The sequence below is a fragment of the Pseudophryne corroboree genome (assembly GCF_028390025.1).
Source record: "Pseudophryne corroboree isolate aPseCor3 chromosome 3 unlocalized genomic scaffold, aPseCor3.hap2 SUPER_3_unloc_69, whole genome shotgun sequence".
NCBI classification, from domain to species: domain Eukaryota; kingdom Metazoa; phylum Chordata; class Amphibia; order Anura; family Myobatrachidae; genus Pseudophryne; species Pseudophryne corroboree.
The window spans coordinates 53,284-125,372 of NW_026967562.1; the positions used below are offsets into that span (position 1 = coordinate 53,284).

General features: G+C 47.0%; 1 protein-coding gene across 1 annotated transcript; it reads right to left on the bottom strand.

The window, feature by feature from the left end:
• Positions 1 to 18,222: 18,222 nt before the first annotated feature.
• On the bottom strand, positions 18,223 to 50,700 carry LOC134984593 (oocyte zinc finger protein XlCOF22-like). The gene is made up of 5 exons (XM_063950142.1): positions 50,517 to 50,700; positions 49,528 to 49,603; positions 49,312 to 49,409; positions 48,752 to 49,151; positions 18,223 to 20,267 (listed from the first exon to the last, which is right to left on the bottom strand). Exons 2-5 carry the CDS (start codon positions 49,553 to 49,555, stop codon positions 19,189 to 19,191), a joined length of 1,605 nt encoding a protein of 534 aa, XP_063806212.1. The 5' UTR covers positions 49,556 to 49,603; positions 50,517 to 50,700; the 3' UTR covers positions 18,223 to 19,188.
• Between the last annotated feature and the right edge of the window lie 21,389 nt (positions 50,701 to 72,089).

Below are 72,089 nucleotides of genomic sequence, written 5' to 3' on the forward strand. Positions count from 1 at the left end.
TTCCAGAGATCATTGAGTCAGATCAAGGCACACACTTCACGGGTAAGGTCTTCCAAGAGATGTGTAGGATCATGGGTAAAGAGTCCAAACTCAATTGTCCTTATGGACCCCAGGCAGCTGGACTCGTGGAGAGAGCTAATTATACCATAAAGAATAAACTTTCCAAGGTCATAGAAGAGACAAGCCTAAACTGGGCAGAGGCACTGCCCATCATACTACACGGTATTAGAGTGACTCCCAAACCTCCTCTCAGTGTGTCCCATTACGAGGTGTTATTTGGAAAACATCCCAACCTGATGATAGGCCCAGAATAAAGCCACTCCACCCTACATGATCTAAACACAAAATATGTCCTAGACTTGCATGAACAATTCAAACAAATACACAAAGGACAAATTCTCTCTAAAGGTGCTAATCAATTTGACTTGAAATGCCATGACGTGAAACCAGGAGAATTTGTAATGATTAGAAATTTCTTATGCTCTGGTTCATTTGTAGACAGGTGGGAGGGACCATACCAAGTACTGTTGACCATGCCCACGGCAGTAAAGGTTGCAGAGAAATCGGCTTGGATACATGCATTGCATTGCAAGAAAGTGACTGAGGACGGGAAGAGCAGAGTCCCAGAAAAAGCCTTGCAGGCTCTGTTTGAGGAACCTCAGTAACCAGAGACTAAGAGATAATAAAAATGACCTGGTTGGGTAAGATGTATGTTGATAATTATGTGGGACAGTCAGTGTTGCTAAACCCCAATCAGGTGAAGAAAAGATCCAGACGGGCCATCGAGATTGGAGTATCGGTTGTAAGCCTGGGAATAATTATATGGATGGGGGGATTATTGACTTACTACTTATTGACAAGGATGACTGAGGGCCCAGGGAAGGGTCAGTCTCTGATGACCTTTGAGGAGGTAATACATCCTTATCCTAGTTATGTACCTCTCATCACTGTTAGGCGCCGGGGTCCGCTCGTCGGTGCGGCCCGGCGCCTAGCAACCAGGGACGCCGTACGCGGACAGCCGCCGGCTCCCTGGCAATGCTGGACGCCGGGCGCGCTGAGCCGCACGGACCCTAGCAACGGGGACGCCACTGGCGGACCGTGTTCCCCATTGCTAGGCTTTAAGAGTTAATGTATTCTCCTGCTCTCTGGCCATGCAGCAAGGCAGCTGCACGGCATTTATTCTAATCAGCCTTTTGGCAGCTGATTGGAGGACTCCTTGTTAAATACACTCCCAGGGCTTCTCACAGACGCCGGTAATAGCTTCCTGCATGCTGTTTCTGTTTGCTGAGAGTCTGTTCCAGTCTTGCTGTATCCGGTCATTCCAGTATTCGGAAGTCCTGAACTCGGAAGTTTGTCATCTTATTCCTGGAGTCCTGACTAATCAGCATATAACATCCAGTGGTGTTCGTGAGTCGCGGCCTTGCCATGTGTTGAGGCTTGTCCGCTTTATTATTTATTATTTGTGTTTTGGAGCATTTTGCGGAGGATGCCGCTTCCACAGGTCCACTCTGGTATCCGGCGGTGCTGGGTAGGAGTATTGGACAAGTGGATTTTGGTTGTCCTTTTCCCTGGCGGGTTTCCGCACATACTTCTGTTTTTGTTAGTTAGCTTGTTGCCCCTGGCCTGTTGTCAGTCAGAGGTCCTCTTGTTATCATCCTGCCTCGGATTTCCCTTTGTCTCTCCCTAAGACCGGGGGGCACCGGAGTTGGGCAGACATAATCCGCCCTTCAAACGTGGCTGCCAGGGGCTCAAGAAACCATAGTCTCGCAGGGGATTTCCGATAGCACGGGTGAGACAATAGAGTTAGGGCGCCAGGGGCAACTAGTCTTCCCTGCTCCCGTTACCTGCATTCCATTCCAGCGCTCTGGTCCTTGTTATAAAATCTCCTCCGGTCAGGAGTGCTGGAATCATAACATTATTACCGGCCATACCAAAACTTAAAATTAAACAGAGTTTAATTTTTTCTTATTCAGTTTTTGTAAGAAATTGTCGGCCTCATGAATCCAACAGGGTTAGGACCAAATCCTGGTCAGCTCTTAGTCAGTCAGATTCAAGAACTTACTCAGATGGTTCAGGATCTTTCCCTTCGGGTGAAGTCGCAGGAAGATCTTTTACAAACTTCCCCGAGGGTAGTTCCTGAACCAAAAATGCATTTGCCTGACCGTTTTTCTGGGGATAGAAAAGAGTTTTTTAATTTTAAAGAATCCTGTAAACTTTATTTTCGTTTAAGACCGATCTCCTCGGGTACTGAATCTCAGCGGGTCGGGATTATTATTTCTTTGCTCCAGGGGGATCCCCAGACTTGGGCATTTGGTTTAAAAGCAGATGATGCGGTGTTGTTGTCAGTAGACGCTTTTTTGGGGTCTTTAGGACTGTTATATGACGACCCTGATAGAGAGGCATCCGCTGAAGGTCAGTTGCGTGCTCTCAGACAGGGTAGGAATCCCGCAGAGGTTTATTGTACGGAGTTTCGCCGGTGGTCGAACGACTGTGGCTGGAATGACCCAGCCCTGCGCAGTCAGTTTCGCCTCGGCTTATCAGAATCTATTAAAGACAGTCTCCTCCAGTATCCCGCTCCTGAGACTCTCGATAAACTCATGGAGCTTTCTATTAAGATTGATCGTCGTCTCAGAGAGCGGAAGGCTGAAAAAGGAGCATCGGTCAGGTCATCTCCGTGTGTATATTCCATCCCTGAGGACATAGAGGAGCCCATGCAGATGGGTCTCTCCCGGTTGTCTCCTGAAGAGAGAGCCAGAAGGCAAAACTCTGGTCTTTGTTTGTACTGTGGGGGTAAGGGACATTTTGCTCGTAATTGTCCGAATAAGTCGGGAAACGCCTTGACCAGGTGAATTGTGAGGGGGTTCACCTAGGTCTGCAGCTTATCTCCTCGCATAACTCCCTTTTAGTCCCAGCTAAGGTTTCCTTTGGCAGCCTCAGTTCCTCGGTGTCGGCTTTTGTCGACAGTGGAGCCGCAGGAAACTTTATGGATTTAACTTGGGCCAAGGCCTTAGGCATTCCTCAGTTATCTTTGGGTAGGAGTGTCACCATGCATGGTTTAGATGGGAGTCCACTGTCCAATGGGGTTATTTCCCTCTGTACACCCCCTATACTACTTACGGTAGGAGCTCTTCATTCTGAAAAGTTCGAGTTCTTCCTTACCCATTGCCCAGCAGTTCCAGTGGTTCTGGGTCACCCTTGGCTGGCCTTTCACAATCCCACCATTGATTGGCGGTCAGGGGAGATTTCTCAATGGGGTGCCTTCTGTGATAAGGAATGTATTTCGTTTCCAGTCAGAATAGCTGCTGCAATTCCTGAACTCATTCCCGTGGAGTACCAGGAGTTTGCTGATGTGTTCTCCAAGGGCAATGCAGACATTCTGCCTCCCCATCGGCCTTATGATTGCGCCATTGAGCTAATTCCTGGTGCCGCATTGCCAAAGGGAAGGTTATATGCTTTATCCGGGCCAGAAACTGCGGCCATGAATGACTATGTTAAAGAGAGCCTAGGGAAAGGATTTATTAGGTCATCTAAATCTCCTTTAAGTGCAGGCTTCTTCTTTGTGGAGAAAAAGGATGGCTCGCTCAGACCTTGCATTGACTATAGAGCCTTAAATAAAATCTCAGTTAAAAATACTTATCCTCTGCCGCTGATTTCTGTCCTCTTTGATCAGCTGCGTTCGGCTGTGATTTTCTCCAAAATCGATCTAAGAGGAGCGTATAACCTCATCTGAATCAGGTCCGGAGATGAGTGGAAGACAGCCTTCAGTACTCAGTCGGGTCACTACGAGTACCTAGTGATGCCGTTCGGCTTGTCTAGCGCTCCAGCAGTTTTCCAGGACCTCATTAACGATGTGCTCCGTGACTTCCTAGGGAAATTCGTGGTCGTTTACTTAGACGACATCCTGATTTATTCTGACTCTATTGAACAACATGTTACCCAGGTGCGTCAGGTTCTTCAAAAGTTACGTGAGAATCATCTATATGCCAAACTGGAGAAATGCGAGTTTCATGTCACGGAGGTATCTTTTTTAGGATACATTATTTCCCCTCGGGGATTTTTCATGGAACCAAAGAAGCTTCAGGCCATCCTTAGTTGGGCGCAACCCACCAATTTAAAAGCAATTCAGCGCTTTTTAGGGTTTGCGAATTATTACAGGAGGTTCATTCATTCCTTCTCCGACCTGGTTGCTCCCATTGTGGCCCTGACAAAGAAAGGAGCGGATCCTACCAACTGGTCGCGTGAAGCGGAGTTGTCCTTTCGGGCCTTGAAACAAGCTTTTGTCTCGGCTCCAGTCCTTAGACATCCCAATCCAGGATTGCCCTTCGTTGTGGAGGTTGATGCCTCGGAGGTTGGAGTAGGGGCTATACTATCTCAAAAGGATCCAGAGTCTCAGGAACTACATCCTTGTGCCTTTATGTCTAGGAAATTCTCCTCCGCTGAATCCAACTATGACGTTGGTAACCGGGAACTACTGGCAATAAAATGGGCTTTCGAGGAGTGGAGGCATTGGCTGGAGGGAGCAACACATACCATTTCAGTATTGACTGACCATAAGAATCTGCAATACATCGAATCAGCTAAGCGGCTGAATGCCCGGCAGGCTCGTTGGGCTTTGTTCTTTACTCGTTTCAAGTTTATTATAACTTTCAGGCCAGGTTCCAAGAATACCAAGGCAGATGCTCTGTCACGCAGTTTTCTTCCGGTTCATGATAACAGTCCTGTTACTCCCATACTTCCATCTTCAGTCATTTGGGCAGGCCTCACACAAGATTTATTTACCCAGTTAAAACAGCTTCAACACCAAGCTCCTGGAAATTCTCCTGCTGGTCGTCTTTACGTCCCTGAGTGCTAATGTTTTGACTGAGTTCCATGATAACAAAGTTTCCGGGCATCCAGGGATCTCTAAGACATTGGAGTTAGTCTCCCGCTCAGTATGGTGGCCTGGTCTTTCTAAAGACGTTAAGGAGTTTGTTTCTTCATGTCAGGTTTGTGCACAGCATAAGGTTCCCCGTTCCTTGCCTATCGGGCAACTTATGCCCTTGAATGTCCCTCTCAGGCCATGGTCTCATATTTCCATGGATTTTGTGGTGGACCTTCCCCTTTCAGCTGGATGCAGAGTCATTTGGGTGGTAGTAGACCGTTTCAGCGAGATGGCTCATTTCATTGCCCTTCCCCGACTGCCATCTGCCCAAGGATTGGCAGTGTTGTTTCTCCGCCATGTTTTCAGACTTCATGGGTTGCCCACTGATATTGTTTCTGATCGGGGTCCACAATTCGTTGCACAATTCTGGAAGTGTTTTTGTGCTTCATTAAAGATGAGATTGTCATTAACATCTGGTTACCACCCACAGTCCAACGGGCAAACCGAGCGAGTTAACCAATCATTGAAACAGTATTTGCGTTTGTACTCAGCCAAACTCCAGAATGATTGGTCCGAGTTTCTTACATTGGCGGAGTTTGCTTACAATAATTCTTGTCATTCCTCCACCAACGTGTCTCCATTCTTTTCAGTTTTTGGTTTTCACCCCAGAGCTAATTCTTTTTTTCAACATTCCTCAGTTTCCTCGCTAACCTTAACCTCCCATCTCAGAGCCATTTGGAAAAAAGTGCACCTTGCTCTCAGAAAAGCGGCCTTTCGTGAGAATTTTTTTTCTGACCGGCTCCGACGTCCTTGCAATTTTAAGGTGGGAGATAGGGTATGGTTGTCGACTCGTAACATTAGACTTAGACAATCTTCAGCTAGGTTGGGACCCAAATTTATTGGACCATTTCATATCATTAAAAAAGTTAACCCAGTTGCTTTCCGGTTACATTTACCAAAATCTCTTCGGATTGGTAATACGTTTCATTGCTCCCTGTTGAAGCCATACATTTCTTCCAATAAATTTCCTCGGAAGATCTCTCAGGGAAGATCTCCAGTGGATGTACAGGGACAACAGGAGTTCCTGGTGGAGAAGGTTCTCGATTCCAAGTTGTCCAGGGGCCGGCTTTATTTTCTGGTTCACTGGAGAGGTTATGGTCCAGAGGAAAGGTCCTGGGTCCTGGATAAGGATCTTCATGCCCCAAGGCTCAAGAGGGCATTTTTTCGGGAGTTTCCTTGGAAGCCTGGCTTTAGGGGTTCCTTGACCCCTCCTCAAGGGGGGGGTACTGTTAGGCGCCGGGGTCCGCTCGTCGGTGCGGCCCGGCGCCTAGCAACCAGGGACGCCGTACGCGGACAGCCGCCGGCTCCCTGGCAATGCTGGACGCCGGGCGCGCTGAGCCGCACGGACCCTAGCAACGGGGACGCCACTGGCGGACCGTGTTCCCCGTTGCTAGGCTTTAAGAGTTAATGTATTCTCCTGCTCTCTGGCCATGCAGCAAGGCAGCTGCACGGCATTTATTCTAATCAGCCTTTTGGCAGCTGATTGGAGGACTCCTTGTTAAATACACTCCCAGGGCTTCTCACAGACGCCGGTAATAGCTTCCTGCATGCTGTTTCTGTTTGCTGAGAGTCTGTTCCAGTCTTGCTGTATCCGGTCATTCCAGTATTCGGAAGTCCTGAACTCGGAAGTTTGTCATCTTATTCCTGGAGTCCTGACTAATCACCATATAACATCCAGTGGTGTTCGTGAGTCGCGGCCTTGCCGTGTGTTGCGGCTTGTCCGCTTTATTATTTATTATTTGTGTTTTGAAGCATTTTGCGGAAGGTTCCGCTTCCACAGGTCCACTCTGGTATCCGGCGGTGCTGGGTAGGAGTATTGGACAAGTGGATTTTGGTTGTCCTTTTCCCTGGCGGGTTTCCGCACATACTTCTGTTTTTGTTAGTTAGCTTGTTGCCCCAGGCCTGTTGTCAGTCAGAGGTCCTCTTGTTATCATCCTGCCTCGGATTTCCCTTTGTCTCTCCCTAAGACCAGGGGGCACCAGAGTTGGGCAGACATAATCCGCCCTTCAAACGTGGCTGCCAGGGGCTCAAGAAACCATAGTCTCGCAGGGGATTTCCGATAGCACGGGTGAGACAATAGAGTTAGGGCGCATGGGGCAACTAGTCTTCCCTGCTCCCGTTACCTGCATTCCATTCCAGCGCTCTGGTCCTTGTCATAAAATCTCCTCCGGTCAGGAGTGCTGGAATCATAACAATCACACCCCTAGACACTAGAAACAAGAGGAAGATAAAAGAGGATAAAGAGGTATACCCAAATAGATGTCAGCAGCTACCCCCAATAGCCAGATGTATTTGTAAATATTGCAGACGGAACCCTGAGCAAAGATGTATAGATTGGTGCCACGATAACCCATTGCTCTTTGGAGGTGCACGCACAGTCAGAGCCCCCATAGAACAGACCGAGTGCCACAAAATGGTAAATGTGTATAGATGTCTCTGTACCCACTGTGGAAGGATCCCATAGAATGATTGCATAGTATGGTGTTATGAAGGTGAGGAGAGGAATCAGACACAACACTCAGACACACACCACACACTCCATGATCAGGAATGGCTCCCCGTGGAAAGGGAAAATAAGAATAAAAACACAAAGATAAGTGACAACCCCTATGAGGGCCCAGTAAGAAAAGCTAGAGTATATGAGAGGAACACCTTTGTAGAACTGGCCCCAGCTGCCGCACATAGTAATGCTTTCTGTGTAGTACCACCCAAACATGTGGGAGAAGCTTATAAGACCTGCTTTATATGTATTCCAATAACAATAGAAGAAATGCAGAAGATAGAATTGCTACCAGGGAAAATATCACCTTTATAGACATTAACATGGAAACATTAGGGACCAACAATCCGGAAGATAAAACCGGGCGGTATCTCACCACCAGGTATAAGCTGGAGATCCAGCCTAGTATATCTGAAAAGAACTGTTGGGATATTGTTGTTGGTAAGCCACAGTTTGAGTCTTTAGGGGTTAACCCAAAGTGTACTTCCTTGGTAACAATAAGCATCCCTAGAATTGATATATACATGCCCAGGGGCTTATTTTTAGTATGTGGGGATATTGAATATTCTTATTACCCAGAAGATCACTTGGGTATTTGTTATTTAGGCAGACTCACCTTTGTAGCAGCTCATGTAAACATAACTACTTTGGACTCTCACTGTAAAGAAAAAAGGTCTTTAGATCCTGATTGCCGATCAGACTTACCATTACTTAGCAAGGCACAATACTCAGCATTAGCCTTTTCACTCATAGGAGCCCCAGGACTCAGCCTGTATAACACAAGGGTGATAAATAGCATAGCCTGCGGATTGGCTAAAACCATAAATGCCACCAGTACGGCTATTGCTCTTATAAATGAAGAACTTGGAGAAGTAAGAGATGGTATGATACAAAATAGAGTAGCCATTGACTACCGGTTACTTAAAGCAGGAAGTGGTTGTGAACAATTTAAAGGAATGTGTTGTTTTATCATCTCAGATAATTATAATCCCATTGAAAAGGTTAAGTTGTTGCAGGATATACAAGAACATATGACCTAATCGGCTGATTGGGACCCCTTCAGATGGATCGGAGCCGGAATGTTAAAAATTAACTTTACCAAATATTACACTGTTATAATAATTCTTATAATCTTTATAATTTATGTAACAATCAAATGCTTGCCTGTCCTTGGATGCTCGTGTGAATAAATACTCACACGGCCCGAAAAGAAGCCACGGAGCAAGCTTATGGTAATGACCCCAGTTACCTACACTGCAGTAGCTCACACAGTAATATAGTAGTATTATCACACATAGCAATATAGTAATATTATCACACATAGTAATATAGTAGTATTATCACACATACAATATAGTAGTATTATCATCACACATAGTAATATAGTAGTATTATCACACATAGCAATATAGTAATATTATCACACATAGTAATATAGTAGTATTATCACACATACAATATAGTAGTATTATCATCACACATAGTAATATAGTAGTATTATCACACATACAATATAGTAGTATTATCATCACACATAGTAATATAGTAGTATTATCACACATAGCAATATAGTAGTATTATCACACATAGCAATATAGTAGTATTCTCACACATAGTAATATAGTAGTATTATCATCACATAGCAATATAGTAGTATTATCACACATAGCAATATAGTAATATCACACATAGGTAATATAGTAGTATTATCACACATAGCAATATAGTAGTAGTATCACACATAGCAATATAGTAGTATTATCACACATAGCAATATAGTATTATCACACATAGTAATATAGTAGTATTATCACACATAGCAATATAGTAGTATTATCACACATAGCAATATAGTAGTATTATCACACATAGCAATATAGTATTATCACATATAGTAATATAGTAGTATTATCACACATAGCAATATAGTAGTATTATCACACATAGCAATATAGTAGTATAATCACACATAGCAATATAGTAGTATTATCACACATAGCAATATAGGGGTATTATCACACATAGCAATATAGTAGTATTATCACACATAGGTAATATAGTAGTATAATCACACATTGCAATATAGTACAGGTTGAGTATCCCATATCCAAATATTCCGAAATACGTAATATTCCGAAATACGGACTTTTTTGAATGAGAGTGAGATAGTGAAACCTTTGTTTTCTGATGGCTCATTGTACACAATCTTTGTTTAATACACAAAGTTATTAAAAATATTGTATTAAATGACCTTCAAGCTGTGTTTATAATATGTATATGAAACATAAATGAATTGTGTGAATGTACACACACTTTGTTTAATGTACAAAGTTATAAAAAATATTGGCTAAAATGACCTACAGACTGTGTGTATAAGGTGTATATGAAACATAAATATATTCTGTGCTTAGACTTGGGTCCCATCGCCATGATATCTCATTATGGTATGCAATTATTCCAAAATACGGAAAAATCCGATATCCAAAATACCTCTGGTCCCAAGCATTTTGGATAAGGGAGACTCAACCTGTAGTATTATCACACATAGGTATTATAGTAGTATTATCACACATAGTAATATAGTAGTATTATCACACATAGGTAATATAGTAGTATTATCACACACAGCAATATAGTAGTATTACCACACATAGCAATATAGTAGTATTATCACACACACATAGCAATATAGTAGTATTATCACACATAGCAATATAGTAGTATTCTCACACATAGTAATATAGTAGTATTCTCACACATAGCAATATAGTAGTATTATCACACATAGTAATATAGTAGTATTATCACACCTAGCAATATAGTAGTATTATCACACATAGTAATATAGTAGTATTATCACACATAGCAATATAGTAAAATTATCACACATAGCAATATAGTAATATTATCACACATAGCAATATAGTAGTATTATCACACATAGCAATATAGTAGTATTATCACACATAGCAATATAGTAGTATTATCACATAGGTAAATTATCAGAAATATACTCTTAATAGATGCTTACATGCTCATGCTCCAAATACACACACATAGTGAGAAGGAACCACAACTTATCGCTAGGTTGTAGAAGAAAAGAACACATTCTGTCGCTACCTCTTTCATTTCCCTTATCTGTCCAAGTTTTCTGGAGAGTTGAGACTTTTCACATCGATACTCAATGGACTTGTGCCGGCGATTGCATCCAGAGAACGGGTTTTCCTTTTCCTATCTCATATCTCACACTACTACACTCATTTGGGGAAAATTAAGTTTAATACGATGAATATTTGATTAATTATATGTTGTGTTTAGAGATTAAACAAAAGGCAGGAATGATGAAGAAAAATCAAATATACATCTGTATTGCCTCAGAAATTATGCTTTTATACATATAGCATTTTAGCATCAGTAATTAATATCAATTCTCATATAGAGGTAATTCTCCTGACAGTAATGTTTTCTTCTCGACCTTTGTGTTCTATCACCTGACAGAGAGTTCGTATCTATCAATAGAGACCCTTGTATTTAGATAACCAGAACTTAATGACATTTTATGAGGGTTTTATGTCAGGAGAAAGAGGACATGATAATGAATATCTGATGGACCTTTGCTTTGGACAAACAACATGCCATGATGAACAAGAATGACCTCTTTGCTGACAGGGCCTATTGAGAAGCCCAATTGATGTGACTAGGAGATCCAAGACTCATGGAGCCAGTCTGCCATCTTCAGGAGAAGATTGGCCAGTGCAATTAGCTCAACTAACCATCTTTGGCACTTCCGGTTATTCACCATCAATCATTCCATGTTCCCCATGATATCTAGATGCACACCCCATTGATTAATCAGTTATGAATTATTGTATAATCATGTACTATATATATATGTAAGCCTAAATGTCCTGAAGACACAGGTCTTTTATTAACAACAATATTGTTTTATTCAATGTGCATATCTTTGTGATGTGGTCAGTTATCAATTTATATATGTACTGAATGGGTAACACATGTGATTGGGGATTCTACAGGGTACAGGGTTTTACAATGATATACTTGGTTGGTACTTATGTCATGCCTATTGAAAAATCTATCTTAAATAAAAATAAAAGTAATGTTTTAATTTATTCATGAAACAAAGAAAAAAAGAGTGCGCCACACATTAAGGCTTCTTTAGATATAAGGCCACTAGCGTTTTTTCCTAAACCCCCTAACCAGTCATTGCAATTTGCTTAATGGCGCACCTCCAACAAGATTAGCTAATCTTTGGTATTAACACTTTTGGATTATTCCCTCTATCGGTTGGTTCATACATAGTAGGATCATAAAATAATTATCATTTGGGCCTGTGCATAGTCCCTCAGACTTAACGTCTTCCCTGGAAATACTTGTGGATGGAGCCCTTCATTCGCTTTGCCAGGATTCAAGGGTGGTCAATCTGTTGAAATCAGAGCACTACATTTTGGCCACTGTGCTCGATCCTAGGTTTAAAGCCTACGTTGTATCTCTCTTTCCGGACACAAGTCTGCAGAGGTGGAAAGACCTGCTGGTGAGAAAATTGTCAACTCAAGCGGAACGTGACCCGTCAACAGCTCCTCCTTCATTTTCTCCAGCAACTGGGGCTGCGAGGAAAAGGATAACATTTCCGAGCCCACCCACTGGACACAAAAGTAACAATACAAGTGACACATTAATAGGAAATTGTTTCTGTCACCATAGCGACAATTATCTGGTAATAAGATAATACACAGACACATAAAAAGACTCAACCGAAATCTTTTGTTTTTAAACAACTTTATTTCATATCTTTAATACACAGATTTCTCTCTATATTTTACACTTAAAAAATACTTTACTCTGCACAACATGGATAAAATATCCTTTAAAGCACAGAAACAATTCAAGTTATATTATAGTATTGCAGGTAAGTAAAACAGATACACATCAGGAGAGCCAAAGGTCTATGGGGGTCATTCAGACCCAGCCGCAATAGTGGCCCGCAGCACAGTTTGCTGGTGGTGGCAAAATGCACATGCGCAGCAGCCACGCAGACACACACATTGTGGCCGCATCCCTGAAGGGTGAACGTGGGCGGGCCGGGACCATTTTCTGGGGGGCTGCGTGATGTCACATCTGCGTTCATCTCTGATTAACCCCCTATAAGCTTCCAGAGTGCATCTCATATCTCATCTTTTCCAAGTTACTACAAATGATATGAGATCGGTGGCAGCACTACTTTCAGGATTATTACACAGAACACACAAAGGCTGACACCGCAAATAACAGTAACACACACAAGGGATTAAATAAGATTTTACTCACCGGTAAATCTATTTCTCGTAGTCCGTAGTGGATGCTGGGGACTCCGTAAGGACCATGGGGAATAGACGGCTCCGCAGGAGACTGGGCACATCTAAAGAAAGATTTAGGACTATCTGGTGTGCACTGGCTCCTCCCCCTATAACCCTCCTCCAATCCTCAGGACACTGTGCCCGGAAGAGCTGACACAATAAGGAAGGATTTTGAATCCCGGGTAAGACTCATACCAGCCACACCAATCACACCATATAACTCGTGATAGGAACCCCGGTTAACAGTATGATAACAAATGGAGCCTCTGAACAGATGGCTCACAACAAAACCCGATTTGTGTAACAATAACTATTTACAAGTATTGCAGACAATCCGCACTTGGGATGGGCGCCCAGCATCCACTACGGACTACGAGAAATAGATTTACCGGTGAGTAAAATCTTATTTTCTCTGACGTCCTAGTGGATGCTGGGGACTCCGTAAGGACCATGGGGATTATACCAAAGCTCCCAAACGGGTGGGAGAGTGTGGATGACTCTGCAGCACCGAATGAGTGAACTCCAGGTCCTCCTTAGCCAGGGTATCAAATTTGTAGAATTTAGCAAACGTGTTTGCCCCTGACAAAGTAGCTGCTCGGCAAAGTTGTAAAGCCGAGACCCCTCGGGCAGCCGCCCAAGATGAGCCCACCTTCCTTGTGGAATGGGCTTTTATTGATTTAGGCTGCGGTAATCCTACCGCAGAATGCGCCAGCTGAATAGTGCTACAAATCCAGTGCGCAATAGACTGCTTAGAAGCAGGAGCACCCAGCTTGGTGGGTGCATACAGGATAAACAGCGAGTCAGTTTTTCTGACTCCAGCCGTCCTGGAAACATACATTTTCAGGGCCCTGACTACGTCCAGCAACTTGGAATCTTCCAAGTCCCTAGTAGCCGCAGGCACCACAATAGGTTGGTTCAAGTGAAAAGCTGAGATCACCTTTGGGAGAAACTGAGGACGAGTCCTCAATTCTGCCCTATCCATATGGAAAATCAGATAAGGGCTTTTATAAGACAAAGCCGCTAATTCTGAAACCCGCCTGGCCGACGCCAGGGCCAACAGCATGACCACTTTCCACGTGAGATATTTTAAATCCACAGTCTTAAGTGGTTCGAACCAATGTGATTTCAGGAATGCCAAAACCACATTGAGATCCCAAGGTGCCACTGGGGGCACAAAAGGAGGCTGAATATGCAGAACTCCCCTGACAAAAGTCTAAACTTCAGGCAGTGAAGCCAGTTCTTTCTGGAAGAAAATCGACAGAGCCGAAATCTGGACCTTTATGGACCCCAATCTGAGGCCCAACGTCACCCCTGCTTGCAGGAAGTGCAGGAATCGACCCAGTTGAAATTCCTCCGTCGGGGCCTTCATGGCCTCACACCAAGCAACATATTTCCGCCAAATGCGGTGATAATGTCTTGCGGTGACATCCTTCCTGGCTTTGATCAGGGTAGGGATGACTTCCTCCGGAATACCCTTTTCCTTCAGGATACGGTGTTCAACCGCCATGCCGTCAAACGCAGCCACGGTAAGTCTTGGAACAGACAGGGTCCCTGCTGCAGCAGGTCTTGTCTGAGCGGCAGAGGCCAAGGGTCCTCTGCCAGCATCTCTTGAAGTTCCGGGTACCAAGCTCTTCTTGGCCAATCCGGAACCACGAGTATGGTTTTCACTCCTCGCCTTCTTATTATTCTCAGTACCTTGGGTATGAGAGGTAGAGGAGGAAAACATATAAAACCGACTGGTACACCCACGGTGTCACTAGAGCGTCCACAGCGATCGCCTAAGGGTCCCCCGACCTGGCGCAATATCTTTTCAACTTCTTGTTGAGGCGGGACGCCATCATGTCTACCTGTGGTTTTTCCCACCGGTTGACCAGCATTTGGAAGACTTCTGTATGAAGTCTCCATTCTCCCGGGTGTAGGTCGCCCATCGGAGAATCCTTGTGGCTTCTGCCATCGCCATCCTGCTTCTTGTGCCACCCTGTCTGTTTACATGGGCGACCGCCGTGATGTTGTCTGATTGGATCAGTACCGGCTGGTTCTGAAGCAGGGGCCTTGCTTGGCTTAGGGCATTGTAAATGGCCCTTAGCTCCAGAATATTTATGTGAAGCGAAATCTCCTTGGAAATTTCTTCCCTGTGTGACTTCACCCCAGCCCCGAAGGCTGGCATCCGTGGTAACCAGGACCCAGTCCTGTATTCTGAATCTGCGGCTCTCTAGTAATGAGCCCTCTGCAGCCACCACAGCAGCGACACCCTGTTTTTTTCTGACAGGGTTATCCGCTATTGTATCTGTAGATGGGACCCGGACCATTTGTCCCACAGGTCCCACTGGAACTTCCTTGCGTGGAACCTTCTGAATGGAATTATGCTTCGTACGAAGCTACCATTTTTCCCAGGACTCGTGTGCCTTGATGTACCGACACCTGTCCTGGTTTTAGGATGTCTCTGACTAGAGATGACAACTCCTCGGCTTTTTCCACTGGAAGAAACACTCTTTTCTGGTCTGTGTCCAGAATCATTCCCAGGAACAGAAGACGTGTCGTCGGGACCAGCTGTGACTTTGGAATATTGAGAATCCAGTCGTGCTGTTGTAGCACTTCCCGAGAGAGTGCTACCCCCACTACCAACTGTTCTTTGGACCTCGCCTTTATCAGGAGATCATCCAAGTACGGGATAATTAAACTTCCTTCTTGCGAAGGAGTATCATCATTTCGACCATTACCTTGGTAAAGACCTTCGGTGCCGTGGACAACCCCAACGGCAGCGTCTGGAACTGATAGAGACAGTCCTTTACCACACATCTGAGGTACTCCTGGTGAGGAGGGTAAATGGGGACATGCAGGTACGCATCCTTGATGTCCAGGGAGACCCTGTAATACCCCTCGTCCAGGCTCGTAATAACCGCCCCGAGCGATTCCATCTTGAACTTGAATCTTCTGATATAAAAGTTCAAGTATTTTAAGTTTAAGATGGGTCTCACTGAACCGTTCAGTTTCGGTACCACAACCATTGTGGAATAGTAACCCTTTCCTTGCTGAAGGAGGGGCACCTTGACAATCACTTGTTGTGATTATAGTGTTGAATAGCCACCAACACCGCCTCCCCAAACAGTTTTACCCTCTTATAGGGCAAACTTCCATGTGCCGATTCGAGTCGGCATCGCCTGACCCTTGCCTAGTCCATAACCCCCGTCTGGCGGCAATGGACCTAGCGCTTATTTTTGATGCCAGCCGGCAAATATCCCTCTGTGCGTCACGCATGTATAAGACCACGTCTTTTATATGCTCTATTGTCAGCAAAATATTGTCCCTATCCAGAGTATCAATATTATCCGACAGGGAATCTGACCACGCAGCAGGCGCACTGCACATCCATGCCGAAGCAATGGCTGGTCGCAATATAATGCCCGAGTGTGTGACTATATCTTTTAGGGTAACCCCCTGCTTTTTATTAGCAGGTTCCTTCAGGGCGGCCGTACCCGGAGACGGTAGTGCCACCTTTTCTGATAAGCGTGTAAGCGCTGTATCTACCCTATGGGGTGTTTCCCAACGTGACCTATCCTCTGGCGGGAAAGGGTACGCTGCCAATAACCGTTTAGAAATTATCAATTTCTTACTGGGGGAAGACCACGCTTCCTCACACACCTCATTTCATTTCTCAGATGCAGGAAAAACTACTGGTAGTTTTCTCTCACCAACATAATACCCTTTTATGTGGTACCTGGGGTATTATCATAAATGTGTAATACATTTTTCATTGCCTCAATCATGTAACGGGTGGACCTATTTGGAGGGTACACTAGTCTCATCGTCGTCGACACTGGAGTCGGTATCCGTGTCGACATCTGTTTCTGCCATCTGAGGTAGCGGGCGTTTTTAGAGCCCCCCATGACATTTGAGACGCTGGAACAGGCACAAGCTGAGTAGCCGGCTGTTCTGTGTCGTCGACCTTTTGTGTAAGGAGTTGACACTTTCACGTAATCCTTCCATAAGTCCAACCACACCGGTGTCGACCCCGCAGGGGGTGACATCACATTTACAGGCATTCGCTCCGCCTCCACATCATTATCCTCCTCATACATGTCGACACAGCCGTACCGACACACAGCACACACACAGGGAATGCTCTGACAGAGGACAGGACCCCACAAAGCCCTTTGGGGAGACAGAGGGAGAGTATGCCAGCACACACCAGGGCGCTATATATCACAGAGATATCACATATAAAGAGTGTTTTCCCTTATAGCTGCCTATATATATTGTATACTGCGCCTAAATTGTGCCCCCCCCCCTCTCTTTTTAACCCTTTCTGCAGTGCATTGACTGCAGGGGAGAGCCAGGGAGCTACCCTCCAGCGGAGCTGTGAGGAAAAAATGGCGCCAGTGTGCTGAGGGAGATAGCTCCGCCCCTTTTTCGCGGACTTTCTCCCGCATTTTTATGGATTCTATCAGGGGTTAAAAAGCACCTATATAGCCTCTGGGGCTATATATGGTGCCAGTTCGCCAGCCAAGGTGTCAGTATTGCTGCTCAGGGCGCCCCCCCCAGCGCCCTGCACCCATCAGTGACCGCAGTGTGTGGTGTGCATGAGGAGCAATGGCGCACAGCTGCAGTGCTGTGCGCTACCTTGGAGAAGACAGAAGTCTTCAGCCGCCGATTTTCCGGACCACCTTCTTGCTTCTGGCTCTGTAAGGGGGACGGCGGCGCGGCTCCGGGAACGGACAATGAGGTCGGGTCCTGTGTTCGATCCCTCTGGAGCTAATGGTGTCCAGTAGCCTAAGAAGCCCAAGCTACCACCACTTAGGTAGGTTCGCTTCTTCTCCCCTTAGTCCCTCGTTGCAGTGAGCCTGTTGCCAGCAGGTCTCACTGAAAATAAAAAACCTAAACTATACTTTCTTTCTAGGAGCTCATGACAGCCCCCAGCCGGGCACAGGATTCTAACTGAGGTCTGGAGGAGGGTCATAGGGGGAGGAGCCAGTGCACACCAGATAGTCCTAAATCTTTCTTTAGATGTGCCCAGTCTCCTACGGAGCCGTCTATTCCCCATGGTCCTTACGGAGTCCCCAGCATCCACTAGGACGTCAGAGAAATTAGAAATAAGGAAGCAGAATCATCATTAAGTCTAATTATCAACTGATTCTGTGCGGGACCCATACACCTCTTTACTGCCACCAGCAGCCCCAGGTACTGCACTGCGGCCATCCGCCCTGTCTCCCACCCCACTACTGCCACCACCCTGTCTCCCCCACTACTGTCACCCACCCCACTACTGCCACATCTCCCCCCACTACTGTCACGCCCCATCTCCCCCAACTGCCACCCACCCCGTCTCCCCCCACTACTGCCACCTGCCCCATCTCGCCCCACTACTGCCCTGCCTCCCCAAACTACCGCCACCCACCCTGTATTCCCCCACTACTGTCACCGCCCCATCTCCCCCCACTACTGCCACTGCCCTGTATCCCCTCTGACACCTTAGCGCTGCTTGGGGACAATATTACCCACAGACAATGCATCCGGCAGCACCCGCTACAGCACTAGTGCCACCCACCCTGTCTCCACCTCTGACATCTAAGAACTTCTTGGGGATTCTTGGTACTGCTGGTAACAGTTCTTCATCTGCAGATGGCAGCAAGCAGGGCAGTAACAAGGCAGAAGATGCTTCTGGTACCATGGACCCTGGTCATGTAGGGTTGGGATAGCCCATAATGTAATAGAGTCACCATCTTACAGGCAGCTGGTGAAGGGAGCAGAGAATGGGTGTTATGTGGCAGGAACGGGCTGGTTAGGTAACAGCCTGGCTGCTGCATTCTGTACAAGCGGTGCAACTCTTTTACTGGTGACCCAGGTAGAGGACATTGCAGTAGTCTATGTGTGATGATACAAGTACATGTATGACTGTAGGTAGATCTTCTGAGGGAATAAAGTGTTGGAGTCTGGCTATGTTCCTCAGATGAGGATCTGATTGTGGCAGATACTGATGTCTAAGTGTCACTCCACTATCCAGGACACCAAGATTCCACACATAATCAGCATTTTGTAACTCTGAACCCCCAAGCGTAAGTCTGGTTGGTTTGCAAAGCTGAACTGTAGCCCTGCTCTTTGGTGGTGAGCTTAAAGACCTGCTTCACCAGGACTGAATCACAGCCAACTGACATCACCCACACTCAGCTAGACAACCATTTAGGATTGGTACTAGGTTCTCAGTACCTAGAGCAAAGACAGGTCATCTGTATAGCAGTGGTAGATGAGGCCATGACATCTGATTATTTCACCCAGTGGTAACATGTATATTGCAAAAAGCATAGGAGATAGGATAAGAACCTTGAAGAACAACGCATGGCAATGATAAGTATACTCCAGAAGATTAAAATGGTTCCTCACCTGAGTGATGTCTATTGTGTGTAACAAGAGATGATTTATTTCTCGGAGTATAGAAATGGCTTCTCACCTGTGTGACTTCTGTGATGTATAACAAGAACTGATTTCTGTGTAAAACATTTCCCGCACTCAGAGCAAGAAAATGGCTTCTCACCTGTGTGAGTTCTCTGATGTCTAACAAGATGTGATTTGTGTGCAAAACCTTTTCCACACTCAGAACATGGAAATGGCTTCTCACCTGTGTGACTTCTCTGATGTATAACAAGTTGTGATTTGTGTGTAAAACATTTCCCGCACTCAGAGCAAGAAAATGGCTTCTCACCTGTGTGACTTCTGTGATGTATAACAAGATCTGATTTACATGCAAAACATTTCCCACACTCAGAGCAAGAAAATGGCTTTTCACCTGTGTGACTTCTGTGATGTATAACAAGATCTGATTTACATGCAAAACATTTCCCACACTCAGAACATGGAAATGGCTTCTCACCTGTGTGCTCTCTCTGATGTCTAACAAGATTAGATTTCCAGGTAAAACTTTTCCCGCACTCAGAGCAAGAAAATGGCCTCTCACCTGTGTGCTTTCTCTGATGTCTAACAAGATATGATTTAAGTGCAAAACATTTCCCACACTCAGAACATGGAAATGGCTTCTCACCTGTGTGACTTCTCTGATGTATAACAAGATGTGATTTCTTTGTAAAACATTTCGCACACTCAGAACATGGAAATGGCTTCTCACCTGTGTGACTTCTCTGATGTATAACAAGTTGTGATTTCTTTGTAAAACATTTCCCACACTCTGAACATATCAGTGGCCTTTCACCTACCTTACCTGTGCGTGGGTTAATAGGCTTTGTGTTCTGTGTAAAACATTTGGCATCTATAGAACAGGGAAACACTGTATCTACTGTTAGAGCTGTAACAAATGCACCAATATCAGAGAGATCAGGAGAACATTTCCCAGGATCAGGGGGATCAGCTGATAAAGCTGGATGTATAATTGGGGTAATGGGATTATCTCCTGGAGAATCCTGTCTACTGTCATTATCTTTTATTTCACAATCCGGGGATAACATTAGATGTCCTTCCGAGATATTCCTGCTTGTGTGTTCATCTGCTGGAAATAAAATACATTATGGAAATGTGACATTTTCTGTAACAATATTAATCTTGTAAACAATAGGAGAAGACGACTCTCTGGGACACTTAATTGTAAATGTGTGTGTATAATAAAACATAACTTTTAATGAAGGCTTTATAATATTGTGTCTCAGATTATCATTGTGTCCACCCTCCTGAGAACACTCACAATAACAAATGTAATATTATAATAAGACTTAGATATATCTCTCTCTTGTACTGGTAACTAACCATGAAGTATAAATGGAGATGTAGTCACTCACCAAGTCCTGTGTCAGCACCAATGTAAAACAATGGATGGGGAACATATCGTATGAATTGGAGATTCTAGATGAACAATAACATCAGTCATATGAGCTGATGGATCAGAGAAATGTCTCCTAACGTTACTCCTGGAAGCATTGGTAAGGTAGCATTCCTTTATGTGTGTGCTCATACGCTGGTAAGCCTGTACATGTGTTACTCACCCTTATATAAAGGTATATTGCTACAGCAGAGTTGGTGTGGAACAAGGTACTTTACATGCAATACACCATATAATACCCTGTAATCATCATTATCTGCTAGGTTATAATCGACATTCTCTTACGTCCTAGAGGATGCGGGTCTGGGACTCCAGGTCGACAACAAAAAGGTCGACACACCTTAGGTTGACACCAATTGGTCGACACACCTTAGGTCGACATGGACAAAAGGTTGACATGGAAAAAGGGTTATTACTCAAACCTGCCTGTGGTACCAAAACCGGACGTTTCGGTAAGACCTATGTTGAACCTGAAGTCGTTGAACCCCTAACTTGAGGGTTTTCCAATTCAAGATTGAGTCTCAGAGAGCGGTGATCTCAGGTCTGGAGGAGGGGGATTTCCTAGTATCCCTGGATATCAAGGATGCGTACCTTCACATTCTGATCTGTCCACCTCACCAGGCCTATCTACGGTTTGCACTACAGGACTTTCACTATCAGTTCCAGACATTGCCATTTGGCCTCTCCACAGCACCAAGGATGTTCACCAAGGTCATGGCGGAGATGATGCTCCTCCTACGCAAACAGGGAGTGAACATAATTCTATATCTGGATGATCTGCTGATAAAAGAATCTTCCAAGGAGAAGCTATTGCAGAATATTTCACTCTCAACTCAACTACTCTGGGATCATGGATGGATCCTGAACCTTCCAAAGTTACATTTGAAATTGACAAGGAGACTGCACTTCCTGGGGATGATACTCGACACAGAAATGCAGAGGGTGTTTCTACCGGTGGAGAAAGCATTGGTGATCCAATCAATGGTCCGGGATGTCTTGAAACCTCCCCGGGTATCGGTTAATCAGTGCATTCGCCTTCTGTGGAAGATGGTATCCTCCTACGAGGCTCTACAATACGGAAGATTCCATGCACGCTTCATCCAGCTGGATCTCCTGGACAAGTGGTCGGGATCGCATCTTCACATGCACCAGTGAATATGCCTGAAAGCCAGAATTTCACTACTCTGGTGGCTGCAAACTTAGCACCTGCTCGAGGGCCACAGGTTCAGGATTCAGAATTGGATTCTTCTAACCATGGACGCAAGCCTCAAAGGTTGGGGAGTAGTCACCCAGGGAGAAAAGTCCAAGGAATGTGGTCAAGCCAGGAATCGGTCCTTCCAATAAACATTCTGGAACTAAGGGCCATATACAATGGCCTTCTACAAGCGGCTCATCTTCTGCAAGATCGAGCCATTCAGGTTTAGTCGGACAACGTCACAGCGGTGTCCTACATAAACAGTCAGGGTGGAACGAAGAGCAGGGCTGCAATGTCAGAGGTAACAAGAATCCTCCTCTGGGCAGAAAGACACGTGCTGGCGCTGTCTGCGATCTTCATTCCGGGAGTGGACAACTGGGAAGCGGACATCGTCAGCAGACACGATCTCCATCTAGCAGAATGGGGCCTCCACCCGGAGGTATTCACAGAGGTAACACGCCGATGGGGTGTACCTCAGATAGACATGATGGCCTCTCGTCTCAACAAGGAGCTTCAGAGGTACTGTTCCAGGTCACGAGACCCACAGTCAGTGGCGGTAGACGCCTTGGTGACTCCGTGGGTGTTCCAGTCAGTGTATGTGTTCCCTCCACTTCCACTCATCCCAAGGATTCTCAAACTAATAAAAAGATCAAAAGTTCCGTCGATCCTCATTGCTCTGGACTGGCCAAGGCGGGCTTGGTACGCGGATCTTCTGGCATTACTGCTGGAGGATCCGAGGCCTCTTCCTCTTTGCGAGGACCGTTTACTGCAGGGGCCGTTTGCCTATCAAGACTTACTGCGGCTATGTTTCATGGCATGGAGGTTGAACGTCAGATCTTAACTCGGAAAGGCATTACGAATACGGTTATTCATACTCTGATCCAAGCTAAGAAGGGAGTAACATCTAATCATAACCATCGGATTTGGAAAAAGTATGTTTCTTGGTGTGAATCCAAGAAGTTTCCTACGGTGGAGTTTCAACTGGGACATTTTCTCTTCTTTCTGCAAGCTGGTGTGGATGTTGGCCTACGCTTGGCCTCCATCAAGGTCCAGATTTCGGCCTTGTCTATTTTCTTCCAGAAACAATTGGCTGCTATCCCTGAGGTTCAGACTTTCTTGAAAAGAGTTCTGCACATACAACCACCCTTTGTGCCTCCTATGGCACCTTGAGATCTTAAAGTGGTGCTGCAGTTGCTGCAATCGGATTGCTTCAAACCTTTACAGGAGGTGGACGTAAAGTTTCTTACTTGGAAGGCGGTCACGTTGTTGGCCTTGGCTTCTGCCAGACGCGTATCAGAATTGGGGGCATTGTCGCACAAGAGCCCCTACTTGATTTTCCACGAGGACAGAGCTGAGCTCAGAACGCGTCAGCAATTTCTACCTAAGGTTGTGTCGGCTTTTCATATCAACCAACCTATTGTGGTGCCAATTTCATGCTGGATCAGGCTTACTATCCACTTACTATCCAGCATGCTTATTCCACGGCAGGATTGCCAATTCCAAAATCTGTTCAGGCCCACTCTACCCGTAAAGTGGGTTCTTCCTGGGCAGCTGCCCAGGGTGTCTCGGCTATTCACCTTTGCCGAGCAGCTACTTTGTCAGGGTCGAACACGTTTGCTAAGTTTTACAAGTTCTATACTTCGGCTTCTGAGGACTTCAAGTTTGGTCAATCAGTTCTGCAGGAACCTCAGCACTCTCCCTCCTGTTCTGGGAGCTTTGGTACATCCCCATGGTACTAAATGGACCCCAGCATCCTCTAGGACGTAAGAGAAAATAGGATTTTAATTACTTACCGGTAAATCCTTTTCTCGTAGTCCGTAGAGGATGCTGGGCGCCCGCCCTGTGCTTCGTATAACTGCAGTGTTACATGAGTCAGTATTGTTGTTTTCGCCGTTGCTGAATTGTTCGAAGTTGGTTAGTTTGGCTTTCCTTTTTGTTATGTGTGAGCTGGTGTGAATCTCACCACTATCTGTGTATTTCCTTCTCTCAAAGTATGTCCATCTCCTTGGGCACAGTTTCTAGACTGAGTCTGGTAGGAGGGGCATAGAGGAAAACCAGCCCACACTATTAAACTCTTAAAGTGCCAGTGGCTACCAAAGGACCCATCTTTAGCCGATGGTACTAAATGGACCCCAGCATCCTCTAGGATGTAAGAGATAGTAGATTATAACTTAGCAAATGATGATGATGATTACAGGGTATCATATAGTGTATTGCATGTAAAGTACCTTGTTTCACACCTACTCTGCTGTAGCAATATACCTTATATAAGGGTGAGTAACACATGTACAGGTTTACCGGTAGGTAATTAAAATCCTATTTTTACATCCCCATCATCAGTGTCTTACCTCTATTCTCTCAATAGTAATAAGGATGATGTGTGTATGGTAAGTATGATATAGAGAATGACATATCAGAATCTATACAGTTGCCGCCATACTTCTGCTTCTCATACGTGTGCTACTGGCAGCAGTGAACATCTGAGTGAGAGTGCAGGGAAGACAGCAGAGTCTGATGAGAAAGAGATTGGATCTGACTTTGCAGGGATGTACCACACCTGTCACCCCTGTTAGTATTTAAAATAATAAATAAGAGGGGAGAGGTCCATCCAGACGTGCTTCCTGGAGCTCTCCTCACTAAGTGGCTTCTTATCTACCCTACCTGATAGCTCTCAGCCGCCGCTGGGACCAAGACCCAATCTATTAAGTCCCCCATTCCTACTGCCCTAAAGCTTCTCGCTCCACTCACTCCGGGCACCGTTCACTGCCGCAGCCTAGTGACGCCTATGAAGCCACGGGCTGTATTCTGGGGCTATGTGCGCCCAGTCTTTCCTGCACGCTCCAGACACCTGACTTGAAGGCGTTTTTGGCTCAGGCAGGAGCACTTGCTCTCCAGATAACACGGGTGCGCAGGTCCCGCTACTGCTGGGGACAGAACGGGCTGCCCACAGTCACCGGAGCCCGGCGGTGATATTGGGAGGTGAGGTGGCTGCCATTTTGGATCCTGGTGCCCGGCCATCGCATGCTTTGCCTACTGCCTTCAATAAGGTTTAATATAAATAAGTGTCCTGGCGGCTGGACTGGGGTCACTACACTAAACTGAAGCATTTGCCTGGAGGTGAAACTACCTTCTATTTATATGGTACCACTATAATCTACTTCCTCTCAGTCTACATGCAGAGCCCAGTATCAAGTATCGTCTGAGTACAGCTCATTACACTCTGATTACAACCTCACAGTATATTATTTTGTGGATTTATCCACTGAATATATTTTGCCATTTGTGTCTCTCTGTGCTGAGTACTTCACGTCTGTGGTCACGCTGACCTCTAGTGGAATTTCTCGGTCATTACTGTGTTATTTGAGTTGTATTACATCATGTTGACCTGAAATTTTGGCTCGGATTACCCCGTCACCCCGACTAAGAATATCATTTTGAACTGGGTCATCTTGATGTAACCTCCTGACAGCGTACTACTGCTCCTTTTATTCATAGATCATTTGTATTTTCCTATCTCTGAGAGGTCAGTCTCTTTGTAGCCGGCTTACCATGCCTCCAAAAAAGGTTAAAAGGTACCAAATCGTCTCCACCTGTCCATCTCTTTGGTACTTCGAATTCAGGAGGTCCTTCTGAGACCACTACATCATCTGCTTCTTCTTGTCAGACGCACAGCCCAGCTGTAATGGCTGAAGACGTCTTAAGACATCCTAGATGGTCCTGTTACTCTACGCTCTATACCAGTGGTTCTCAAACTCGGTCCTCAGGACCCCACACAGTGCATGTTTTGCAGGTAACCCAGCAGGTGCACAGGTGTATTAATTACTCACTGACACATTTTTAAAGGTTCTGTTAGGCGCCGGGGTCCGCTCGTCGGTGCGGCCCGGCGCCTAGCAACCAGGGACGCCGTGCGCGTACAGCCGCCGGCTCCCTGGCAACGCTGGACGCCGGGCGCACGGAGCCGCTCAGACCCTAGCAACGGGGACGCCACGTTCGGGCCGCGTTCCCCGTTGCTGGGTCTTTTCTAATTTGTATTAATGGTGTGCTGGCCGTGCAGCATGCAAGCTGCACGGCATTACTTGTGATTACCCAGTCTGGCTCCTGATTGGGGAGCTCACAGTTATAAGCACCCTTTGGACTTCTCACAGACGCCGGTGATAGCTTCCTGTTTGCCTGTGTCAGTTACAGAGAGTTTCCAGTCCTGCTCAATCCGGTTGTTCCTGTCCTCAGTGATCCTGTACTCGGAAGTTTGTCATCTATTCCTGGAGTCTGACCGAGCACCTTTAACATCCTGTGGTGTTCGTGAGTCGCGGCGTAGCCGTGTGTTGCGGCTTGACTGCTTACTGTTTATTATTTTGTATCTTTGTGTTCTGGAGCTTTTGCGGAGGATTCCGCTCCCCCTGGTCCACTCTGGTATCCAGCGGTGCTGGATAGGAGTGACGGATCAGTGGATCTTTGGTTGTCCTTTTCCCTGGCGGCTAGTCCGCACATACTTCTTTGGTTAAGTTAGTTAGCTTGTAACCCCTGGCCTGGTTGCTTAGTCAGAGGGCCCCTTGTTATCACCCTGTCTCAGATTTCCCTTTGTCTCCCATTAAGACCTGAGGGGGCATCGGGGTTGGGCAGACATAATCCGCCCTTCGAACGCGGCTGCCATGGGCTCAAGCAACCATAGTCTCGCAGGGGATTTCTGATAACACGGGCAAGACAACGGAGTTAGGGCGCCAGGGGTTACTAGGCTCTCCTGCTCCCACAACCAGTATATCTTTCCAGTACTCAGACCTCTGCCATAAGATCTCCTCTGGTCTGGAGTACGGGAATCATAACATTATCACCGGCCAGACTAAAATTTAAAATTAACAGGAGTTAATTTTTCCCTTGTTCAGTTGGGAGATTTGTCGGCCTCATGAATCCCACCGGTGTCGGGCCAAATCCTGGCCAGCTTCTAGTTAGCCAGATTCAAGAACTTACTCAGATGGTTCAGGATCTGTCCCTTCGGGTGAGGTCACAGGAAGATCTGTTACGGACTTTCCCAAGGGTCATTCCTGAACCAAAAATGCATCTGCCTGACCGTTTTTCTGGGGATAGAAAACAGTTTTTTAATTTTAAAGAGTCTTGTAAACTTTATTTTCGTTTGAGACCAGTCTCCTCAGGTACGGAGGCTCAGCGGGTTGGAATTATTATTTCTCTGCTTCAGGGGGATCCTCAGACCTGGGCTTTTGGTTTAAAGACAGACGATCCGGCTTTATTTTCTGTAGACGCCTTTCTGAAGTCTTTAGGACTGTTATATGACGACCCTGATAGAGAGGCATCCGCCGAGACTCAGTTGCGTGCTCTCAGACAGGGTAGGAATCCCGCAGAGAATTATTGTACGGAGTTTCGCCGTTGGTCGAACGACTGTGGATGGAATGACCCAGCCCTGCGCAGTCAGTTTCGCCTCGGCTTATCTGAGTCTATAAAAGACAGTCTCCTTCAGTATCCCGCTCCTGAGACTCTCGATAAACTCATGGAGCTCTCTATTAAGATTGATCGTCGGCTCAGAGAGCGGAGGGCTGAAAAAGGAGCATCTGTCGGGTCAACTCCTTGTGTTTTTTCCATCCCTGTGGACATAGAGGAGCCTATGCAGATAGGTCTCTCCAAACTGTCTCCTGAAGAAAGAACCAGAAGGCAAAATTCTGGTCTTTGTTTATACTGTGGAGGTAAGGGACATTTTGCCCGTAGTTGTCCGAACAAGTCGGGAAACGTCTCGACCAAGTGAATTGTGAGGGGGTTCACTTTGGTCTGCAGCTTATCTCCTCAAATAATTCACTGTTAGTCCCAGCTAAAGTTTCCTTTGGCAGCCTCTGTTCCTCGGTCTCTGTTTTTGTGGACAGTGGAGCTGCAGGGAACTTTATGGATTTAACATGGGCCAAGACCTTAGGTATTCCTCAGTTAGCCTTGGGTAGGTGTATCACCATGCATGGTTTAGATGGGAGTCCCTTGTCCAATGGGGTTATTTCTCTCTGTACACCTCCTGTTCTACTCTCGGTAGGAGCTCTGCATTCTGAAAAAATTGAGTTTTTCCTCACCCATTGCCCAGCAGTTCCAGTGGTTCTGGGTCACCCTTGGCTGGCCTTTCATAATCCCATCATTGATTGGCAGTCGGGGGAGATCTCACAATGGGGTACCATCTGTAATAAAGAATGTATTACGCTTCCCATCAGAATAGCTGCTGCCATTCCCGCACCCATTCCTGTGGAATACCAGGATTTTGTTGATGTTTTTTCCAAGGGCAATGCGGATATTCTGCCTCCCCATAGGCCTTATGATTGCGCTATTGAGCTAATTCCTGGTGCCACTTTGCCTAAGGGAAGGTTATATGCATTGTCTGGACCTGAAACCGTGGCCATGAATGAGTATGTTAAAGAAAGCCTAGGGAAAGGATTTATCAGGCCATCTAAATCCCCTTTAAGTGCAGGCTTCTTTTTCGTAGAGAAGAAGGATGGTTCACTCAGACCCTGCATTGACTTTAGAGCCTTGAATAAAATCTCAGTAAAAAATACTTACCCTCTGCCACTGATCTCTGTCCTCTTTGATCAGCTACGTTCGGCTGTGAATTTTTCTAAGATTGACCTGAGAGGAGCATATAACCTCATCAGAATCAAGTCAGGGGATGAGTGGAAAACGGCATTCAGTACTCAGTCAGGCCACTATGAGTATCTGGTTATGCCACTCGGCCTGTCTAACGCTCCGGCAGTTTTCCAGGATCTCATTAACGATGTGCTCCGTGAATTTCTTGGAAAATTCGTTGTAGTCTACTTAGACGATATTTTGATTTATTCTGACTCTGTAGAACAACATGTTACCCAGGTGCGTCAGGTTCTAAAAAAATTACGTGAAAATCACCTATATGCCAAGCTGGAGAAGTGTGAATTTCATGTCACGGAGGTATCCTTTTTAGGATACATTATTTCCCCTCGGGGATTCCGTATGGAACCAAAAAAGCTCCAAGCCATCCTCAGTTGGGCGCAACCCACCAACTTAAAAGCAATTCAGCGCTTTTTAGGGTTTGCGAACTACTATAGAAGATTTATTCACTCTTTCTCTGACCTAGTTGCTCCCATTGTGGCACTGACTAAAAAGGGAGCAGATCCTACCAATTGGTCACGTGAAGCTGAGTTATCTTTTCAGGCCTTGAAACAAGCCTTTGTCTCAGCCCCTGTCCTCAGACACCCCAACCCAGAATTGCCTTTCATTGTTGAGGTTGATGCCTCAGAGGTTGGAGTAGGGGCTATCCTGTCTCAGAAGGATCCGGATTCCCTTGAATTACATCCTTGTGCCTTTATGTCCAGGAAATTCTCTTCTGCTGAATCCAACTACGATGTTGGTAACCGGGAATTGCTGGCTATTAAATGGGCTTTCGAGGAGTGGAGGCATTGGCTTGAGGGAGCGACTCATATCATTTCAGTTTTGACTGATCACAAAAATCTTCAATACATTGAATCAGCTAAACGACTGAATGCCCGGCAGGCTCGTTGGGCTTTATTTTTTACTCGTTTCAAATTCATTATCACCTTCAGGCCAGGTTCCAAGAATACCAAGGCAGATGCCCTGTCACGCAGTTTTCTTCCAGTTCAAGACAACAGTCCTGTTACTCCCATACTTCCGTCTTCAGTCATTCGGGCAGGCCTCACACAGGATTTATTTACCCAGTTAAAGCTGCTTCAACATCAAGCTCCTGGAAATACTCCTGCTGGTCGTCTTTTTGTCCCTGAGTTTTTGAGAGCAACTGTTTTGACGGAGTTTCATGATAGCAAAGTTGCCGGGCATCCGGGAATCGCTAAGACTTTGGAATTAGTCTTCCGCTCAGTATGGTGGCCTGGTCTTTCCAAAGACATTAAGGAGTTTGTTTTTTCGTGTCAGGTCTGTGCACAGCATAAAGTTCCCCGTTCTTTGCCTATCGGTCAGCTTATGCCCTTGAATGTTCCTCTTAGGCCATGGTCTCATATCTCCATGGATTTTGTGGTGGACCTCCCTCTGTCAGCCGGATGCCGAGTCATATGGGTGGTAGTGGACCGTTTTAGCAAAATGGCCCATTTCATTGCTCTTCCCCGATTGCCATCTGCCCAGGGATTGGCAGTCTTGTTCCTCCGCCATGTTTTCAGACTCCATGGGTTACCCACTGATATTGTTTCTGATCGGGGTCCACAATTCATTGCACAGTTTTGGAAATCTTTTTGTGTCTCATTGAAGATGAAATTATCTTTAACGTCAGGCTACCATCCCCAATCCAACGGGCAGACTGAGCGAGTTAATCAATCACTAAAACAATATTTGCGTTTGTACTCGGCCAAACTCCAAAATGACTGGTCTGAGTTTCTTCCATTGGCGGAGTTCGCTTACAATAATGCCTGTCATTCCTCCACCAATGTGTCTCCATTTTTTGCAGTTTTTGGTTTTCACCCCAGAGCTAATTCCTTTTTTCAACATTCCTCTGTCTCCTCACTGACCTTGACCTCTCATCTTAGGCTCATTTGGAGAAAAGTGCACCTGGCTCTCAGAAAAGCGGCATTTCAGGAAAAGAGATTTTCTGACAGGCTCCGGCGGCCGTGCACTTTTAAAGTAGGAGATAGGGTATGGTTGTCGACTCGCAACATTAAACTTCGACAAACCTCAGCCAGATTGGGTCCTAAATTTATTGGACCATTTCACATTATCAAAAAAGTCAATCCAGTTGCCTTCCGGTTACGTTTACCAAAAACTTTACGGATCGGAAATACTTTCCATTGCTCATTGCTGAAACCATTTGTCTCGTCCAGTAGATTTCCTCGTAAGATATCTCAGGGGAGATCACCAATAGATGTACAGGGTCAGCAGGAGTTCTTGGTGGAGAAGGTTCTCGACTCCAAGTTGTCCCGGGGTCGGCTTTATTTTTTGGTGCATTGGAGAGGTTATGGTCCAGAAGAAAGGTCTTGGGTCCTGGATAAGGATCTCCATGCCCCGAGGCTCAAGAGGGCATTTTTTCGAGAATTTCCCCAGAAACCTGGCTTTAGGGGTTCCTTGACCCCTCCTCAAGGGGGGGGGGTACTGTTAGGCGCCGGGGTCCGCTCGTCGGTGCGGCCCGGCGCCTAGCAACCAGGGACGCCGTGCGCGTACAGCCGCCGGCTCCCTGGCAACGCTGGACGCCGGGCGCACGGAGCCGCTCAGACCCTAGCAACGGGGACGCCACGTTCGGGCCGAGTTCCCCGTTGCTGGGTCTTTTCTAATTTGTATTAATGGTGTGCTGGCCGTGCAGCATGCAAGCTGCACGGCATTACTTGTGATTACCCAGTCTGGCTCCTGATTGGGGAGCTCACAGTTATAAGCACCCTTTGGACTTCTCACAGACGCCGGTGATAGCTTCCTGTTTGCCTGTGTCAGTTACAGAGAGTTTCCAGTCCTGCTCAATCCGGTTGTTCCTGTCCTCAGTGATCCTGTACTCGGAAGTTTGTCATCTATTCCTGGAGTCTGACCGAGCACCTTTAACATCCTGTGGTGTTCGTGAGTCGCGGCGTAGCCGTGTGTTGCGGCTTGACCGCTTACTGTTTATTATTTTGTATCTTTGTGTTCTGGAGCTTTTGCGGAGGATTCCGCTCCCCCTGGTCCACTCTGGTATCCAGCGGTGCTGGATAGGAGTGACGGATCAGTGGATCTTTGGTTGTCCTTTTCCCTGGCGGCTAGTCCGCACATACTTCTTTGGTTAAGTTAGTTAGCTTGTAACCCCTGGCCTGGTTGCTTAGTCAGAGGGCCCCTTGTTATCACCCTGTCTCGGATTTCCCTTTGTCTCCCATTAAGACCTGAGGGGGCATCGGGGTTGGGCAGACATAATCCGCCCTTCGAACGCGGCTGCCATGGGCTCAAGCAACCATAGTCTCGCAGGGGATTTCTGATAACACGGGCGAGACAACGGAGTTAGGGCGCCAGGGGTTACTAGGCTCTCCTGCTCCCACAACCAGTATATCTTTCCAGTACTCAGACCTCTGCCATAAGATCTCCTCTGGTCTGGAGTACGGGAATCATAACAGGTTCGCAGGTGGAGCTAATTATTTCACTTGTGATTCTGTGAGGAGATCTGCAAAACATGCACCGTGTGGGGTGCTGAGGACCGAGTTTGAGAACCTGTGCTCTATACATTCTGTTATCTGCATTTAAGGACTGAAATTATCTCAGAATTTAACTCTAATATTCAAGTTTTTGAGGTCTAGTATCAGGGAAATGGGCACTCGTACAGACTAAGATGAAAAAGACTGTTGCGTCTCACAAAGATCTGATTTCAGCACATTACACCCTTCAGGAAGACATGGGGCTAAATTTACTAAGATGGGAGTTCTATTTAAGATGGGATATTGCCCATAGCAACCAATCAAGTTTCAGGTATTACCTTCTAGAAGGTGCTAGATTAATGAGAAGTAAAAGCTGATTGGTTGCTATGGGCAACATCCCATCTTAAATAGAACTCCCATCTTAGTAAATTTTCCCCATGACCTCTATTCGTGATAAAGTCATTGATTTAGAAGACAGATCTTGGAGAAATAATATCAGAATAATGGGCGTTCCAGATTCTGCTACAAATGCTGAGCTTTATGATTATGCCACGGTCCTCTTTTCAGAAACTTACACCGAAGGCTTCTGCCGCGGACCTTCTTATTGATAGGATCCATAGACTCCCAAAGTCCAAACAGGCCCCTATCCAAGCACAGAGGGACACTCTGCTCAGGGTCCACTTTTTTCATATTAAAGAACTCATTCTACAGACTGCTTTGCCTTCCTCATCCACAGCTGAGTGACTGGATAATCTGCAGATATTTCCAGATATTTCTCCTGCGACGCTGGCCAAAAGGCGTCTATTCCACCCAAGGAAATGTACAATACAAATTGGTATTTCCTACTAAGGTTATTGTAATGCGAAACTGCGCCTTCGCAGTGATACCTTCAACCGAGGATGGCCCTGCTATTCTGAAATAATAGGATTTTAATACCTATCGGTATAGCCTTTTCTTTTAGTCCGTAGGGGATACTGGGATGGTCTTAGTACCATGGGGTATAGATGGGGTCCATTGGAGCCTGGCTGTCACGATCCGGGTATCTGGACGCCATTATTTACCTTTCAGGTGTCTGCTAAGGCTGGCTCAGTGTCCTAGGCCCGGTTTCCAGCTATGTTGCTAGCATTTATATGTCATGTCTCATCCTGCTGATCCATGGATATTGTCCTTCCAATGCCCGGGCAACTGGCATGGCGTCACCTGCCGGCGGGGCCTCGGGCATCGTCTCCTATTCTCAACGCACTACAGGGTATGTGGCACTCTTCACCTACTGCAGTCGCGGCCATCCATGCTGGAGGTTTGAGACGCAAGTCGGCGTTCTCTGTGTTTACCGCCGCCATTACAGAGGAATCTCCATGTGGTGTTACAAACAAGGTTTCCCTCCATTGGCCGGTATGGGCGCAGCCATCTTAGTTTCAGTCACATGATCCTGACCTCCAATCCATAGCTCCGCTGAAGTCTGACTAATTGCTCATCGGGTCTGGTAAGGACATTCCATCTCTGGGACATTAAGAACTGTACCTACTGCTACCAGTACCCTGTGGCCATTACCAAACCCATAGTTATCCAGGAACTGTTTTATCTGCTGTATATCTTCATTAATTTATCACTGCTGTGAATACATGGAGTTCTGTTAATAAACTTTTATTGACTTTTAATCCTGGTTGTCGTGGTCACACCTTCGGGCAACCTTTCTACATCTTACTCGTATGTCCAGGGGTCTGATTAAACCTCCGAAGTTTAGCTTCACCTCAGCCCCTACAACTGAGGCTTCCTCCTGTCAGCTCAAGCCCTCAGTTGTGACACTGGCACTTTAAATCTTCTTCAGAGTGTGCTGGCTCCTCCCCTCTATGCCCCTCCTGTAGACTCAGTCTAGGAAAACTGTGCCCGAGGAGACAGACATACTTTGAAAGGCGGAAAAGAGACAAGAAAGTTGTGAGAGAACGAACCAGCACACAACATAACAAGAGGATAGCTACACTAAACACAACTTGAAAATAGGGACAGCAAAAGCAGACCCAAACTACAACACACAAGAACAACTTGTGCTAGAAAATATCAAAGCATAGAGGCCCAGTATCCCCTATGGACTAGAAGAAAAGGATTTACCGGTAGGTATAAAAATCTTATTTTCTCTAATGTCCAAGGGGATACTGGGATGGTCTTAGTACCATGGGGAAGTTCCAAAACTCCAAACCGGGTGGAAGAGTGCTGAGACCCCATCAGAACTGATTGACCAAACTGAAGGTCCTCAGTAGCCAAGGTGTTGAACCTTTAAAACTTAACAGCGTGTTCGAACCCAACCAAGTAGCTGCCCAGCATAATTGCAAAGCCGAGACACCCCGGACAGCCACCTAGGAAGAACCCACTGACCGTGTGGAGTGGGCCTGAACAGACCTCGGCAGCGGCAAAGCCGCCGAAGAGTGAGCCTGTTGGATCGTAAGCCTGATCCAACACACAATAGACTACTTCGACGCAGTACAATCAATCTTTGAAGCATCATAGAGAACAAAAAGCGAGTCTGATTTTCTGAGACGAGCTGGCCTCTTGACATAAATCTCCAAAGCCCGAACCACGTCCATGGACATTGGTGTAACAGATGTGCCAGTGACAACCAGAACCACCATCGGCCAATTGATATGAAATGCTAACACCACCTTAGGCAAGAATGTCCAGCGAGTTTTAAGCACCGCTCTATCCTCATGAAACACCAGAGAAGGACTCTTACAGGATAAGGCCCCTAATTTCAAGGCCAACAACATGATAGCCTGTCAAATACTCCATGTCCACCTTGTGTAAATGTTCAATCAAACCGATTGGAGAAAGGCCAGAACCAAATTGAGAACTCATGGCGCTGTGGGAGGAACAAAGGGTGGTCGAATATAAAGGACACCTGTCAAGAACATCTGGACCACTGGGAGAACAGCCAATTGTTCCCTGGAAGAAAAAGACAAGGCTGAGATTTGAACTTTTATGGAGCCTAAACGTAGGCCCACATCCACAACAGCCTGCAGGAAGTGCAATAAATGTCCCAGATGAAAATCCACAGCAGAATACTGTTGACCCTCACACCAAGAGACACATTTCTTCCATGTGCTTTGGGTCACTGCACCACAACCATGGAGGCTTGCATCCGTTGTCAACAGAATCCAATACTGAATTCTGAAGTGTTGACCCTCCAGGAGGGAGATCAGCAGCCACCATAAGAGGGAAATCCTGGCGTTTGGTGAATGGCATATCATCTGGCGCATGTGCAGATGTGACCCAGACCATTTGTCCAGCAGATCCAGCTGGAATGGTCATGCATGGAATCTTCCGTACTGAATTGCGTCGTAGGAGGACATCATCTTTCCCAGTATGCAAAGATGTACCGAGATTTTGTTCAGCTTCAAAATGGAACATACTATCGTATGAATTGTCTTTGCCTTGTCCATAGGAAGGAACAACTTCTGAGACACCGTGTCCAATATCATTACCAGGAACTGAAGCCTCTGCGTAGGTTCTAGGTGGGATTTCTGCAGATTGAGAATCCACCCATGATCAGTGAGTAGTCGTGTTTGAAGGCTGATCTTTTCCATCAACTGTGCTCTGTAAACAATGGGGGTAATTCCAAGTTGATCGCAGCAGGATTTTTGTTAGCAGTTGGGCAAAACTATGTGCACTGCAGGGGAGGTAGATATAACATGTGCAGAGAGACATAGATTTGGGTGTGGTGAGTTCAATCTGCAATCTAAATTGCAGTGTAAAAATAAAGCAGTCAGTATTTACCCTGCACAGAAACAAAATAACCCACCCAAATCTAACTCTCTCTGCAAATGTTATATCTGCCTCCCCTGCAGGGCACATGGTTTTGCCCAACTGCTAAATAATTTCCTGCTGCAATCAACTTGGAATTACCCACAATGTTCACTTCCTGCTTGTGGAGTTGTAGCAACATCTCTGCCATCACCCCTGATAACACCCTCAGTGCTGTTGATAGACCGAAAGGCAAGGCCTGGACCTGGTAGTGACTGTGCTGCAGTGCAAACATGAGGTAAGCCTGAAGAGGCGGCCATATTGGGATGTGAAGATACGCATCCCTAATATCCAGAGAAACCAGGAATTCCCCTTCTTCCATGTCATGCTTGGCTTGAGTTGGGGATATGACGACTGATAATTGACTGAGGGAGCAGCTATCGGCAAAGGCAGGAAACGAGGTGGCTGAATGTAGTTCTTACTCATGGATTGAAGTCTTAGGCCCAAAGATGTAGAGGGGTAGGGAATGAGGACAATGACCGAGAATGATACAGTGAAGAAAGAGGAAGTCAGTTTATATGAGACCTCAATCATACACAACAACTAGGAGAGAAGTCTGAGTGAATTCTGAAAGACAAAAGGTTCATGACTTGTAAACGATGCTGAAGAATACTGAATGAAGACGTGACTTGTGATTTGTAAACAATGCTGAAGAGCGTATCGCTGTGAGCACCATCAGCAAAACATAGACACTCTACCAGATAGAGGGCCCAGTGGTTAAACCACAAGAGCAGGTGGACTGGGAGCAAAGGACTGCAATAACAGAACTGACCACCAGGCGGACACAACAGAACCAGGACACCAGGGGTTAACCTGGGAGTGCGGAGCGCAGGGCACCTTACAGCAGCAAGTAACTTGAAGTACTGGCAACATAGCTAAGCATCAACCCCTTTTTATAAGGGAAGCCTGTACCTGATTGGCTGGAAGTGAACTGGGATACCTATTGACTTGGATTTTATCTCCAACATGGTGGCTTCCTGCACAGAGGACACATATGGAACCAGCACAAAGCCACTACTTCTGGCCTCAGCCTCCCAGATGCCGCACTCCAGCAACAGGACACTTGGAAACAGACACCTCCGGCTGCCATGCTCCGCTCCCCAGTACCCGGACCCCAGCCTCCAGATGCCCGGCAGCCGCACCGGAGGACCTTGCTGCTGTAGCTCCTATCCATCGCAGTGTCATCAGCCAGCTAAGAGGAAGGCCACAGGGACCAGAGCCGGAGGTAAGACTACGGATGCTGACAGTACCCCCCTTTTTATGGTGGTCTCCGAACACCCACGCTGCTTAGTGGGATTCTTGGCATGAAAGGCACAACTCAGTCTTGGAGCATGAACATCCTCTGCATCCACCAAAGATCTTTCCTCCGGACCATATCTTCTCCAATCCATGAGATACTGGAGACGACCATACCTCTTGCGGAAGTCAAGAAACTTATGAACCTCAAATTCCTCCTTTTGAGCAGCTTGAACCTTGGAGGTTAAGGGAAAGCTGTCAGAAAATGATTTAGTACAAGAGGCTTTAGCAGAGAAATGTGAAAGGCATTGGGAATTTTCAAATAGGGAGGCAGTGTCACCTTGTAAGAAACAGGATTCAACACTCTTTTGATAGGATATGGACCGATGAATCTTGGAGAAAACTTTTTGGTAGGAACTTTGAGTCTGAGGTTTCTGGTGGCAATCCAAACACGATCTCCCACTTTGAGACGAGGAACAGCCCTATGTCTCCAATCAGCGTAGGTCTTTTATTTCTGGGAAGTCTTAAGTAGCGCCTTATGAATTTGTCTCCAAATCTTAGTGAACTTTCGAAGAGCAGATTCAGCAGCAGGAACCTCAAGAGGTGGGAGAGATTAGAAGGAAGGAACTCATGGATGAAAACTATAGTTAATGAAGAAAGGAGTGGAATTGGTAGAAGAATGATATAGGTTACTGTATGTAAACTCAGCAAATGGGAAGTAATTCTTCCAGTCTTCCTGAGCAAGGAACATGAACATCCGTAAGAAAGTTTACAGATCTTGGTCGACTCTTTCAGTCTGTCCGTCAGTCTGGGGATGGTAGGCTGAAGAGAAGTTCAACTTGATTCCTAAGACAGAGCAGAGAGCTTTTCAGAACTTGGCAATGAATTGAGGACCCTGATCAGAAACTATTTCCTGTGGAAGGCCATGCAAATGAAAAATCTATGAGAAAAATAATATGGATAGCTGAGCAACAGAGGGAAGACCGGTGAGGGGTATGAAGTGAGCCATCTTCAAAAATCATTCCACAATGACCCAAATGGTGTTGTGCCCTCTGGAGACTGGCAAATCGGTTATGAAATCCAGAGAGATGTGAGTCCAAGGCTTTTGAGGTGTTGGAAGTGTATGAAAAATACCCAAGGGAGATGTTTGTGGACTTTTATGTTGAACACACTTGGAACAGGCTGCTACAAATTCAAAGACATCCATTTTAATATGAGGCCACAAGTAGAATCACTGAATGAATTTGAGAGTCTTAAGACCACCGGCATGACCCATGAAATATGAAGAATGAGCCCACGTACGTAATTTCATGCAAAATTTTGGTGCTACAGAAGTTCTCCCCGGAGGAGGTAGAGGAACAGTACGAGTTGAAGCAAATGAAGCCGGATTCAGAATAAATTGTTTCTCAGGGGAGTTGAGTGAATCATCCGTTTGAAAAGAACGAGAAAGTGCATCTGCTCTTCGATTTAAGGTTCCTGGGCGGTTAAAGAGTTTGAAGGAGAACAGAGTGAAGAAGAGAGCCCACCTGGCTTGCCATGGGTTTAAACAACGAGTTTAAACAATGGGTTTAAGCCATCATGGAAGGACTTGGAGAAGACGGGATGGGAGAAGATTCTGAATGATCAGGACTGGGGCTCAATGTTAGTTGATTAGGAAGAAGAAAAGGTCTCAAGTCAGTTTGAGAGGTTTCCTGTTGAGGACGAGGTTTAGCTTTCTTATGAGATGATTTTCCAGTTCTACCCATTCTTCAGCATAACATTACGGAGATTAGAGAACAAGGTCAGGAGGCCAGTAGCAACATAGCAGAAGTATTGAAGTGTGGAAATAGGGAGACATCAGTGAGCATAGACCCCCAGTGGCCATCGGTTACAGAAACATCGTGAGGTCAGTTGTTTATGGGTAATAGCAAGAAGATGCCATCCTTGAGCAGTAAAGTAATTTATAGGAGCCAGCAACTGGAGCCTGCTACTGTCCTGGACACATGGACTGTTACGCCGTAGCTATACTGTTGCCCCAAGAGCTCTAATTGGATCTTGCGGGGATTGAGGGGAGCAGGAGAAAAAAAACACAACAGCAGTCAAACAGTACGGAGGATGTAGTCAGCACAGTCTGCCACCAGAGGGAGTCGACAGAGTAGGAGTGGAGGCCAGGCAATAATAATAATAAAAGCAGTTCAGACGACCACTTACTGCCCAGGTAGGGCCGCAGCGGCAGAAGTCCCTGACGGAAATCACTGAGGCTGTAGTGAAGGGCACTGATCATGGGCTGGCAGTGTCTGTAGCTCCCAGAGAAGCGGCTGGTTTCAGGAGGGCATGTGGCTATATTGCCAGTTTTCAAGATGGCACTTCTGGCAGGGAAGCCCAGATCAGAAGAAACTGGCCGGCTATGGTGGGAGAACCAGGTCAGTAATAAGGCAGGAGAGGAGAGGGTACTAGGATGCAGGGGCACAGGGTAGCGTATCTGGCTGCACAGGAATCCCACGTGTATGTCCTCTATAAAAAACAGCTCCGCCAGATTCCCCCGTAGCACCATGGATTAGGAGGAGAGGGGAGATGCCGGGACACTGCTGGAGTGATGACAGGCAAGCGCTCCATGTATTCCCCGCTGCCACGACTCAGGGCTTCAACGGCCGGACAGTAGGAGAAAGCAGGCTGCAGGCGGGTGAGCTGACTAACCTGACGCGTCCCTGCTGAGGCCACCAATCCCCGTAGTATGTGCCACATCAGATGCCGGGAAAGCAGCTCCGCTCCGTGTCTCTCGCCGCAGTCACCGCTGATTCCCAGTCAGCCTCTCCACACGACTTCAACAGCACGGCTAGGCACAAGAGTGGACAGGGCACACAGCCCTCGGTGAGTAGCAGCGCTACCTCACTGAGGTCCGGTCCCGCGGTGGGATCACTGCACAATTTCAGTCCGCAGCTTCGGATCCGGGTGTAGGCCGCAACCTGCAAAAGCTAAATGAATGGCTCCCCGTCGCCGCAACCTACACACCGGGGTGTCAAAACACACAGAGGGGCAAGAAAGGGCCAGAAAGAGCCCGTAGGACAGCTGTAAAAGGCAGAAAGGACCTATACAAGCAAGAGCTTCTTTATCCTGTTTCCTGCTGCCTTTTCAGTCAGGCCACACCCATGTGACATCATTTATTGATGTTGAAAACAAAAGTAATGTAGATTTTCGCACCAATCTAAGACCTGCAAATCTACTTTGGGAGCCACCTCCCTTTTTTTAAACAGTACCCAGCTGGACGAGGATAATTGGAATTCCATTTCCTGGAATTCTAACTTCCTATTGGGCGTAACCCAAAATCTCCATCAGCTGTTTTGGGATGTTTAAACACAGTTGTCTTAGTTTTTATAGTTTTTAACACAGGCTCCGCTGCCTTTTCTAAGGATGGAATGGCTTACATAGCACTAATTAGCTCAGGTATGTCAGGAATGTCCAGACCTTCCGAAGTGCAATGAGTCCTCATCCTCCAACGAATCCTCATCTAAATCATGTGTAGACTGTGAAGATGTTGTATCATGTCTATGTGATTTACTTACCACCAGCCTTTCAGCCTGCTGTTTTGAGAGGCTGACAATTCCCTAGGTGTATAAACCTCAGAATGAATGTTGCATGTATGGGTTAATAGGGAATCCTATCACTGGTGTAGGAGTTGGTATAAACTGCTCAGCTACATTGGATAATGTCTGTGCAAAGTAGCCCATGAAGGTTCACCAGAACCTGTGCCTGCCTCACTGTACACGTGGGTAAGCGTTGTCGAGACCCGGCGGGGAGTTGTTGGAGCGACTCTACGGTGCGTATAAGATGCTTTTTTAGAAAGTTCACTCAAAAAATTTAGTAATACTATAAAAATAAAATAAGAAAACTTATGGCTCCTGCCGCACCAAACAAAATAGACGTTATGCTAAGAACTTACCATTGATAACGTGATATCTCTTATGTCCATAGGTATCCACAGGATAACATAGGGATATGCCGAAGCGACAGCGGAAATGGCACCAAACAGTCACAAGCTTTCTGGCCTCCCAGGATGCATTGGGGCTCTTGCATATAATCCCGCCCAGTGTCTCAGTCAAATCAGTTGTTTCCACAGCAATTTAGGCAGGAACATCATGTAGAACCCTGTTCAGGCGATAAGAACACAAATGTACCCCCTTCCATACAAGAGGGAAGAAGTTTAGTGATTGTAAAGATCCTCAAATCAGGTGCGTCACGGTGGGATCCCTGTGGACATAGGAGAAATCAAGTTATCAACGGTAAGTTCTTACCATAACGTCTACTTCTTCGGCTGGGTCCAGAGGTTATCCACAGGATAACATTGGGATTCCCAAAGCCATTTTTAGCGGTGGGGACGCTCCTGATTAGACAGGAGAACATTTCGTCCGAATTTAGCGCCATGAGAGGCAAAAGTATCCAAGGAGTAATGTCTAATGAAAGTGTTAATGGAAGACCATGTGGCTGCCTTACAAATCTGTTCTGCTGAAGCACCATGTTGTGCCGCCCAAGAAGGACCTATCTTATGTGTAGAGTGTGCAGAGACATTAGCCGGAACAGGGAGATCAGCACGCGAATTAGCTTCTGAAATTACCATTCGGAGCCATCTCGCCAGCGTCTGTTTACTAGCAGGCCATCCTCTTCTGTGAAATCCGTAGAGAATGAAGAGATAATCTGTTTTTCTGATGGCACTAGTACGATCCACGTAGATTCTTAACGCACGGACCACGTCCAGCGACGCTTCTCCCGCAGAAAGTCCCGATACCTGAAAAACCGGGACTACAATCTCTTCGTTAAGGTTAAATTTTGAGACCACCTTCGGAAGATAACCAGATCTAGTTCTGAGTACTGCTTTATCTGGAAAAAAGGAGACTTACACAATAGTGCTCCTAAATCTGACACTCTTCTAGCTGACGCCATTGTCAGTAGAAAGAGAACTTTAGCCGTCAACCATTTAAGATCTGCTCTCTTAAGTGGCTCAAACGGAGGTCACTGAAGGATTTTAAGAACCAGATTCAAATCCCAGGGAACTGCAGGAGGAACAAAAGGTGGTTGAATGTGTATCACTCCCTGAAAGAAAGTACGCATATCCTGTAAGTCAGCAATCTTTTTCTGAAACCATAAAGTTAATGCTGATACCTGAACTCTCAAGGAAGCCATCCAAAATCCTGGATACTTTAAAAGATCTTGGATCCAAACTTTTCGTTACATCAATGAGTATAGGCTTGCCATATTCGATGATAAATACGAGCTGAAGAAGGTTTTCTTGCTCTAAGCATAGTTTGAATTACTTGTTTTGAAAATCCTCTTGCTTCTAAGATAGAGGTCTCAACAGCCACGCCGTCAAAGACAGACGATCGAGATGACTGTGATAACAAGGACCCTGCATTAGTAGATCTGGACGTTGAGGGAGCAGTATTGGAGCTTCCACGGACATCCTTAGCAGATCTGTGTACCAATGCCTTCTGGGCCAAGCTGGAGCTATTACAATTATGGCTCCCTTTGCTTGCTTTATTTTCCTCACTACCCTGGGTAACAGGGAGACTGGAGGAAACAGATATGCTAGACGAAACTCCCAATTCACTGACAGTGCGTCTACAAGGATTGCTCCGGGATCCTTTGTTTTTGATCCGTATATCGGAACTTTGTTGTTCAGATGAGACGCCATGAGATCTATCTCTGGCAACCCCCATCTGTTTACTATGGTCTGAAACACTTCTGGGTGTAATGCCCATTCGGTTTCCTGAATGGTTGTCGACTGAGAAAATCCGCTTACCAATTCAGCACTCCTGGAACAAACACTGCTGACAATGCTGGGAGATGGAGTTCTGCCCACCTTAGTATGTGAGTTACTTCCTCCATCGATCTTTTGCTGTGAGTTCCTCCCTGATGATTGAGGTATGTTACTGCTGTAGCATTGTCTGAACGGATCTGGACTGGTCTTCCTTGCAGACTGTCCTTTGCCTGAACTAGAGCCATGTATATGGCCCTTATTTCTAACAGATGTATTGGCAGGCGACTTTCCCTTATGGTCCATTTTCCCTGGAACCAGAGGCTTTCGAACACCGCTCCCCAGCCCTGAAGACTGGCATCTGTTGTCAGGATTTGCCAATCCGTTACCCAAAAAGGTCTCCCCTTGCTTAGATGGTCTGTCTGTAGCCACCAAGCTAGAGACCTTCTTACGTCTACTGGAAGATTAATCATCTGTCTTTTTATTGTCTGATGTCTTCCGTTCCATCGGGTCAGAATGAGATGCTGTAGAGGTCTGGAGTGGAATTGTGCATATTCCACCATGTCGAAGGTTGACACCATCAGACCCAACAGTCGCATTGCTGCATGGACTGATATAGTCTGACTGCAGCAACTCCTGAGTCATTACTTGCACCTTGGATATTTTTTTCCATGGTAACAAAATTCTCTGTAGACCTGAATCCAATATGGCCCCCAAATGAACCATCCATTGTGACGGACTCAGACGACTTTTCCCAGTTTATGAGCCACCCGTGTCTTTGTAGACAAACTATTGTCTGTTGAAGATGGCTCAAAAGTAATTCCTGAGATTGTGCCAGGATTAAAAGATCGTCAAGGTATGGAAATATTCTTATCCCCTGCTTGTGGAGATAAACTGCCATAACCACCATAATTTTGGTTAACACCCTGGGGGCTGTTGCTAGCCCGAAGGGCAAAGCCTGTAACTGAAAATGTTGCTGGAGGATGGCAAACTGGAGGTAACACTGATGAGACTGTGCTATAGGCACATGTAGGTAAGCATCCTGTATATCCAGAGATACCATGTAATCTCCCGGTTCCATGGCCAAAACTATGGAGCGTAATGTCTCCATGTGGAACCTTGGAAACCAAATTTATTTGTTTAACATTTTGAGATTGAGAATGGGTCAGAATGAACCATTTGGCTTCTGCATCAAAAATAGATTGGAGTAAAACCCCTGTCCCCATTGTGTTGGGGGTACTTGGATAATTACACCAGACTGAAGCAATTTCTGAACCGCTTCCTGCAGGTCACTGGCCTTTGACTCTATTCGAGATGGACTGGTGCAAAAAAACCTTTGAGGAGGCTGCCTCTTGAAGGGGAAACCATAACCGAGAGATACCACCTTCTGCACCCAAGCATCTGTCGTCGACTGCTGCCATATATGTGCAAATTGAAGGAGTCGGCCCCCAACCCTGGAATCCTCCAGGTGGAGGCCAGTACCCTCAGACTGATGGCTTCTGTTCTGGCTTGGAAACCGGCCGTCTATTGGCCCATTGCTTCCTACCCCTAGTTGACTTATTGAAATGGGGTTGCTTAGGTTCCTTTTCCCTTTTGCTCTGCCTTGCCATCGAAATGGCTGAAATTTCGAACCCCTAGTCTTAGGGTTATAACTAGCCGGAAATCTGACCTTCTTGGATTCAGCTTCCGATTCTAGAATATCTGTCAATTGTTTTCCAAACAGAATATCACCAGCGAAAGGCAGAGCTTCCAGAACCTTCTTGGATTCTACATCCGCTTTCCAAGTACGTAGACAAACTGCTCTGCGAGCAGCTACTGTCAAGGCTGATGCTTTAGAAGCAATTGTACCCATATCAATTGCTGCTTCTTCCAAATATTGCGCAGCTTGTTTTATACGACCTAAAAGAGATTCTGCCTCCCCTGTGGAAGGGAAGAGGCCTTTTTCTAGTTTCTCCGCCCATTCTACCATCGCTCTCGTCATCCAGGCTGAAGCCATAGCTGGCCTTACTACAGCCCCCGAGAGAGAAAAAAATATTTTTCAATAAACCATCTATTCTTCTATCTGTAACATCAGTCAGTGAGGTAGACGGCAATGGTAAAACAGATTTACGCACAAGTCGCACTACATGTGCATCTACTTTAGGAGGAACTTCTCTTTTTGAACAATCCGCAGCTGGAAAAGGATAAAAAGAATCCCATTTTTTCGGAATCTTATATTTTTTACCAGGCGTAGCCCAAGGTCCTTTCATCATTTCCGTCAGATCTTCTGATACTGGAAATTCAGTCCTAACTGTCTTTGTTCGTTTAAACACAGGTGCTTTAGATTTTGACACTGTCTTGGCTGATTCCTCCAAAGAGAGAATAGCCTTCATTGCATCAATAAGCTCAGCTATATCCTCTGAGCTAAAACCCTGCGACTGATCATCATATGGGGTATTAGAATACACTGTATCCTCATCTGTTGTATCATCTTGTGTAGTCTGCAACATGGATGTATCTACCCTGGTCCTAACAGCCTGGCTACTTGTAGCAGCTACTGGAACCAAACCATAAGGAGGGAGCTGCATGTATGGGTTAATAGTGTAACCTATTCCCTGGGGTGGAACTGCAGGAGTTAATCTGTACAATATTGCAGACAAGGTCTGCGCGAACATACTCCATGGTGGTTCTACTGGTTGTTGAACCGAAGTCTGCATTTTACTTTGCCGATATGAATAACAGTTTGTACATAACCCATCATAAGTAATAACCTGTTCCATTCCTTCTAAAATCCCCGTTTTACAAGATAAACATGTTAAGGATGTAGGAGTGCCTGATAAGGTATCCTCATAACTTTTGCTGCTCACAGACATAGTCAATTTTTCCGTGTTTACCAATTACACAATTTGTGACTGAGAATCACACACACACACACACACACACACACACACACACACACACACACACACACATATATAGATATATATATAAATATATAGAAGTGAAATCAATCTGACCACAACTGTGCACCTGAATTGAGGTTCAGAATAAAACTGACAACATATAAAAGTCAGCAATCATACTAGCAGTCAGTCACATGTTAAATATTAAACATTGTCATATGAGAATATAATCAACCACAAACAATTACTTTACAAGTAAGTAGGAGTACAATTACTGTATTTATGTTTTAACAGCTATCATAACAAGTTTTTCAGACATTTTTGTAGAAAACAACAGTACTGTACAGGCCTCATATGCAATATGTACCAAAATTAACAATTCATACTAACAAGTAGAAGGAATTTTAGTACTGTATAACCCTTACTCAGTAGAGTGGGATACAGGGAGACTCACCCCACTTCCATGATCTATCAATACGCTCAAAAGACGCTGAGTAGATACAGACGATACTAGTGTACACTGCCGCTCCGGTAACTGATGAGAGACACAGACGCTCAATAACGGACACAGACGCTCAGTGAACGATAAGTGTATGCAGACGCTCCTGTCTGCGACCCGGTCTAGGCGGAAACTCTAGTGTACACAACCGCAGCGGCCCAAGCTGCGACAGAGTACCCTCGTTGTAGCGTCTGAGACGGAAGTGAGGCCATCAGTTCATGGACGGGAGACGCACGGAAACTGGTCATGAACTGGGGGGAGGGGCGACCAGGAGAGCGCCTGACTCCCCTTGTTGACATAAACTCTAGGGATCGCGGCCTCAACCTAGTCCTGGCGCCTATGGTCCCTAAAGCGTAGCGCTGTTGCACTTAAGAGTGGCGGCGCATCAACCACTGTTTGTAGTCTCCTCCAATACAGTGCGGCTGTGTCCAGAAACCCCTAGTAAAAGGAAACCGATGCCTTACCTTCTCCCCATGGTCCGGCCACAGCCTGGTAACATCTGCTGGACCTGATAGAACATCCGTTACAGACGCCCGCCGAGACAGCACTGTACCGCGAAGGTAAGCATTGTTGCGACCCGGTGGGGAGTTGTTGGAGCGACTCTTTCTAGTATGCGTTTAAGACGCTGTTCAGAAAGATCACTCAAAACAGACTATAAAAATAAAATAATAAAAGCTTAGGGCTGCCCTAACAGCAGCCCTGTGACCATGGTCCGGCTCCTGCCGCAACAAACAAAAAACTGATTTGACTGAGTCAGTGGGCGGGATTATATGCAAGAGCCCTGATGCATCCTGGGAGGCCAGAAAGCTTGTGACTGTTTGGTGCTATTTCCGCTGTCCCTCCGGCATATCCCAATGTTATCCTGTGGATAACCTGTGGAACCAGCCGGAGAAAAACTGATTTGCCTGAGCCAGGAGGCGGGGATATATGGACAGGCCCGTTGCATACTGGGAGGCCGAAAGCTTTGACCGTTTGTTGCAAATCCGCTGTCACGTCATCATATCCCAATGTTATCTTGTGGATAACCTGTGGATCCTGCCACAGGAACATATATATCTATCTAAGAGGATAGAATTTGATCGGTGTTGTTACACTGTTTTGTTGGCAGGTTACTTGATACTTTTGTCCCCATTGGTTACTATAGGTCACGTGGACGAGGTTCTCTCCATGTCCCCGGACATAGCATGTGTCAGATGACGTCACTTTGATGTACTGGAGTGAGCAACGGATGGCGACATGGGCGGTTCCACCGGGTATATTAACGACACAGGACGTGCACAAGCGTGTAGATGGTGACACTAAAACTACTGGATGATCATTGTAAATGTCTGAGGTATTGATACAATGCAAATTTGTTGAGACATTGTTTCTTTTTCAGATGGAACCATGGGTCGTGCACGTGATGCGACTGGCAAAAGGGAGCCATTGGTTTTGCCCGAGACCGGCTTTTGTCTGTTGGTGATCCCTTGTAGACAGTGAGTAGTATCCATCTACAGTGGAAGAAGCATGGACACCAAGAATCTCAGCGGCAGAACAGTGGGCGAAAGTAGATCATGACAAATCGGGACCACAGGCATTTAGGGTGCCTAGCAACCACCAATCGTTCCAAACGCATCAGGAACTGCACCAACAGTACAATGCCGCACCCAGTCAAACAGTCCCACAGTCCCAGATCTGGTGAAATGGAGGGCCACGTGAGATGTGGTGGCACGTCAGACTGGTGCTCTTAAAACCAATCCAAGCCTTTCAGCCACTGTTCCGCCGCTGAGAGCAAACCTAAAGTCTAACACTAATGTGATAGCTGTTTTTATGGTAATTATTTTGAGCAATAGAGTAGGACCTGCAGTATAGTGGGGTCCCTTGTCGGGGGCTGCAGGCTTAAATGCACTGAGCAATACATGAACTAAAACTCCACTGATTATTATTGTTAGTTAATATACTGAGTGCAAGACACATTTATATATGTAGTAAGACTACTGGGAGACCTTAGATTGAGCAATATTGGATCTGGCCATTACATTCCCTAAAGTCATAACCTCAGAACTGCACAGAGCAGGAACTATTATTCACAAGTAATTAGGAATGTGTTCATCATGAACAAGTCCACAATTACCGTCTGAAAGTTACACAATTATTTCAAGTCTGCACAATTGATATTTGAGGATAAAGCCTTTAACAGAAAACACCCCTGAAGAAGTCACTATTGACAAAACGCGTTGGTGTACGCAATTTGTATTGCGTGAATTGGAGTGGATAAGAACAAGTCCGCCCATGCAAGGGTGACAACAAGTGCAAAACGCTTGTCTTCTGATTATACAGATATGTACTTGTGATAAGCTCTTAATCTGTTTTACTTGAAGTTCTAGATTCAAATTTAATATTATTTCTGAATCTTATACGAATTGTATTTGGTGATCTCAGGTCTACTGTATAGCAGGAAATATTTCAAACCTGCATCATCTAACAAAATGCATATAAATTAGGCACTCCACAAAAAACAATACTAATTATAATATATACATACATACATATATACACATTTATATATAATCACTAATAATAAACTTATGCTTGTTACTTTTAATAACATTATAGTGTTGTGTGTAATAACTCTCTACATGTGATATTTGTCATGGATAGCCTTGTGTTAGAAACACCCAACTGAGAACAGGGCTGATGGCGGAGGAGGGTGTAGGATAAGAGATTGCTGTAGTGACTGAGCAATGAGAATATGTGACTTCTGTAATAAATGTTTATTACTCACCTGTGCTGATATCTGTAGGGATCTCCTCCTCCTTACACTGCTGATCACCCCTCACATACGTGTCTTCTTCTCCCTCTATATCTTCTGCCTTTATATCAGTCACATACGTCTCTTCTTCTCCCTCTGTATCTTCTGCCTTCATATCAGTCACATACGTCTCTTCTTCTCCATCTCTATCTTCTGCCTTTATATCAGTCACATACGTCCCTTCTTTTCCCTCTATATCTTCTGCCTTTATATCAGTCACATACGTCTCTTCTTCTCCATCTATATCTTCTGCCTTTATATCAGTCACATACGTCCCTTCTTTTCCCTCTATATCTTCTGCCTTTATATCAGTCACATACGTCTCTTCTTCTCCCTCTATATATTCTGTTTTAATATCAGACAGACGTTGTACCTTAAAAAAAAAACAAGAAACACTATAATGACATTTGCATACAGTCAGATTAGACTGAGGTGAAACAGTATAATATCAGTGTATAATACACACAGCTTCTCTACATATCATATAGTGACAGTCACTTTGGTATATTGGGGAGACCCTAAATCCCACCTACCTGATCCTCCTGTGGGGTCCTGTGATTCTCCTCTGTACAGTCCTGGGAATACAGAGGACGGGGACATCTCTCTGGGGTATCTCTGTTACTGGGCCCATCTGTAGGAGACACACAGTGACTGAGTACAGTGTATATATGTGATTATCAGGTGATGTGTGTATATAGGGGCCCCCATACCTGCTCTCCACTGTACATTACATGACAGTCTACTCTTACCCAGTGATGTGGGCGGGTGATTCTCCATTATCACGTCGTTGTACAGACCCCTGTGTTCCTCTATATACTCCCCCTCCTGCATGGAGACATAGACAGTGACATCCTGACACCTTATAGGAACCTGACACACACAGTGATACAGTCATCACCCAGACACATCCCCTGGTGTTACTGTATAATGTCCCATTCCCAGCAGTCACCTCTCCAGTCATCACCCAGACACATCCCCCAGTTACTGTATAATGTCCCATTCCCAGCAGTCACCCCTCCAGTCATCACTCAGACACATCCCCTGGTGTTACTGTATAATGTCCCATTCCCAGCAGTCACCCCTCCAGTCATCACTCAGACACATCCCCTGGTGTTACTGTATAATGTCCCATTCCCAGCAGTCACCTCTCCAGTCATCACCCAGACACGTCCCCCGGTGTTACTGTATAATGTCCCATTCCCAGCAGTCACCTCTCTAGTCATCACCCAGACACATCCCCGATGTTACTGTATAATGCCCCATTCCAGCAGTCACCTCTCCGGTCATCACCCAGACACGTCCCTTGGTGTTACTGTAAAATGTCCCATTCCCAACAGTCAACTCTCCAGTCATCACCCACACACGTCACCTGGTGTTACTGTATAGTTTTCCCATTCCCAGCAGTCACCTCTCCAATCATCACCCAGACACATACCCCGGTGTTACTGTATAATGTCCCATTCCCAGCAGTCACCTCTCCAGTCATCACTCGGACACGTCCCCTGGTGTTACTGTATAATGTCCCATTCCCGGCAGTCACCTCTCCAGTCATCACCCGGACACATCCCCTGGTGTTACTAAATAATTCTCAATTCCCCGAAGTCACCTCTCCAGTCATTACCTGGACACGTCCCCCGGTGTTATTGTATAATGCCCCATTCCCAGCAGTAACCTCTCCAGTCATCACCCAGACACATCCCCCGGTGTTACTGTATAATGCCCCATTCCCAGCAGTTACCTCTCCAGTCAGCAGCTGAATGATCTTGTTGGTGAGTTCCAGGATCTTCTTGTCACTGTGTCTCTCATCAGTGAGTGAGATGGAGGCACCGTAACGGGGGTCTGTGTCCTTCTCAGTCCTACTGACACAGAGGGACGGCTGCTGGGTGTCTCACACTCACTGGATGTCTTCCTTACTACTGTGTAATCCTGCGAAATGGGGGAGACATCAATATCACTGAAAATACTCCCAGATCCCCTCACCTCCCCAGTCATGTCCCTGTACTATGACTATAGATATGTGATGTCACTGTGACACTCCCAGATCCCCTCACCTCCCCAGTTATGTCCCTGGACTATGACTATAGATATACGTGATGCCACTGTGACACACCCAGATCCCCTCACCTTCCCAGTCATGTTCCTGTATTATTATTATAGATATAAGTGACGTCACAGTGACACTCCCAGGAGTGTGATATACATTTGCTTCATTCTGCTCCAATTATCATCTGTTACACATGCCATGGATATTTTGGTCTCTGCTTTAATATATCCTAGAATTTGAGCAATATTTTCAATCCCCACAACTACATATAATAAAATTAATAATAGTAATAATGGGATTTTAATTACCTACCGGTAAATCCTTTTCTCTTAGTCCGTAGAGGATGCTGGGGTCCACATTAGTACCATGGGGTATAGACGGGTCCCTTGGGAGCCATGGACACTTTAAGATTGGTGTGGGCTGGCTCCTTCCTCTAGGCCCCTCCTACCAGACCCATTCTAGAAACTGTGCCCGAGGAGACGGACATACTTTGAGAGAAGGAAATATATATAGTGGTGGCAGTGGTGAGATTCACACCAGCTCACACATAACAACAGAAAAACCAAGCTAACCAGCTTAAAACAAGTCAGCAACGGCTGAACCAACAATACTGAACCAATACGAAGCACAGGATCCTCTACAGACTACGAGAAAAGGATTTACCGGTAGGTAATTAAAATCCTATTTTCTCTTACGTCCTAGAAGATGCTGGGGTCCACATTAGTACCATGGGGATGTACCAAAGCTCCCAGTACGGGAGGGAGAGGGCTGAGGTTCCTCCAGAACCGCTTGACCAAACTTTAGTTCCCCAGAGGCCAAAGTATCGAAACTGTAGAACTTAGTAAACGTGTTCGACCCAGAACAAGTAGCTGCTCTGCAAAGTTGTTAAGCCGAGACACCCCGGGCAGCCGCCCAGGAAGAACCCACTTTACGAGTAGAGTGGGACTTAACAGATTTTGGACACTGTAAGCCTGCCATAGAATAAGCATACTGGATAGTAAACCTGATCCAGCGAGAAATCGTCTGCTTAGAAGCAGGACACTCAATCTTGTTGGGATCATACAGGACAAACAGAGCGTCCGACTTTCTGTGACGAGAAGTTCTCTTCACATAAATCTTCAAAGCCCTCACAACATCCAAGGATTTTGAAGTAATTGAGGAGTCAGTAGCCACTGGCACCACAATAGGTTGGTTGATATGAAAAGCCGACACAACCTTCGGCAGAAATTGCTGACGCATCCTGAGCTCAGCTCTATCTTCCTGAAAAATCAAGTAGGGGCTCTTGTAGGACAATGCCCCCAATTCCGACACACATCTAGCAGATGCCAATGCCAAAAGTGTGACTGCCTTCCAAGTGAGAAATTTGACTTCAACCTCCTGTAAAGGTTCGAACCAATCCGACTGGAGGAACTGCAACACCACATTAAGATCCCAAGGTGCCGTAGGAGGCCCCTTTTAAGAAAGTCTGAACTTCAGGGAGGACAGCCAATTGTTTCTGGAAGAAAATGGACAAAGCCGAAATCTGGACTTTAATGTAGCCCAAACGCAGGCCCACATCCACACCTGCTTGCAGAAATAGGAGAAAACGCCCTAGTTGAAACTCCACCGTAGGAAACTACTTGGATTCACACCAAGACATGTACTTTTTGCAAATTCGATGGTAATGTTTAGACGTTACTCTTTTCCTAGCCTGTTTCAGGGTAGGAATAACCTTGTTCGGAATGCCCTTCCGAGCTAAGATCTGGCGTTCAATTTCTATGCCGTCAAACGTAGCCGCGGTAAGTCTTGATAAGCGAACCGCCCCTGTTGCAGAAGGTCCTCTCAAAGAGGAAGAGGCCTTGGATCTTCCAGCAGTAACTCCAGAAGATCCACGTACCAAGCCCTTCTTGGCCAGTCCAGAGCAATGAGGATCGCCTGAACTCTTGTTCTTTTGATTAGTTTGAGAATCCTTCGGTTGAGTGGAAGTGGAGGGAACATATACACTGACTGGAACACCCACGGAGTTACCAGGGCGTCCACTGCCACTGCTTGTGGGTCTCTCGACCCGGAACAGTACCTCCCTAGCTTCTTATTGAGGCGGGAGGCCATTTTGTCTATTTGAGGTATGCCTCAAAGACTTGTCACCTCTGCGAACACCTCTGGGTGGAGGCCCCACTCTCCTGGATGAAGATCGCTGACAGCACCACTTCGTGCTTTTCTTGTTACCTCTGACATTGCAGCTCTGCTCTTCGTTCCGCCTTGTTGGTTTATGTAGGCCACAGTCGTTACATTGTCCGACTGAACCTGAATGGCCTGATCTTTCAGAAGATGTGCCGCTTGTAGAAGACCGTTGTACACAGCCCTTAGTTCCAGAATGTTTATTGGGAGGATGGATTCCAGACTTGACCACTTTCCTTGGAAGTTTTCCCCTTGGGTGACTGCTCACCAACCTCTGAGACTTGCATCCGTGGTTAGGAGGATCCAATTCTGAATCCCGAACCTGCGGCCCTCTAGTAGGTGAGAGGTCTGCAGCCACCCTGGGCACAGTTCCTATAACTGAGGTCTGGAGGAGGGATATAGAGGGAGGAGCCAGTTCACGCCCCTTAAAAGTCTTAAAGTGCCCATGTCTCCTGCGGATCCCGTCTATACCCCATGGTTCTATGGTTCTTTGAATGTCCCCAGCATCCTCTACGGACTAAGAGAAAAGGATTTACCGGTAGGAATTAAAATCCTATTTTTTCCTTGAAACAGAATTTCCCATTCAATGTCCCTCAATGCTTCCTTCATCATGTCAAAGTTGGCTTTGCTGAAGTTTAGAGTCCTAGTTGAGCCAGTATAGGATATGAGGTGGAACCGGATAACGCAAATGTTTGAATAGCTACCAGCAGTATCGTACCCTTCGCCTGAGAAGCTAGTAATCTCGAGCCGAAGAATCCGTGAGGCGGGAAAACTAGAAACTCTAGTCCGCCCCCTTGGCAACCTAACTCATTCTAGCGGCCTAGGTATGATATCACCGGGATGTTTGAGTGAAACCATTTCCCCCACCAGCCTGATCCCCAGGCAGCGAGGTCCACCATCAAACCGAAGGCTTTGAGAAGGCAGAACCCGAATCTGTCCCTGGGAACCTGGCGGTGCAGGCTTTCTGGATTTTCCCCAATGTCCTCTAAAGGAAGTGGAGGAACCCTTGGATTTATGTGTAACCCTTGCGGTTCAAATGTGTTGCAGTGTATGCGGAGGATACAATATTCTGGTTAGTACTGAAGGAAGACATGTCGACTTACCTGCAGTCGGCTGGGATAGTTAGGTATCCAGCACGTCCCCACCAGGGTCTCACCTGTGAAGGACAGACTCGCCATACCTTACTCTGTATCCGCAGTCCATTGGTGTCGCCACCGTCCCCTGCATGTCTAAGCTGCCAGGACAGAAGACCCTGCATCATGCAGGCCAAACTCCGTCACGGCCACCAGCCGAGAAGTCTGTAGAATCCTGTATGTGACATAGAAACAAGGAAATGTCACAGTCATACCTAGAACCTAAATCATCAAGTAAGGAGCCTGACCAAGTTACTGAGTTACACCTGTATGTACAGTATTAGAGAGTAGTCTCAATCTGCGATCAGCCCAATCCCTTATGGAGGTTGTACCTTATGGATAGATAACACAACCCTCTTTGACAATTTAGACACTCTTTAGGGATGTGAAATCCGGGTGTATTCAATTGGTGTGGAATCCTTTGTGTTGTCGAAACCGGGGCTCTTTCGACGAAAAAACAATGTCGAATTGGATTCGACAATTCAACACGTTTTTCGACAAAAAAACGTTGGATCCGTTTCGACATTTGACAATTCGACAGTCCAATTATTTTTCTCTGAGGTCCTAGTGGATGCTGGGAACTCTGTAAGCATCATGGGGAATAGACGGGCTCCGCAGGAGACTGGGCACTCTAAAAAAAAGATTAGGTACTATCTGGTGTGCACTGGCTCCTCCATCTATGCCCCTCCTCCAGACCTCAGTTAGAATCTGTGCCCGGCCAGAGCTGGGTGCTCCTAGTGGGCTCTCCTGAGCTTACTAGTAAAGAAAGTATTTATTAGGTTTTTTATTTTCAGTGAGCTTCTGATGGCAACAGACTCACTGCTACGAGGGACTGAGGGGAGAGAAGCAAACCTACCTGCTTGCAGCTAGCTTGTGCTTCTTAGGCTACTGGACACCATTAGCTCCAGAGGGATCGAACACAGGGCCTGATCTCGATCGTCCGTTCCCGGAGCCGCGCCGCCGTCCCCCTTGCAGAGCCAGAAGAACAGAAGCTTGAAGACGACGAAATCGGCGGCAGAAGACTCCTGTCTTCATTTAAGGTAGCGCACAGCACCGCAGCTGTGCGCCATTGCTCCCAGCACACTTACACACTCCGGTCACTGCAGGGTGCAGGGCGCTGGGGGGCGCCCTGGGCAGCAATTGAAGTACCTTTTGCCAATAAAAATACATATATACAGTCTGGCACTGTATATATGTAAAAACCCCCGTAATTTTTTTACACAGAAAGCGGGACAGAAGCCCGCCACTGAGGGGGCGGGGCCTTCTTCCTCAGCAACCAGCACCATTTTCTTTTCACAGCTCCGCTGGAAGAAGCTCCCTAGGCTCTCCCCTGCAGTATCCAGGTACAAGAAGGGTAAAAAAGAGAGGGGGGCACATAAATTTAGGCGCAAATAAGACATATAAGGCAGCTATTGGGTAATCACTTATTATAAGTGAAAATCCCTGTGTTATATAGCTCTGTGGTGTGTGCTGGCATACTCTCTCTCTGTCTCCCCAAAGGACTTTGTGGGGTCCTGTCCTCAGTCTGAGCATTCCCTGTGTGTGCGCGGTGTGTCGGTACGGCTGTGTCGACATGTTTGATGAGGAGGATTACGTGGAGGCGGAGCAAGGGCAGATAAGTGTTGTGTCGCCCCCGTCGGGATATGTGGAAGGTCTTAACCGACAGTGTCAACTCCTTACATAAAAGGTTCGATGACGCAGCAGCCTTGGGACAGCCGGGGTCTCAGCCCGCGCCTGCCCAGGCGACTCAGAAACCGTCAGGGGCTCATAAACGCCCTCTATCTCAGATGGTTGACACAGATGTCGACACGGAGTCCGACTCCAGTGTAGACGATGATGAGACACATTTACAGTCTAAAATGACCAAGGCCATCCGATACATCATTATTGCAATGAAAGATGTATTACACATTTCTGAGGTTAACCCTGTTACTACCAAGAGGGTTTATATGTTTGGGAAGAAAAAGCAGCCAGTGACTTTCCCCCCATCTGATGAATTAAATGAATTATGTGAAGAAGCGTGGAGTTCCCCTGATAAGAAAGTAGTGATTTCTAAGAGGTTACTGATGGCGTACCCTTTCCCGCCAACGGACAGGTTACGTTGGGAAACATCCCCTAGGGTGGAGAAGGCGCTGACACGCTTATCTAAAAAGGTGGCCCTGCCGTCTCAGGATACGGCCGCCCTAAAGGAGCCTGCGGATAGAAAGCAGGAAGCTATCCTGAAGTCAGTGTATACGCACTCTGGTACTCTACTGAGACCTGCTATTGCTTCAGCCTGGATGTGTAGTGCTGTAGCAGCATGGACAGATACTCTGTCAGACGACATAGATTCCCTCGACAGGGATACTGTTTTGCTAACCCTGGGCCATATAAAAATACGTTGTCTTATATATGCGGGATGCCCAGAGGGACATTTGCCTGCTGGGCTCTAGAATTAATGCAATGTCCTTTTCTGCCAGGAGGGTCTTATGGACTCGGCAATGGACAGGAGATGCTGATTCTAAAAAACACATGGAGGTTTTGCCTTATAAGGGTGAGGAGTTGTTTGGGGACGGTCTCTCGGACCTTGTATCCACAGCGATAGCTGGAAAGTCGACTTTCTTGCCTCAGGTTTCCTCACAGCCTAAGAAAGCACCGTATTATCAAATGCAGTCCTTTCGTTCTCAGAAAGGCAAGAGGGTCAGAGGCGCATCCTTTCTTGCCAGAGGCAGGGGTAGAGGAAAGAAGCTGCACCATGCAGCCAGTTCCCAGGAACAAAAGTCCTCCCCTGCTTCCACTAAGAGCCAGGTGCGGTGGGGGCGCATCTCCAAAACTTCAGCAACCAGTGGATTCGCTCAGAGGTGGAACTCTGGGCTGTACAAATTGTATTTCAGGGATACAAGCTGGAATTCGAAGTGACTCCCCCCCGCCGTTACCTCAAATCAGCCTTGCCAGCTTCCCCCATGGAAAGGGAGGTAGTACTGGCGACAATTCACAAGCTGTACCTCCAGCAAGTGATAATCAGGGTCCCACTCCTTCAACAGGGAAGGGGTTACTATTCCACAATGTTTGTGGTACCGAAACCGGACGGTTCGGTGAGACCCATTCTGAATTTAGAATCCTTGAACACTTATATAAAGAAATTCAAGTTGAAAATGGAATCACTCAGAGCGGTTATTGCAAGCCTGGAAGAGAGGGATTTTATGGTGTCTCTGGACATCAAGGATGCTTACTTGCATGTCCCCATTTACCCACCTCACCAGGAGTACCTCAGGTTTGTGGTACAGGACTGTCATTACCAGTTCCAGACGTTGCCGTTTGGCCTGTCCACGGCACCGAGGATATTTACCAAGGTAATGGCCGAAATGATGATACTCCTTCGGAAGAAGGGAGTTATAGTTATCCCGTACTTGGACGATCTCCTCATAAAGGCGAGGTCCAGAGAGCAGTTGTTGGTCAGCGTAGCACTCTCTCAGGAAGTGTTGCAACAGCACGGCTGGATTCTGAATGTTCCAAAGTCGCAGCTGATTCCTACGATGCGTCTGCTTTTCCTGGGCATGATTCTGGACACAGAACAGAAGAAGGTGTTTCTCCCAGTGGAGAAGGCCAAGGAATTAGCATCTCTGGTCAGGGACCTCCTGAAACCAAAACAGGTATCGGTGCATCACTGCACGCGTGTCCTGGGAAAGATGGTGGCTTCATACGAAGCCATTCCCTTCGGCAGGTTCCATGCGAGGATCTTTCAGTGGGATCTGTTGGACAAGTGGTCCGGATCGCATCTTCAGATGCATCGGCTGATCACCCTGTCCCCAAGGGCCAGGGTGTCTCTTCTGTGGTGGCTGCAGAGTGCTCACCTTCTCGAGGGCCGCAGGTTCGGCATACAGGACTGGGTCCTGGTGACCACGGATGCAAGCCTCCGAGGATGGGGGGCAGTCACTCAGGGAAGAAACTTCCAAGGGCTGTGGTCAAGTCTGGAGACTTCTCTACACATAAATATAGAGCCCCTGCTTCGAAACCAACCAGTGCTGATTCAGTCAGACAACATCATGGCGGTCGCCCATGTAAACCGCCAGGGCAGCACAAGAAGCAGGATGGCAATGGCGGAAGCCACAAAGATTCTTCGTTGGGCGGAGAATCACGTGCAAACACTGTCAGCAGTGTTCATTCCGGGAGTGGACAACTGGGAAGCAGACTTCTTCAGCAGACACGACCTCCACCCGGGAGAGTGGGGACTTCATCAAGAAGTCTTCACACAGATTGCAAAGCGATGGGAACTGCCACAGGTGGACATGATGGCGTCCCGCCTTAACAAAAAGCTAAAAAGATATTGCGCCAGGTCAAGGGACCCTCAGGCGATAGCTGTGGACGCCCTAGTGACACCGTGGGTGTACCAGTCGGTATATGTGTTTCCTCCTCTTCCTCGCATACCCAAGGTACTGAGAATAGTAAGAAAGAGAGGAGTAAGAACAATACTCAACGTTCCGGATTGGCCAAGAAGGACTTGGTACCCAGAACTACAAGAGATAATCACAGAGGACCCATGGCCTCTGCCTCTCAGACAGGACCTGTTGCAACAGGGGCCCTGTCTGTTCCAAGACTTACCGCGGCTGCGTTTGACGGCATGGTGGTTGAACACCGGATCCTAACGGAAAAAGGCATTCCGGATGAAGTAATTCCTACGCTGATAAGAGCTAGGAAGGATGTGACAGCAAAGCATTATCACCGTATATGGCGAAAATATGTTGCTTGCTGTGAGGCCAGGAAGGCCCCAACGGAGGAATTTCAGCTGGGTCGATTTCTGCACTTCCTACAGTCAGGGGTGACTATGGGCCTAAAATTGGGGTCCATAAAGGTCCAGATTTCGGCCCTATCCATTTTCTTTCAAGAAGAACTGGCTTCACTGCCTGAAGTTCAGACGTTTGTTAAGGGAGTGCTGCATATTCAGCCCCCTTTTGTGCGTCCATTGGCACCTTGGGATCTTAACGTTGTGTTGAATTTCCCGAAATCCCACTGGTTTGAGCCACTTAAGACCGTGGAGCTAAAGTATCTCACGTGGAAGGTGGTCATGCTGTTGGCCTTAGCGTCAGCTAGGCGTGTGTCAGAATTGGCGGCTTTGTCATGTAAAAGCCCCTATCTGATCTTCCATATGGACAGGGCAGAATTGAGGACTCGTCCCCAATTTCTCCCAAAGGTGGTATCATCGTTTCATTGGAACCAACCTATTGTGGTGCCTGCTGCTACTCAGGACTTGGAGGACTCCAAGTTACTTGATGTAGTCAGGGCTTTGAAAATCTATGTAGCCAGGATGGCTGGAGTCAGGAAAACTGACTCGCTGTTTATCCTGCATGCACCCAACAAGCTGGGTGCTCCTGCTTCAAAGCAAACTTTTGCTCGCTGGATCTGTAGCACGATTCAGCTGGCTCATTCTGCGGCTGGATTGCCGCATCCAAAATCAGTAAAAGCCCATTCCACAAGGAAGGTGGGCTCTTCTTGGGCGGTTGCCTGAGGGGTCTCGGCTTTACAGCTTTGCCGAGCGGCTACTTGGTCGGGTTCAAACATCTTTGCAAAGTTCTACAAGTTTGATACACTGGCTGAGGAGGACCTTGTGTTTGCTCATTCGGTGCTGCAGAGTCATCCGCACTCTCCCGCCCGTTTGGGAGCTTTGGTATAATCCCCATGGTCCTTACGGAGTTCCCAGCATCCACTAGGAGGTCAGAGAAAATAAAAACGTACTCACCGGTAATTCTATTTTTCATAGTCCGTAGTGGATGCTGGGCGCCCGTCCCAAGTGCGGACTTTCTGCAATACGTGTATATAGTTATTGCTTAACTAAAGGGTTATTGTTATGAGCCATCTGTTCAGTGAGGCTCAGTTGTTATTCATACTGTTAACTGGGTATAGTATCACGAGTTGTACGGTGTGATTGTTGTGGCTGGTATGAGTCTTACAGTGGATTCCAAATCCTTTCCTAGTAATGTCAGCTCTTCCGGGCACAGTTTCCCTAACTGAGGTCTGGAGGAGGGGCATAGAGGGAGGAGCCAGTGCACACCAGATAGTACCTAATCTTTTCTTTAGAGTGCCCAGTCTCCTGCGGAGCCCGTCTATTCCCCATGGTCCTTACGGAGTTCCCAGCATCCACTACGGACTACGAGAAATAGAATTACCGGTGAGTAAATTCTTATTTTAATAAGATTCCTCATCCCTAATAGCCTCAATCATATGTTACACCCCTCATATGCATTATTTGGGCAAGACTACGCTTTCTAGGGTACAGAGTTGGGGTGAGAGGTGCAGCTGTGGGATTTGAATCCCCAGAGTTCTCAAAACTGTGGCTCCTTCCCAGTATGGGATATATGTGTATAAAAATACGGTATAGTACACCTTGCTGAGGCCACCCCTGGGGGTTCTTCCCCAGAAGCCTGATCAGTACAGTTTTGAGGATAGTATAGACTCCCCGGCAGAAGATACACTCTGCAGCACAAGACTCAGAGTCCCTAGATATGATTATGTGAGATAATAAGAATTTACTTACCGATAATTCTATTTCTCGTAGTCCGTAGTGGATGCTGGGAACTCCGTAAGGACCATGGGGAATAGCGGCTCCGCAGGAGACTGGGCACATCTAAAGAAAGCTTTAGGATCACCTGGTGTGCACTGGCTCCTCCCCCTATGACCCTCCTCCAAGCCTCAGTTAGGATACTGTGCCCGGACGAGCGTACACAATAAGGAAGGATTTTGAATCCCGGGTAAGACTCATACCAGCCACACCAATCACACTGTACAACCTGTGATCTGAACCCAGTTAACAGCATGATAATAGAGGAGCCTCTAGAAAAGATGGCTCACTACAACAATAACCCGAATTTTTTGGTAACAATAATTATGTACCAGTATTGCAGACAATCCGCACTTGGGATGGGCGCCCAGCATCCACTACGGACTACGAGAAATAGAATTATCGGTAAGTAAATTCTTATTTTCTCTGACGTCCTAGTGGATGCTGGGAACTCCGTAAGGACCATGGGGATTATACCAAAGCTCCCAAACGGGCGGGAGAGTGCGGATGACTCTGCAGCACCGAATGAGAGAACTTCAGGTCCTCCTCAGCCAGGGTATCAAATTTGTAGAATTTTACAAACGTATTTGCTCCTGACCAAGTAACTGCTCGGCAAAGTTGTAAAGCCGAGACCCCTCGGGCAGCTGCCCAAGATGAGCCCACCTTCCTTGTGGAGTGGGCATTTTAAGATTTTTGGCTGTGGCAGGCCTGCCACAGAATGTGCAAGCTGAATTGTACTACAAATCCAACGAGCAATCGTCTGCTTAGAAGCAGGAGCACCCAGTTTGTTGGGTGCATACAGGATAAACAGCGAGTCAGATTTTCTGACTCCAGCCGTCCTGGAAACATATTTTCAGGGTCCTGACCACTTCAAGCAACTTGGAATCCTCCAAGTCCTTAGTAGCCGCAGGTACCACAATAGGTTGGTTCATGTGAAATGCAGAAACCACCTTAGGTAGAAATTGAGGACGAGTCCTCAATTCTGCCCTTTCAGAATGAAATATTAAGTAAGGGCTTTTATATGATAAAGCCGCCAATTCTGACACACGCCTGGCTGAAACCAGGGCTAACTCGTCACTTCCATGTGAGATATTTTAAGTCCACAGTGGTGAGTGGTTCAAACCAATGTGACTTTAGGAAACTCAACACAACATTGAGATCCCAAGGTGCCACTGGAGGCACAAAAGGAAGCTGTATATGCAGTACCCCTTTTACAAATGTCTGAACTTCAGGCACTGAAGCCAGTTCTTTTTGGAAGAAAATCGACAGGGCCGAAATTTGAACCTTAATGGACCCTAATTTTAGGCCCATAGACAGTCCTGTTTGCAGGAAATGGAGGAAACGACCCAGTTGAAATTCCTCTGTAGGGGCCTTCTTGGCCTCACACCACGCAACATATTTTCGCCAAATGCGGTGATAATGTTTTGCGGTTACGTCCTTCCTGGCCTTGACCAGGGTAGGGATGACTTCATCTGGAATGCCTTTTTCCTTCAGGATCCGGCGTTCAACCGCCATGCCGTCAAACGCAGCCGCGGTAAGTCTTGGAACAGACAAGGCCCCTGCTGGAGCAGGTCCTTTCTTAGAGGTAGAGGCCACGGTTCGTCCGTGAGCATCTCTTGAAGTTCCGGATACCAAGTCCTTCTTGGCCAATCCGGAACCACGAGTATAGTTCTTTCTCCTCTCCTTCTTATGATTCTCAGTACTTTTGGTATGAGGGGCAGAGGAGGGAACACATACACTGACTGGTACACCCACGGTGTTACCAGAGCGTCCACCGCTATTGCCTGAGGGTCCCTTGACCTGGCGCAATATCTGTCTAGTTTTTTGTTTAGACGGGACGCCATTATATCCACCTTTGGTTTTTCCCAACGGTTTACAATCAGGTGGAAGACTTCTGGGTGAAGTCCCCACTCTCCCGGGTGAAGGTCGTGTCTGCTGAGGAAGTCTGCTTCCCAGTTGTCCACTCCCGGAATGAACACTGCTGACAGTGCTATCACATGATTTTCCGCCCAGCGAAAATCCTTGCAGCTTCTGCCATTGCCCTCCTGCTTCTCGTGCCGCCCTGTCTGTTTACGTGGGCGACTGACGTGATGTTGTCCGATTGGATCAATACCGCCTAACCCTGAAGCAGGGGTTTCGCTTGACTTAGGGTATTGTAAATGGCCCTTTGTTCCAGAATGTTTATATGAAGAGATGTCTCCAGGCTTGACCATAAGCCCTGGAAATTCCTTCCCTGTGTGACTGCTCCCCAGCCTCGCAGGCTGGCATCCGTGGCCGCCAGGACCCAGTCCCGAATGCCGAATCTGCGGCCCTCTAGAAGATGAGCACTCTGCAACCACCACAGGAGGGATACCCTTGTCCCTGGTGACAGGGTTATCCGCTGAAGCATCTGAAGATGCGACCCGGACCATTTGTCCAGAAGGTTCCACTGTGCGTGGAATCTGCCGAATGGGATTGCTTCGTAGGAAGCCACCATTTTTAGCCAGAACCCTTGTGCATTGATGCACTGAGACTTGGTTCGGTTTTAGGAGGTTCCTGACTAGCTCGGATAACTCCCTGGCTTTCTCCTCCGGGAGAAGCACCTTCTTTCTGGACTGTGTCCAGGATCATCCCTAGGAACAGAAGACAAGTCGTCGGAACCAGCTGCGATTTTGGAATATTGAAAATCCAATCGTGCTGCCGCAACACTACCTGATATAGTGCTACACCGATCTCCAACTGTTCCCTGGATCTTACCCTTATCAGGGAATCGTCCAAGTAAAGGATAACTAAAATTCCCTTCCTTCGAAGGAATATCATCATTTCGGTCATTACTTCAGTAAAGACCCGGGGTGCCGTGGACCATCCCTACGGCAGCGTCCGAACTGATACAGTTCTGTACCATAACCTGAAATACCCTTGGTGAGAAGGGTAAATTTTGACATGAAGGTAAGCATCCTTGATGTCCCGAGACATCATGTAGTCCCCTTCTTCCAGGTTTGCAATCACTGCTCTGAGTGACTCAATTTTGAATTTGAACCTCTGTATGCAAGTGTTCAAAGATTTTAGATTTTAGATTTTAAAATCGGTCTCACCGAGCCGTCTGGCTTCGGTACCACAATAGTGTGGAATAATACCCCGTTCCCTGTTGCAGGAGGGGTACCTTGATTATCACCTGCTGGGAATACAGCTTGTGAATGGCTTCCAAAACTGCCTCCCTGTCAGCGGGAGACGACGGTAAAACAGACTTTTGGAAACGGCGAGGGGAATACGTCTCGAATTCCAATTTGTACCCCTGAAATATTATCTGAAGGATCCAGGGGTCTACTTGCGAGTGAGCCCACTGCGCACTGAAATTCATTGAGAACGGGACCCCACCGTGCCTGAACTTGTAAAGCCCTAGCGTCATACTGAGGGCTTGGCAGAGGCGGAAAAGGGTTTCTGTTCCTTGGAACTGGCTGATCTCTGCAGCCATTTTCCTCTCCCTCTGTTACGAGCAGAAAAGAGGAACCCTTTTGTCCGCTTGCCAACCAGGACTGCGCCTGATAATACGGCGTCTTATTTTGAGAGGCGACCTGGGGTACATCCCCTCTTTTAAGGCAATACTTCCAAATGCCGTTTGGAATCCGCATCACCTGACCACTTTACTGGAATAATTGGACAACGCACTTATACTTGATGCCAGTCGGCAAATATTCCGCTGTGCATCATGCATATATAGAAATGCATCTTTTAATTGCTCTATAGGCAATAATATACTGTCCTTATCTAGGATATCATATTTCCAGTCAGGGAATCCGACCACGCCAACCCAGCACTGCACATCCAGGCTGAGGCGATTGCTGGTCGCAGTATAACACCAGTATGTGTGTAAATACATTTTAGGATACGCTCCTGCTTTCTATCAGCAGGATCCTTAAGGGCGGCCATCTCAAGAGAGGGTAGAGCCCTTGTTCTTACAAGCGTGTGAGCGCCTTATCCCCCATAGGAGGTGTTTCCCAACGCACCCTAACCTCTGGCAGGAAAAGGTATACTGCCAATAACTTTTTAGAAATTATCAATTGTTATCGGGGGGAAACCCACGCATCATCACACACCTCATTTTATTTCTCAGATTCAGGAAAACTACAGGAAGTTTTTCCTCACCAAACATAATACCCCTTTTTTTTGGTGGTATTCATATTATCAGAAAAGTGTAAACTTTTTCCATTGCCTCAATCATGCAATGTGTGGCCCTATTGGAAATCACGGTTGTCTCTTCACCGTCGACACAGGAGTCAGTACCCCTGTCGGCGTCTGTATCTGAGGTAACGGGCGCTTTAGGGCCCCTGTATGAGACGTCTGGACATGCACAAGCTGAGTAGCCGGCTGTCTCATGTCAACCACTGTCTTTTATACAAAGCTGACACTGTCACGCAATTTCAACAGTACATCCACTCAGGTGTCGACCCCCTAGGGGGTGACAACACTATTACAGACACTCTACTCCGTCTCCTCATCATTTTTCTCCTCATACATGTCGACACAAACGTACCGACACACAGCACACACACAGGGAATGCTCTGATAGAGGACAGGACCCCACTAGCCCTTTGGGGAGACAGAGGGAGAGTTTGCCAGCACACACCAGAGCGCTATATATATATACAGGGATAACCTTATATAAGTGTTTTTCCCTTTATAGCTGCTGTATTGTTATATACTGCGCCTAATTTGTGCCCCCCTCTCTTTTTTAACCCCTTTCTGTAGTGTAGTGACTGCAGGGGAGAGCCAGGGAGCTTCCCTCCAACTGAGCTGTGAGGGAAAATGGCGCCAGTGTGCTGAGGAGATAGGCTCCGCCCCTTTCTCGGCGTCCTTATCATCCTTTTTCTGTATGTTTTGGCAGGGGTTAAATGCATCCATATAGCCCAGGAGTTATATGTGATGCATTTATTTTAGCCATATAAGGTTTTTTTATCGATTTATTGCGTCTCAGGGCGCTGCCCCCCCCAGCGCCCTGCACCCTCAGTGACCGGAGTGTGAAGTGTGCTGAGAGCAATGGCGCACAGCTGCGGTGCTGTGCGCTACCTTATCTGAAGACAGGATCGTCTTCTGCCGCCGATTTTTCCGGACCTCTTCGCTCTTCTGGCTCTGTAAGGGGGATGGCGGCGCGGCTCCGGTGACCCATCCAGGCTGAACCTGTGATCGTCCCTCTGGAGCTAATGTCCAGTAGCCTAAGAAGCCCAATCCACTCTGCACGCAGGTGAGTTCGCTTCTTCTCCCCTTAGTCCCTCGATGCAGTGAGCCTGTTGCCAGCAGGTCTCACTGAAAATAATAAACCTAAACTAAAACTTTCACAAAGAGCTCAGGAGAGCCCCTAGTGTGCACCCTTCTCGTCGGGCACAGAAATCTAACTGAGGCTTGGAGGAGGGTCATAGGGGGAGGAGCCAGTGCACACCAGGTGATCCTAAAGCTTTCTTTAGATGTGCCCAGTCTCCTGCGGAGCCGCTATTCCCCATGGTCCTTACGGAGTTCCCGGCATCCACTAGGACGTCAGAGAAATACATATTTACACACAGAGACAGGAAAATGTCAGACACAGTTTCCCCCAGAGTACCTTCAGAGAGTCAGAGTATAAGGAGCCAGCCCCACAGCGCCCCTGTAGGCAGTTATTATGATAAAAGCCCGGGGCTGACTAACTACCCTTAATGGGGTACTCAGTACTATAATCACCCCCCCCCCCCCCCTCTTCCCTGTCTATAACACCCTGGTACCGCAGAGGTATGCTGGATTTATGTGGAGGGCAGCGTTCTGTTCCTCTGATCTGCAGGGAGAAAATAACGCTGGTGAGTGCTGGATCCGCTCTGAGGAGAAGCTCCGCCCCCTGTAATGGCGCGTCTTCCCGCACTTAGAGATTATACTGGCCTGAGGTATTTCTGCAGCAAACAGTGGATTAGACCTTGAAAGTTATTTTGACCAGTGTAGGGTATTGCGCTGGCCCAGGATGCCCCTCACTGCGCCTAACACCGTGTGTCCGCTGAGCCTTCCGGAGAACAGCCTGTCAGAGCTGTGCTCCCACCCTTGTGCCACCATTCTCGCGGCGACCCGTTTCCCGGGGCACCGGCGTTATAATCACCACTCTTCTTTCTTCTGGCTCTGTTAGGGGGTGGCGGCCGTGCTGCAGGAGTGAGCGGTCGCCTCGTGGGCTTGCGATCAGCACCCTCAGGAGCTCAGTGTCCTGTCAGCGGAGTAGAGAACCATTAACTTCTAGAGTTGGTTCCTACTCCCCCCCCATAGTCCCACGAAGTCCTAACTAACTATGACAGCACAGGATGCTCCCCCTGTATATTATGACAACACAGGCTGCTCTCCCTGTATACTATGACAACACAGGCTGCTCCCCCTGTATATTATGACAGCACAGGCTGCTCCCCCTGTATATTATGACAACACAGGCTGCTCTCCCTGTATACTATGACAGCACAGGCTGCTCCCCCTGTATATTATGACAGCACAGGATGCTCCCCCTGTATATTATGACAACACAGGCTGCTCTCCCTGTATACTATGACAGCACAGGCTGCTCCCCCTGTATATTATGACAGCACAGGCTGCTCCCCCTGTATATTATGACAGCACAGGCTGCTCCCCCTGTATATTATGACAGCACAGGCTGCTCCCCCTGTATACAATGACGGCACAGGATGCTACCCCTGTATATTATGACAACACAGGCTGCTCTCCCTGTATACTATGACAACACAGGATGCTGCCCCTGTATATTATGACAACACAGGCTGCTCTCCCTGTATATTATGACAACACAGGCTGCTCTCCCTGTATACTATGACAACACAGGATGCTCCCCCTGTATATTATGACAACACAGGCTGCTCTCCCTGTATATTATGACAACACAGGCTGCTCTCCCTGTATACTATGACAACACAGGATGCTCCCCCTGTATATTATGACAACACAGGCTGCTCTCCCTGTATACTATGACAACACAGGATGCTGCCCCTGTATATTATGACAACACAGGCTGCTCTCCCTGTATACTATGACAGCACAGGATGCTACCCCTGTATATTATGACACCACAGGCTGCTCTCCCTGTATACTATGACAGTACAAGATGCTACCCCTGTATATTATGACAACACAGGCTGCTCTCCCTGTATACTATGACAGTACAGGATGCTACCCCTGTATATTATGACAACACAGGCCACTCCCCCTGTATACTATGACAGTACAGGATGCTCCTCCTTTATATTATGACAGCACAGGATGCTACCCCTGTATATTATGACAACACAGGCCGCTCCCCCTGTATACTATGACAGCACAGTCCGATCTCCCCGTATATTATGACAACACAGGCCACTCCCCCTGTATGTTATGACAACACAGGCCACTCCCGCTGTATATTATGACAGCACAGGATGCTACCCCTGTATATTATGACAACACAGGCCGCTCTCCCAGTATATTATGACAACACAGGCCGCTCCCCCTGTATTCTATGACAGCACAGGATGTTACCCCTTTATATTAAGACAACACAGGCCGCTCCCTCTGTATACTATGACAGCACAGGATGCTACCCATGTACCCATGTATATTATGACAACACAGGCTGCTCTACCTGTATACTAAGACAGCACAGGCTGCTCCCCCTGTATATCATGACAACACAGGCCGCTCCCCCTGTATTCTATGACAGCACAGGATTTTACCCCTTTATATTAAGATAACACAGGAAGCTACCACTGTATATTATTACAACCCAGGCCACTCTTTCTGTATAGAAAGACAATACATGCAGCTCACCCTATATAATAATAGTAACAAGACACCACAGGCCCCTCTCCCTGTAGAGTAGGACAACACATGCCGCTCCCCCTGTATAGTACAATGCCACAGGACACAGCTGTAATGCACTGTGTATAGAATTACGGTAACAGCGGGGTCTGCGTCGCTTCTATTACGGTAACGGCGGGGTCTGCGCCACCTGTATTATGGTAACGGCGGGGTCTGCGCCACCTGTATTATGCTAACGGCGGGGTCTGCACCACCTGTATTACAGTAACGGCGGGGTGTGCACCACCTGTATTACGGTAATGGCAGGGTCTGCACCACCTGTATCATGGTAACTGCGGGGTCTGCGCCTCCTGTAATACGGTAACGGCGGGGTCTGCGCTACCTGTATTACAGTAACGGCGGGGTCTGCGCCACCTGTATTACGGTAACGGCGGGGTCTGCGCTACCTGTACTACGGTAACGGCGGGGTCTGCGCCACCTGTATTACGGTAACGGCGGGGTCTGCTCCACCTGTATTACGGTAACGGCGGGGTTTGCACCACCTGTATTACGGTAACATGGGGGCATGCGCCACCTGTATTACGGTAACGGCGGGGTATGCGCCACCTGCATTACGGTAACAGCGGAGTCTGCGCCATTTGTATTATGGTAACGGCGGGGTCTGCGCCACTTGTATCATGGTATTTTATTATTATTATTATTATCATTTATTTATATGGCGCCACAAGGGTTCCGCAGCGCCCAATTACAGAGTACATATGCACATAATCAAAACAGTGACTTACAGTTGAAATCAATTTTGGACAAGTACAGGGTAACTAAGCATAACTACACCAGTAAATGACAGAGATAAGTTCCAGGTGGCCCAAAAACTGTGATTTGGGCAGTTGAGAATTATTAAAGAAGAAAAGGGTGAGCACATGAGGGAAGAGGGCCCTACTCGTGAGAGCTTACATTCTAGGGGGAGGGGTAGACAGACAGGGGTGACACAGATGGGGTACATAGAGAGCATGGAACAGGGGGTTAGGATGAGATTTGGCTGGGTTTGGTAAAGAAATGGGTCTTGAGAGCCCGTTTGAAGTTTTGTAGAGAGGTGGAGAGTCTGAGGGGGAGAGGTAAAGAATTCCAAAGGAAGGGAGCAGCACGTGAAAAATCTTGGAGATAGGAGTGGGAGGAAGTAATCAGGAGACAGGAGAGGCGGCGTGCATTAGCAGAGCGAAGAGGACGGGTGGGAGAGTAAAGGGAGATAAGGTCAGAGATGTAAATGGAAGAGGATTGGGTGAGAGCTTTGTAAGTGAGAGTGAGAAGTTTGAATTGGATTCTGAAGGGGAAGGCAAGCCAGTGAAGGGCTAGTAGGAGAGGGAAGGTGGATGTAGTGCGTTTGGTGAGGAAGATGAGCCGAGGAGCAGCATTGAGGATAGACTGGAGTGGAGAGAGGTAATTGTCAGGGAGGCCAGTTAGGAGGAGATTACAGTAGTCCAGTCTGGAAATAATCAGTGAGTGAATAATGATCTTAGTGGCATCCTGGGTGAGAAAAGGTCTGATCCTGGAAATGTTTTTGAGATGAAAATGACAGGTTTGTGAGAGGTGCTGAATGTGTGGTTTGAAGGAGAGGGAGGAGTCAAGGATTACACCAAGACATCGTACTTGGGGGCTAGAGGAGATAGTCGTGCCATCAATGGATAATGAGATTGTGGGAGGTGAGGTTGTGCGGGAGGGAGGGAAGATGATCAGCTCAGTCTTAGACATGTTGAGTTTAAGAAAGCGCTGGGACATCCAGGAAGAGATAGCAGAAAGACAGTTAGAGGCACGAGTGAGGAGAGCCGTGGAGAGATCAGGGGAGGAGAGGTAGATTTGAGTGTCATCAGCATAGAGGTGATACTGGAGATTAAAAGAACTAATGAGTTCACCTAAAGAGGACGTATAGAGAGAGAAAAGGAGAGGCCCAAGAACAGAACCTTGGGGGACACCAAAAGTTAGTGGAAGTGGGGGCGAGGTAGCATCATGAGAGGAGACAGAGAAGGAACGATCAGAGAGGTAGGAGGACAGCCAGGAGAGGGCAGTATCACGTAGACCAAGAGAGTGACGGATTTGCAGAAGAAGAGGGTGGTCCACAGTGTCAAAAGCAGCAGAGAGGTCAAGAAGAATAAGCAGAGAGTAGTGGCCCATAGATTTGGCGGCATGGAGGTCATTGCAGACTTTTGTGAGGGCAGTTTCAGTGGAGTGGAGAGAGCGGAAACCAGACTGGTATGGGTCAAGCAGTGAGTGAGAGGAAAGAAAGGCAGTAAGGCGATTATAGACAATACGCTCAAGAAGTTTGGAGGCAAAGGGGAGGAGAGAGATCGGTCGATAGTTGGAGAGAGTGTTAGGATCAAGGGTAGGTTTTTTAAGAATAGGGGAGACAAGAGCATGCTTGAAGGCAGAGGGGATAGTGCCTGATGAGAGGGAGAGATTGAGAAGGTGGGCAAGATGGGAACAGGCAGAAGGGGAGAGGTAGCGAAGGAGGTGGGAGGGGATAGGGTCGAGCGGGGAGGTTGTGGGGGGGGGAGGAGTGTATGAGGGCCATGACATCCTCCCCAGATACTAGGGAGAAAGATGTCAGAGTTGGTAAGAGGGTAGGGGAGGGGTGGCAAAGGATGGGTGGTGGCTGGTTGCTGGACTGGTGGGATGGTAACGGCAGGGTCTGCGCCACCTGTATCATGGTAACGGCGGGGTCTGCGCCTCCTGTAATACGGTAACAGCGGGGTCTGCGCCACCTGTATTACGGTAACGGCGGGGTCTGCGCCACCTGTATTACGGTAACGGCGGGATCTGCGCCACCTGTATTACGGTAACGGCGGGGTCCGCGCCACCTGTATTGCGGTAACGGCGGGGTTTGCACCACCTGTATTACGGTAACATGGGGGCATGCGCCACCTGTATTACGGTAACGGCGTGGTCTGCGCCACCTGCATTACGGTAACAGCGGAGTCTGCGCCATTTGTATTATGGTAACGGCGGGGTCTGCACCACCTGTATCATGGTAACGACAGGGTCTGCGCCACCTGTATCATGGTAACGGCGGGGTCTGCGCCTCCTGTAATACGGTAACGGCTAGGTCTGCGCCACCTGTATTACGGTAACGGCGGGGTCTGCGCTACCTGTATTACGGTAACGGCGGGATCTGCACCAGCTGTATTACGGTAACGGCGGGGTCTGCTCCACCTGTATTACGGTAACGGCGGGGTTTGCACCACCTGTATTACGGTAACATGGGGGCATGCGCCACCTGTATTACGGTAACGGCGGGGTGTGCGCCACCTGCATTACGGTAACAGCGGAGTCTGCGCCATTTGTATTATGGTAACGGCGGGGTCTGCGCCACCTGTATCATGGTATTTTATTATTATTGTTATTATCATTTATTTATATGGCGCCACAAGGGTTCCGCAGCGCCCAATTACAGAGTACATATGCACATAATCAAAACAGTGACTTACAGTTAAAATCAATTTTGGACAAGTACAGGGTAACTAAGCATAACTACACCAGTAAATGACAGAGATAAGTTCCAGGTGGCCCAAAAACTGTGATTTGGGCAGTTGAGAATTATTAAAGAAGAAAAGGGTGAGCACATGAGGGAAGAGGGCCCTACTCGTGAGAGCTTACATTCTAGGG

What these genes read in the sequence shown, in the direction of transcription:
- LOC134984593 (XM_063950142.1), bottom strand. Translation starts at nt 49,555, where the DNA reads ATGGAGAATCACCCGCCCACATCACTGG. An exon ending in GGACCCCACAGGAGGATCAG is followed by an intron (nt 49,152 to 49,311) that starts GTAGGTGGGATT and finishes TTTTTTTTTAAG; the next exon opens with GTACAACGTCTGTCTGATAT. An exon ending in CCCTACAGATATCAGCACAG is followed by an intron (nt 20,268 to 48,751) that starts GTGAGTAATAAA and finishes TATTTCCAGCAG; the next exon opens with ATGAACACACAAGCAGGAAT.